General features: G+C 43.5%; 1 protein-coding gene across 1 annotated transcript; it reads left to right on the plus strand.

Annotated features, from left to right (window-relative positions):
- Positions 1 to 19,003: 19,003 nt before the first annotated feature.
- Positions 19,004 to 42,360, plus strand: SMIM29 (small integral membrane protein 29). The gene is made up of 5 exons (XM_082247427.1): positions 19,004 to 19,103; positions 26,493 to 26,658; positions 26,866 to 26,891; positions 29,884 to 29,983; positions 42,010 to 42,360. The coding sequence occupies exons 2-5, from the start codon at positions 26,548 to 26,550 to the stop codon at positions 42,076 to 42,078; spliced, it is 306 nt and encodes a 101-aa protein (XP_082103553.1). The 5' UTR covers positions 19,004 to 19,103; positions 26,493 to 26,547; the 3' UTR covers positions 42,079 to 42,360.
- The last annotated feature ends 29,729 nt before the right edge of the window (positions 42,361 to 72,089 follow it).

Genomic DNA, 72,089 nt, shown 5'->3' on the forward strand with positions numbered 1-72,089 from the left:
CCGTAATTGGCTGTCACATCATTGGAAAGCTCCTGATCACTACGCTTTCCATTAGCCGCCGGTAACTGTGCTGGGTGGGCGCACTGATGCACGTAAATATGTGCCCGCTTGGCGCCAAGGCCCACCTGCTGAGAGGCCACATATTGACATGCAGCCAGTGCCAAGAGGTTAAGGCATAGTTTAGAACAGTGTTCAAGGGCATGAAAAATGTGCTAAACCTCCTTTTTCAGCATAATTTATGCCTGAACACGTATCAATGTGTCTAAACGCACGTTTATGCATAACATTTGTTCTGGTTGTTAGAATGAGGTTACGCTCCTAGGCATCTAGACGCAACACATGCATGGAAACGCGGCATTAAAGTGGGGTTTCAGCCGTTTCTGCATTTATTTAGTCAGAAAGTGTAGCTGCTGACTTTTAATAAACACACTCACCTGTCCCACGATCCAGCGATGTGGCTGTTCGAAGCCTCGCTCCTCTCTGCGCCGCCGGCATTACAAGTGTGGGCACTCTGTTGTGACAGCTTGCAGCTTCACAGCCAGGTGCACACTGTGCGTCCTGAATGGCTGGGCAATCTCCTGGGACCTCTGACGTGTCCCAGAAGATTGCAGGAACAGAAGTAGGAGTAGGTACCTGTCAAAACTAGGTACCTGCTGCCCCCCCAAAAAAATAACATGCCAAATGTGGAATGTAAAGGGGTCAGGAGTACCCAAAGCAGAGTTCCAGTCGTTTTTGTCTTTATTAAAGCGGAGTTCCACCCTAAAATTATACTTACCTCCATCTGCTTGCTCTGGGTCACCTGAAAAACAAATGGATAATCGCAATTTCTTTTTTTTTTACTTACCTTGTTTAGAAGAAAATATACTCACCTTACTTCCTCTTCCTCCCCTCGGCGGCCACGGCGATTCGTCACTTTCTGGCTTGCAATGATTCCTGGGAGCTGAACGTCATCGCTCCCAGGAATCAATGCGCCTGCACCGGCCCCGACGTGAGTTCCGGTTCAGGCGCCGTCATATCTTGCTAAACAGCTTCTGGGCATGCCCAGAAGCTGTGCAGGGATGACGCTGCGGCACCGGAAGTGACGGCGGGGCCGGGGCAGTGCATCGTGGGACCGAAGAAGACGGAAGAGGACACAGAAGAGGATGCGCTGGCTTCAGCTGCCCACACCTGAGATGGCAGCGCTGGACAATACATTTTCAAGGTAAGTATTTCTTCTAAAAGGTAAGTGCAACCCGGGACAGATGAGAGGCTATCCATTGTGGAATGCACTAGCCCCGACTGTCCCGGGGAATATTTTTATTAAAAAAAACTTTCCCAGGGTGGAACTCCTCTTTAAAAGTGTAGTTGCTGACTTTTAATAAACACACTCTCACCTGTCCCATGACCTGGCCTCCTGAAACCTCAGTTCTCTCCCTCTTCCTGGCATCACTAGTGTGGGCACCCAGCTGTGACAGCTTGCGGCTTCACAGCCGGGTGCGCGCACTGCACGTTGTGAGTGGCCAGGCAATCTTCTGGGACCTGTGACGTATCCCAGAAAATTGCAGGGAGGGAGGGGTAAAGGAGAACTCCCGCTCGAGCAACCTAGGCTGGTACCTGCCCCAACAAAAAAAATGACATGCCAAATGTGCCATGTCAGGGGGTCTTAAAGTGGAACTCCGCTTTAAGGGCAATTTTTTTTGCCAACTCCCAGCAGCGTATTTTCATACGCCTGTGGGCATGAGGCCTACATAGCGAATTGCCTGACACGTTGAACTCTCCCATCATCTTTCCATCTCCATTTTTGTGGTTGTCTCCGGCTCTGAATTCCCCTGAGGTGCTAATAGAATTCCATTTTCTGAGGAAGCTCTTAACCAGCAGTAATGCAGCATGAGAAGCCAATATTAATAGAGAGAGGAAGAGACAGGGAGGGGAGACACAGACACTGTACACTCCGCCATTCCTCTCACACCGCACAGGTCGGTAATAGAAGACCATCATGCCGGGAAGCGGCCCCGACACAACACACGCGACCATTGACTGACTGAGCCTCAGTATACGCCCCGCCCCGCCCCGCCCCCTGTCCGCTTATTGGCTAGAGCTGGCGGCTATTCTCTTCCGGGTACGGAGAGTGAAAGGAGCCCTCCAGCTGGGTAAGAGAGCTTATCGCTATGTGTTATTATTAGAAGGTGTGTGAGTCCGGGGTCTGTCCCCTCTCCTCACACCGGAAGTCAGGGTGCTGTCAGTGTGTCTGTCCTTACTGCTGTATGCATTTCTTTCCTAGCTTTATGAGGCTGACCTCTGTTCTTTGTGTGCTAGACTGCTGTGTACAAGGGAAGGGGAAGTCAGTGCTTTGTAGCTCAGCTCTCGGTCTATATAGAGGAGTACAGTTCATTCTAGAGGTCAGGGTTCATGCTTCATAAAGAAAACAACATTTATGTTTCTAAGACTGGCCACACACTATTGTCCAATCTTATTAGATCTACCCCCCAACTATGTCGTATGATTGCACCCAGATACGATTAGGTAGGTCCTCCATATTACATTGTTTTGGTAACTCCAAAGTTGATGGTATGGCCATTGTAATGTGTATGGTGCATTGAACAGTATATCTATGGATCATATATGGAATCGTTCTGTGTGTGTCCACCATTAGGCTTTGCCATACACTCTGAAGGTACAATCTATCATAATATGTCATTCAAAAAGTACAAATAATATGTGTCCATATAAATGAATTCATAAGTTATGTGAATCTGCAATCTGTGCTCCTCCACCACTTGAGACATGCAGTAAAATAGTGTGCTACATTGACATCTATTGCACTCCAGGCCTGTCACCTTGCTGATATGACCCCTGTGTTACCAACAGGTCCAAACACGCTGTTTCCCTTTAAGGAAACTGGGGATGTGGATCTGATGTATGAGCTTCAACGTCTTCTATCTCACCATTTAGATATGGGCTTGGGCGTGTTCGAGTTCGCACGTGCCCGATCCCGCCAACACTGCACTCCGCTAAGCACAGGCAGTGGGACATTTTCTGATCTGCGGCTGTGCAGATCGGGAAATGTCTCACTGCTTGTGATGCCTGTGATTAGCGGAGTGCAGTGTTTGCTTCCTGGCGGGATTGGGCACGTGCAAGCTCGAACACGACCAAGCCCATCTTTAATCGCCATACTAGCCTGCAAACTCGTGGTCAGAATATGTAAGGGAAAAGAACACACAATCTAGTGCTCTCCGTATAGATAGTAGAGATCGTTTGCAGATTCACTAATTTATGAACACTGATCTATATCTGATTTAACACTAACACATGTATTAATTGTACTTTTTTTAAAGAGGAAGTAAACCCTCCTCTGACACTTTTACCTATAGGTAAGCCTATGATAAGGCTTACCTATAGGTACTGTAAATATCTCCTAAACATGTACCGTTTAGGAGATATTTACCTTTCATGCAGCCAGTGATGTCACTGGCGCTTGCGCTCTGAAGGAACGGCCACTGGTGCCGTTCCTTCAGAGTCCCGTGCCGTGACCATCGGCTCCTGTGCGCGGGAGTGACGTCACCGCGGCTCTGGCCAATCAGATGGCCGGATGCCGTGATCCCGGAAGACGGGCGACTGGACATGTCGCCCGTCATAGAGGTAAGCGGACTGCACGGCGAGGGCTCGTTCTAAGGTAAGTATTGCATAATGAGCTAGTATGCGATGCATACTAGCTCATTATGTGTTTCTCTTTCAGGTCGAACAAAAAAAAAAAATGTGTGTGAGTTTACAACCTCTTTAATTACAGTTTATGACAGATGGTAAGAGGTATTGTGCTACACTATTCATTATATTTAAGGCCCCTTTCTCACTGGCTTTCTGATCCGGTCCGTCTGTCAGTTTTTCAGGTGGACCTGATCGAATGCTCCACGCGCCCCTATGGAGCAGCGGATGTCAGCGGTGACATGTCCGCTGCTATCCGATCCAATCCTGTGCATAAAATCCAGATGGATGGAAATCCTATTTTCCATCCATCTTGAGAATTGGATAAAAATAGACAGGCGGTCCGTTTTCATCTGATCTCCCATAGAGGAGAGCAGGGATCTGTCAGGTCTGTCTCTGCAAAGTAAGCGGAATCAGACCTTTCATTCGCCTGCTCAACGGGGATCGGCAGATCGATCCCGCTAAGCAAAACCAAGTCCGCCGGGTAGAAAGTCCTTGTAAAATGAGCCGAAGTGTTATTAGTGAAGCGTGGTGAAATCACTTCTTGAGTGTCGGCAACATTATGTATATTATATTCCACTTTGTTTTAGGATTTCACTAATTTATTTTGGCTGCGCTGATTATTTCTCTTAGTTTTTTTTTTTTTTTTTTGATTGTACAATCTCCTTTAGATCTACCACCAACTGTATAATACAATCACCAGCCACTTTTATTAGCTACACCTTGCTAGTACCACGTTGGACCCTCCTTTTTGCCTTCAGAACCGCCTTAATTTATTGTGCCATAGATTCAACAGGGTGTTGGAAACATTTCTCAGAGATTGGGGTCCATATTGACATGATAGCATCACACTGTTGCTGCAGAATTGTCGACTGCACATTCATGATGAATCTCCCGTTCCCCCACATTCCAAAGGTGCTCTATTGGATTGAGATCTGGTGACTGTGGGGGCCGCTGGAGTATAGTGAACTCATTGTCATGTCCATTGTCAACCAGTGGTGAGAGGATTTGAGCTTTGTGACATGGTGCATTATCGTGCTGGAAGTAGCCATCAGAAGATGGGTACAATGTAGTCATAAAGGGATGGATATGGTCAGCAACAATACTCAGGTAGGCTGGGGCTTTTAAATGATGCTCAATTGGTACTAAGGGACCCAAAGTGTGCCAAGAAAATATCCCCCACACCATTACATCACCACCACCACCACCACCATCAGCCTGAATCGTTGATACAAGGCAGGATGGATCCACACTTTCATGTTGTTTATGCCAAATTCTGACCCTACCATCTGAATGTCGCAGCTGAAATCAAGACTCACCAGACCAGGCAACATTTTTCCAATCTTCTATTATCTAAGTTTGGTGAGCCTGCGCGAATTGTAGCCTCAGTTTTCCTGTTCTTAGCTGACAGGATTGGCACCCGGGGTGGTCTTCTACTGCTGTAACTCATCTGCTTCAAGGTTCGATGTTTTGTGTGTTCAGAGATAGTATTCTGCATACCTTGGTTGTAACGAGTTTTTCTTTGAGTTACTGTTGCCTCTCTATCATCTTGAACCTGCCCATTCTCTTCTGACCTCAACAAGACATTTTTGTCCACACAGCTGCCACTCACTGGATATTTTTTCTTATTTTGGACCATTCTCTGTAAACCCTAGAGATGGTTGTGCATGAAAATCCCAGCAGATCAGCAGTTTTTGAAATACTCAGACCAGCCTGTCTGGGACTAACAACCATGCCACATTCAAAGTCACTTAAATCCCATATCTTCTCCATTGTGATGCTCGGTTTGAACTTCAGCAAGCACGTCTAAATGCCTAACTGCATTGAGCTGCTGCCATGTGTTTTGCTTATTAGCAATTTGTGTTTCCAAGCAGTTGAACAGGTATACCTAATGAAGTGGCCAGTAAGTGTATAAGGGCCTGTGAGATTGGATATAAATTGATTGGATTTGGTTTGTCCTCATATGAGATCAATTTGGTAAATTGTACAACCAGATTGTAGTGTGTATGGCAACCCTAACAATTGGCCTTTGCTTACACTTTCTGTTCTGTTTTCCTTTGGTACTGGATTAGTCCTTTAAAGTGCTAGTAAAGGCCCTCTCTTTACTTGTGCTTACAATCAAGCATACACTCTTTAGGAGATATTCACATTGGCAATAGCCAATTACGTCACCTGCGCATACGCAATGACACTCTGCATTCCAGGGTGTACAGTATGCCACAGAGCGCCATGCCGGGGCAGGAGCTCCTGCGCGAGTAACCTCATCACGGCTTCAGCTATGCAAACGACTAAAGACCGCAAGAGGATAGAAGCGCTGGGGAGCTGTGACAGCGATGCGCTGGAGGGTTTTGTTTGCAGGTAAACCTGTTGTAATGTGCTGGTATGCGGTGCATACTAGCACGTTATGGCATAACGCTGCAGAGGTCCCAATTTTTTCTTTTCTTTGGGGGACAGTTTACTACTGACTACTACATTAACTGATAAAAATAATAGCTTATATGGCACTGCATAGCTAGTACAAGGTAATAAATAAATTAAATAAAAAATTGTATATATTCTTTTTCTTTTTCTCCACAAAATGTTATACTAACTAGTGTCCCCATAGGAATATTTCCCATCTTACTGTTCTGGTGACAACTTTAAAATTTGGGATTTTCTTTCAATTTGGATGATAAAGGTAAACATGACAAATCCAAAACTAAAAAAAACAAAAACAAATCAAAGTTTCCAGGCCAGTTTTGCACTGTGTAATACGTTGAGGTTGCTGGTACTGGATGACAGGCATGCCGTTCACAAGGAACAGTTACCTATTCAAATCAGTGTGGGCCATAATGGAGCTTGTGGTCACGCATCTGTACTATAGTCATGGGAACATATAAACATAATCTGTGCTAGTTCAGTCACAAGACCATAATTCATCACTGTATTTTTGGCAGCAGAAGGGAACACTCAAAACAGCCACACACAGAAGTCTGACTGCATTTTCCAGTTCCTCTTACAATCAAAGATTTAATGTCCAACTCCAGGGAAACTAAAATGCCCCCTTGCAGTGAGGCTGCCCTTTCTGAAGGGTTAAATGCTTGTTTAGGTCTAGGGCAGTTGTCGCTAAATGGCGGTCCATACACAGACCGGGCAACGCTCCTGCCCGGACTGTCAGGTCGCCATGATGTGCCCCATTTTAGCAGTCTTTGGTTGCTGGGATTGTGGGTGTCCCAGCAACCAGTGACATTGCATGTTCGCCCCGCTCCCTGCTGCTGACTGTGGCTCTCACTCCCCTCCGGCCCGTGAGTTGAGGCATGATGTCACATGCACAATCTGCCCCTTGATGCCCCCGGGTCCCAGATCCCAGCTTTCGCTCCTTGCAAGGTATAAAACCTTGCAGCTTCCACCCCCTGCAGCTTGCTACCTGTGCAGACTCCTGCCTTCAAGGTATTTTGGGCACATTTTTTCTTAAGGTAATCGCTGATAGGTATATTTTGTTGTGCCCATCAGTGTGCCCCTTATTTTGTGTAAATGGTCACTCTGGTGCACGCATTTTATGTCAAGGGGCACGCAGATGGGCTATTTTGTTGTGCCCATCAGAATGCCCCTTAACAACATGAAATGTTCCCATTAGCGCGCCCCTTAACATAAAATGTGATGGGCACATTTAATGCTAAGGGGCACTCTGATGGGCACATTTTGTTCGAAGGCACACTAATGGCCACGTTTTGTTGTGCCTATCAGCTTGCCCCTTAACCTGTGCCAATTAGCATGCCCCTTAATATACATTGTGCCCATCAGCATCCCCCTTATTTTAGGTTAAGTGTCACACTGATGGGTATATCTGATGTAGGGGGCATTCTGATGGGAATGTCTGATGTAAGATGGCACAGTGATGGGGACACATGATGTAAAGAAGCACCTGATGTAAGGGGGCACTGTGATGGGGGAGGGGGGGGGGTGTTTTATAATGGGGCATTCTGAAGGGGACATATTATGTAAGGGGGCACACTAATGGGAGGCACAGATGTAAGGAGGCAAAAAATTTTTGGGGGAGCATACCCATGTATTTCCAAAGCTGCTGCAGCTATGAACCAAAAGACATGTATATTAAAAAAGAATAGCGCGCAAATGCAAAAGAAATTACTACCAAATCTGAAGACAATCCATAAATAAAAATGGGGGTTTGGTCCCACCATATGGCCATATCGTGCTCAAGTCCACTACTGCGTCAAAGTACCCCATTATCAGTGGGTCCTACACTATCCATGAAAAAGAGATGAATCCAAGGGTTAGAAAGGCTTTTTTTTAGATTTATGGGGGTAGTCTGATGGGGGGCACCTAATAATATAATGAACTTCTCTAGTAGGGGCACCTGATGTAAGGGGGAACATCCAAATTATATTTAGAGAGTATTACCAGAGCGTGTGAAGGAAACGGTAACAAAAGCGCCACAGAGCGTGGCTTGCATCAAGAAAAGGAAAGTTGGCGCGTACAAACTTTCATGGCACAGACTTGAGATTCGGACCTTGGCCGGAAGAAAAATTTTAGTGACCGGACCGCCTTGAATTTTAATTCAACAACCCTGGTCTAGGGGATGGGAGAAGCTGTTTTGCTTATTTGATCCTCTGCTCCTCCAGCAGACGGCACTCTCTTACACTTTGGCAGTGGACTGTTTCTTGGCATCCTCTCATCCAAAGAAGGGCTGTGGGCTCTGCATCAGTCTTAATGACATCAGGGGCATCCAGCCACTGGGGCATAGAGAAGGGGCTCAAGAGACTGGTGTTACAGGGCAGAGGATTAGATAAACAAGCATGTAAGACTTGCAGTGCAGAGGAGGCTTTTCCTGGAGTTGGCCTTTAAAGTAACCTTGCCATGAAATAAGTATGGGGGCTACCATTGCTGAACTTTCCTTTGGAGAATGTGTTTGTCCTCTGGCTATTCTGCTGGTGCTTTGAGTCTGTTCTCTGGAAGAAATATAGAAAATGATATCAAACACACATTTACTGTACATGCTTGCTTATATGCTTCTTCCAGACCAGGGAGTATTGACAGTAGGCAGAGCCAAGAGGGTTAAAGTGGTTGTAAACCTTAGACATGAAATATAAACAAAGCATATCGCTCTATAGCAGGCATGTCCAAACTGCTGGCCCGAGGGGCGCATGCGGCCCAGAACCTCAGGCAATGCGGCCCACTGCCTGCTGGGGTTAAATGGCAGTGTCACAAGAGGGAGGGGTGTAGTATTACTGACACACCCCTAGTGGGAGGGGCTCCCAAGACCTTAGGGAAGAGGTTTGAACAATGTACTACTATTTAAACTTGTGAGTAGGTCATGACACAGTGGCTCTGAGGAAGAGGCTAAGCCTCGAAATGCGTCAGCCGTCATCTCAACAGGACTATGGACATGGACTATTCCTGACACTCAAGCGATTGAGTCTGATATGATCATTTTTAACTTCTGTTTGTGAGTAGCCATTTTTATGATTTATTAATAAAGCCATACTATTGAGGATAATGTGCTAGGTCGGTGCGCCCTTCTTTGTTTTCTTGTGTTTGTAGTACTGTTGGACTACCCCAGTCCTTTTGGGCAGCAAGACTCTAGCCATCCGAGACGCCATATGTGAGTCCCGTGGGAAGTGTGGTCGGGGAGCTTGGACTCTAAGCGCAGGAGAAAGGTGGCATCACCATATTGTTTTGGAGCATTTCTTATGCGGCCCACTGCCCCCTGACAATTTTTTTATTTTTTTTGCTGGGGAGCAAGGAAGTCAGGTCGGGGGCACGGCCACAGCAGCTTACAACTAACGGTAGGCAGAGGCTGCCTCAGAGGGGCGAGGGGAGCATGTGCAGTGTTTCTGACTCCTACCACCATGACCACTTCAAATCACTGAAGTGGTCATGGTGGTTAGAGTGTTCCTTTATTATCGCTCAGAAGAAGTAAACCTCTGTATACTGATTCCGTTTAATTTGAACATCCTCTAGTTGTGTTAAATTAGTGCGGGGGGGGGGGGGGACGCGGCGGTGCAGGAAGGGCGTGTGGCATTTTATTACTTATATACCCTAACTATAGTATATATTTAATATGCGGCCCGAGAAAATTTCTCTACACTCAATGTGACCCAGATAAGCCAAAAGGTTGGACACCCATGCTCTATAGTGTGAACTTGTCTCAGAGCACTAAGTTTAATTTCTGTCTGCTGCTTCGTTCCTCGGCTATCAGCACGAGTCACATCTGACCAGTTTTCCTGAAACTAAGAGAAAAAAGGTGACCGGGAAGGAAGCTCTAGCTGATTTGACAGCCTCAGTTCTGTTTCTGTGTGCTGTTTCTCTTATCTCTTTAACGGATGACTCAAAAAATTTATAATGCTGAGAATCATTACACAGAGGTATTTTGTTTTGAATCTGCCTGCTACCTGGGTAAGGTCTGGCTGGTTATGTCTTGCTGTAAGGATGGTTCAGTAGAGGTCCAACATTTACTCTTGGTTCAGTGAATAATCAGTTTACTTCTAACACCCAGTCATTGAAATGTAAAAAGCTATGCTTTAGATTGAAAGCATAGTGTATTTTCAGTTTGTATAGAATTTTTGTTTTATATAGAAGCACTGCAGTAAAGCAGAACTCTACCGAAAAATGTAGTCCATTAAATTATAAAATTTAAGTAAAACTTTTTTTTAATACAATGCCTTAAGCCCAACTCTGGGCATATAAAAAATAGTCCCTTGCAGTAGGGCTGTGTCGACACTGCATGGTTTAACTGTTTTTTTTATTTTGTCTAGAGGAGAGGAGAAACCATTTTACTTGCCTGATCCTCCACTCCCCTGGCAAGTGTAGCTCCTTCAGGATCCGGAGGTAGACTGTCCTTTGGTTTCCTCAAGTCCAGAGCAGGGCTGTGGACCCTGATCAGATATTAATGATGTCAGGACCTTGTCCACTGGATCATGGGTGTGCAGAAGCTGCAGAGTCCGGTGTAGAGTATCAGACAAGTATATTTCCTATTGTTCCCATCGGCATAAATAAGCAAATAAAGTAATACTATTCCATTATTATTTTTTTTTAATAAATAGAAGATAATACCTGTCTCCTCTGTGCAACAGTATTGCACAGAAAGCACAGTCTTTTGCTCTTCTTTCAGTCCCTGCCATCTCTGTCACCTCCCCCCTGCTTCAGGTGCCTCCTTAGCAAGCCGGGTGGTAAGGAGGCATTCATGCATATGTGCTCCCGAAACTGTGTTGTGTTCATCCATAGACACACACAGGGCTGGTAAGTCATGCCCCTGTCTCCTCTTCACAATCATTTGACTGACTGCCCTCAGTTTCTCCTGTAAAAGCAGGAAGTGAGAGGATCGGTGCAGGAGCTGTGACAGGAGCAAGTAAGTGTTTAGGTCTAGAGAGGGCTGTGCAAGATGGTGGGGTGTTTTTAACTCAATGCAGGGAATGCATTAGGGCTTAAAAAACATTTAAACCATAGAACCACTTTAACCCCTGCATTGGGGCACAAAGTGCCCCATTTTGTTTTATTTTTTAAATTGCCCGCAGTTGGGCATTAATATCAATCTAGAGCCATCCCATGCAGTATTCCTTCTTTTTTGTTTTTTTGTTTTTAACATTCAATCCACCTCCTACCTTCAGTCCTCCTCATTGTCCTTCTCTCCCTCTTTAGCTTTCCAATGCTGCTTTATCTAGTATGTCAAGCCCATAGCGGAAGGTAGAAGTAACATATTGTAAAATGTAGATATTAGTCTTTGAGGCTTCTCTAACTTTTAATCACATCTATAAGGGGTTAGTAGGTGGAAAATTGAATTTGCAAGGCTGTATCCATAGGTACTAAAAGAACACATTGTTGGGTATGGAGAACTCCTCTTTCAGTTGATAAAAAAAGGTCTTCAGGCCCCTAGTGAACAGGATATGGTGCAAATAATCTATACCTTTTGGATGCCCAGATATTAACATTAGGGACAGAGAGCATCTCGGGTAAGCATTTATTGCACCAGATGGGAGTGATGATATTTGGGGAATTTTAATTTAGAAGAGGCCCGGTCCCAAATCCTCCTGTAGTGATGCAACAAGCCAGTGCGATGATCTGGCATTGGGGAGTCACATAGTATAACAGCTAAGGGAGTAAGATGACGTCTGGGCAGGGCAGGGCATAACAGAGAAAGAAATCTATATTATGGTACAAATAGGACAATTGGGTGGCGATGTAGTAAAGGCTAAAATATGGCGAGGTGGCCCCTACAAAATCAAATTATTTTTATTTTTTTCCTTTAATGTGCATCAGGACAATTTATGTCTCCTATCTTGATTCACACCTAGGCGTGAATGATGTATTGGCTGCCTCCTTCAGCTGCCTGGGATACCAGTGTCCCACATCAGCACAGAAAAATGCATCAGATGCCATGTCATCAGGGAGCTGGCTACAAAAACGTAGAAATAGACAGCCAGCTTCCTCTGATGAAGAAAACAAAGATGACATAGGGAGAAAATGACAATGTAGGATTTGCTGAGCTTGTAAGTACAATTATGTTGGATTAACGACCATTAAGGCTAATCACATATCGGGAAGTATTTTAATGGGCAAGTTCCTCTCTCCGTTGTTTTTTTTTTAATTTTTTTTTTTTGTGTGTGTGACATGCGTATTTTCACATGCTTACTCTGACATATTTGTATCATTATAATGAATGTGGAAATATACAGTTAAACCACTAGAGGGAGCGATCACTCAATTTTCAGTTGCTGTGACTTCCTATTTACCGACTTTTATATCTAAACATTGCGTTTTTGTATTGATGGACAAATGCAGCTTGCTTTTGACCTCAGTTTGAGACACTTCAGAGATTTCTCAGAGTTTCTTAATTGCATGCACAGTTGATCTGCTTAAGTGACTCCACACAACAAAAGTGAGCTGTGCGATCTTCCACCACTGTCAGATATACTCCCTACTCGCCAGGCACAGGAGTTTAGAATGCATGATAGATAACTGGGATGAAATCTTCTCATAGGGAATAGGCGTTCCCCAGTTGCACCCCAATCCAGTCAGAAGATACGGTGCTTTGCAAAAGTATTCACCCCCTTGACTTTTAACCTATTTTGTTACATTACAGCCTTAAGTCCAATGTTTTGTTAATCTGAATGTTATGTGATGGATCAGAACACAATAGTTGGTGAAGTGAAATGAGAATACATACATATATATATACATAAAACTTTTCTATTTTTTAGAAATAAAAAAACAGAAAATTGGCATGTGCGTATGTATTCACCCCCTTTGTTATGAAGCCCATAAAAAGCTCTGGTGCAACCAATTACCTTCAGAAGTCACATAATTAGTGAAATGATGTCCACCTGTGTACAATCTAAGTGTCACATGATCTGTCATTACATATACACACCTTTTTTGAAAGGTCCCAGAGGCTGCAACACATAAGCAATAGGCACCACTAACCAAACACTGCCATGAAGACCAAAGAACTCTCCAAACAAGTAAGGGACAATGTTGTTGAGAAGTACAAGTCAGGGATAGGTTATATAAAAAAAAAAAAAAAAATATATCCAAATCTTTGATGATCCCCAGGAGCACCATCAAATCTATCATAACCAAATGGAAAGAACATGGCACAACAGCATATCTGCCAAGAGACGGCCGCCACCAAAACTCACGTACCAGGCAAGGAGGGCATTAATCAGAGAGGCAGTACAGAGACCTATGCCTCGTACACACGCAACGATTATCGGCCGACCGATCGGCCGTCTTTTGTCCAGTGTTGTTGTGTTGGTTGAAATGTGCTCTAGACTGCACACAAATTTTCTCGGCCAACAAAAACCAACTTCAGAAGTGATGTCATGTGCTGGTTTACTTTCCGTGTGTTTTTTCTTCTCTGAGCATGCCCAGTCTTGCTCATCAGATTTTTGTCTGCTGAAATCTGTACTGACTGACGGAAAATCGGCCGTTGTGTTGACGGTCAACAAATATTTTATAGCCTGCACACCAGATTTTGTTCGGCCGAAAAGTCGGAGTCGGTTGTCGAACGCATCATACTAACAAGCCGAAAATTGGCCGATCGGATGTTGGCCGAACATTCACGGCCAACTATCGATGCGTGTGTACGAGGCACTAAGGTAACCCTGGAGGAGCTGCAGAGTTCCACAGAAGAGACTGGAGTATCTGTACATAGGACGACAATAAGCCGTACACTCCATAGAGTTGGACTTTATGGCAGAGTGGCCAGAAGAAAGCCATTACTTTCAGCAAAAAACAAAATGGCATGTTTTGAGTTAGCGAAAAGGCATGTGGGAGACTCCGAAAATGTATGGAGGAAGGTGCTCTGGTCTGATGAGACTAACATTGAATTTTTCGGCCATCAAAGAAAACTCTATTTCTGGCGCAAACCCAACAAATCACATCACCCAAAGAACAGCATTTTTCAGCAGCCGGGACTGGGAAACTGGTCAGAGTTGAGGGAAAGATAGATGGTGCTAAATACAGGGATATTCTTGAGCAAAACTTGTACCACTCTGTGTGTGATTTGAGGCTAGGACAGAGGTTCTCCTTCCAGCTGGACAATGAATACAAACACACTGCTAAAGCAACACTTGAGTGGTTTAAGGGGAAACATGTAAATGTGTTGGAATGGCCTACTCAAAGCCCAGACCTCAATCCAATAGAAAATCTGTGGTCAGACTTAAAGATTGCTGTTCACAAGCGCAAACCATCCAACTTGAAGGAGCTGGAGCAGTTTTGCAAGGAGGAATGGGCAAATATCCCAGTGGTAAGATGTGGCAAGCTCATAGAGACTTATCCAAAGTGACTTGGAGCTGTAATTGCCACAAAAGGTGGCTCTACAAAGTATAGACTTTAGGTAAGTGAATAGTTATGCAAAATGTAACTTTTTCTGTTATTTTGGCCTATTTGTTGTTTGCTTCACAATAAAAAAGTTGTGGGCATGTTCTGTAAATTAAATTATGCAAATCCTCAAACAATCCATGTTAATTCCAGGTTGTGAGGCAACAGAACACGAAAAATGCCAGGGGGGGTGAATACTTTTGCAAGGCACTGTATTTCCAAATTGGTTTACCATATACAGTTTGGGGAAAGACAGGAGTCTCTTCATAGTGTAGTATTAAAGCATTTACTGGACATGCTCTAATTTAAAAACACTTGCGAATGTTGAAGATCAAAGTGAGCTCGGGACGCCGATATGCGTTCCAATATGGCGGAAGTGACGGATCTAGTGACGTGGCACATAGACCTCTGACGATGGTGGTGTTGTGTGGAGTCACTTGGGAAGATCTCTAAATCACCATATTTTACTGTTTGGAGCACATAGTGGTCATTTATGGACATTTCCCATAATATATTTTTGTAAAAGGGAGTGTGGTTTTTAATTTTGTTTTTTCACCATTTCTCAGGCTTGTATGCTTTACAAGCAGCTGCTTTTAAATTTTTGGTAAAATTTTCCTTATAGTGAATTGGTATTTTGATCAATTTCAAAATGTGTGCAGATTGTGTGTTGGTTTGACACTATACACGGTTGGTTTTTATTTAGTGTAATCCAGAGTGCGAAGGTAGAAGGTGTATACTCTATTCTACAGTTGACCTGCTTTAGATGCTTTTGCATTTCCATGGACTTGTATTCATACTTTAGGATTATTTACATCCGGATGATCTCTTTCACATTTAAACTTTAACTCCTGGATTCTATGGCTTCCAAATAGTTTGTTTGGGCCAAGCTGGTTCAAACGAACTATTTATTTAACTAACCGATGTGGCCGCTGGGAACACTGTACAAATCTGTATGTAGCATTAGCTACACATAGTATACACCAATGTGTTCATAACATGGCTATTAGTTGCACATTTTTGCCTGAATTACCTCTTTAAGTCATTGTAGTTCATTAAGAGAGTTCAAATCTCTTCAAAGAACATTATCAGGAAACTTATTTGAGAGCAAAATGATGAACCTATGAGCAGTGAGCTGTATAACGTGACCATGCCGTAACCATCTGAGTAATGTACCCAGTCAGTGGTTTGTCATTCTGTCTTTCTTGCTAGTAATCATTTCAGCTCCCTTGACATTAAAACATCTCTTCCTCATCCCCTCATTGTCATAGGAAAGGATGTACAACCCTGTCCTGTGCTTGAACGCTTTGTAGCCAACTGAAATAAAGAAGGCTTGTGGTGTTTGACCAGAATTGCTCTGATCCCGAGTAACCCAATGCTACCAATTATTTTAAAGGGATAAGTCCACCTAACACTAAAATCCCTGCATCTACAGACATCCACGATCTAACCCCAACCTAGCTAGTCCTGTAAAGAAGAAATCAGTACATATACTTTTTTTTTTAAGCCGATCAAATCCGTTTTTTGCGGCGGAAGGTCTGTAGACGACACAGCGGATAACTTCCGTGAAATGAATGGGAAGTGATGTCACCCATAGACTTACTATGGGGCTTCCGTTGTCGGTTGTGTCCTCTACCCGCCTCCACAGTGAAGTCGCAGATGACAGCTCAGCGTAGGATCGGGTCGGATCGGCTTCAAAAAAGGTATTTATACTGATTGTCTTCTTTACAGGGTTATATAGGTTAGTGTTAGATCTTGGATGTCTGTAGATGCATGGATTTTAGTGTTGGGGTGGACTTCTACTTTAAGTGTATTTGAGGACAAATTTTTTTTTATTCAGTTCAGGATAGAACACCAGGGGGTTAGACCCTCCACCAAAATGTTGTTATTGTGGTCTGTGTCCACACTTGTGAATAAAGAGGTTCAGGTAAACAGTTAGGTATTTTTTTATTATTCCCCACTCTATCAAAACAAAAAAAGCTTTTGGCTATAAATGCACTTTAACCACTTGCCAACCAGTCACAGTATTCATACTGTGACAGGTTGGCTCTGTTACAGAAACTACGTACATGTACGTCGCTTCGTGTAGCAGTTAGTGTGGGAACGCGCATGCGCCGATTGGCTAAAGGTGGAGCCAATTAACGGGTCTGGTGGCCATGATGTCCACCGGGCACCCGCGATCGCTCCCCATGAACCTGTTCTGTAAGTTGTTTATGTGATCCAGTCACACTAACTATAGTTAGACCCTTACCACTTAAGGACTGGAAGGTTTTACCCCCTTAATGAGCAGGCCATTTTTTGTGGTATGGCACTGCATTACTTTAACTGACAATTGCGTGGTCATGCAACACTGTACCCAAATAAAATTGATGTCCTTTTTTTTCCCTCAAATAGTTTTTTCCTTTGATGGTATTTGATCACCTCCTACAATTTATTTATTTATTTTTTTTGCGCTATAAACAAAAAATACAAAAAAAAACAAACAATATTTTTTACTTTCTGCTAAATAATAAATAATAATAAAAAAAAACTTTTAAAAAATCATTTTTTCATATTAGGCCAATATGTATTCTGCTACATATTTTTGGTAAAAAATAAAATCTTAAATGTATATTGATTTTGGTTTTTGCAAAAGTTATCATGTCTGCAAACTAGGGGAAAGATATTTATGTCTTATTTATTTTTACTAGTAATGGCAGTGATCAGCGATTTTTTTTTTTTTTTTTAGCGGGACTGGGACATTGCGGCAGACAGATTGGACACTTAACTTTTGACACTTTTGGGAGGGGGGGGGCCAGTGACACTACAGTAATCGGTGCTAAAAATATGCACTGTTACTGTGTACTAATGACACTGTCAGGGAAGAGGTGAACACCAGGGAAGATCAAAGGGTTAAATGTGTGCGTAGGGGATGCTTTCTAACTATGTGGGGGATGGGCTTACTGGATGAACAGAGACCGGTGTTCCTAACCCCCCACACACTCTGTCTTAGCGTGTTGCTCAAACCCCCCCCCCCCCACCCAGTCATAGCGTGTCGCCTATCTCTTTCCCCCCCCCCACCCCACCAGCCCTCCCAACCCCCATCGTAGCGTGTCCCCCCACACCCCCCCCCACCCCGTCGTAGAATGTCGCCTATTCCCCCTACCCACCCCATCGTGGCATGTCTCCTATCCCTCTACCCACCCCATCGTAGTGGCATCCAGCGAAGTACACGTCAATCACAACGTCCAGCAAAGTCATCTGCGTCTCTTATGGCATCCAGTGAAGTCTGTGTACAGCATAATAGTTTGCATCCATCATGGGATCCAGCGATGTCCTCATCCGCGTCTGAAAGCATTAAAAAACAAAAGAGAAATCGTTTTATTATAAATAAAAGTAAGGTAGAAAAATAATTGAAGGGGGGGGATAACATTAGAAATATTTTTTATGTAAAATTAAATATAAAATACTTGTATGCGCAAAGGCTGTGCAGCAGTATATGGGTGTGCTGGGAGACGGGAATGGGTGTGACTACTAGAAGGGGCATCTTTACTGACTATCAAGTACTAGGCTCGTTCTTGAGCAAGCAGCCAAAGGAAAAGCGACAATGCGCATGTGTGATGCCACTAAGCATGTAGAGAATTTTAGTTCACAGAGCACAGTGACGTAGTGGCTGAGAGCACGCTCCGAGGACCAGAAGCTGAGGCAAAGGAGGAAGAGCTTACAAATGGTAGTTAAAAAACTTGTAAAAACAAAAAAAGAATTAGAGATGTTTGTACTAGATACAACATACATATGAAAAAAAAAACTTTACCTTTACAAATTTAAAAGGAAAGGTAATTTTTAATAACATCAAATTACGATTTGACTTGTGTTGCAATTGTTTATGCTATATTTTCTATTTGCTTTTTTTTTCCCCAGGCATGTGGAGTTACCCTTTAAATTTTATTGGAAATTATTGGAAAGCAGCCAGAGCCCGATTGGAAAAGCCTGTCGGCATACTGTAAAGAAAAAAACCTTGCTCTCAATGTAAATGTAGTGGTTTCTCTGGAAGGGTTTGACGCATCCTATGCTGAGTCAGACCCATAGTTCTGCAAACTACACAGCTTATGCTCCCTGCTGATTGGAGATCCCTGGCTCTAGTTCTGACACTGCATTTGATAAACTGACTATAGAAAAATGTTGACATTAGCAGCCCTTTAAACTGCTGATTGCTCATGGGTTCCTGTTATCGTCCCTTTGCTTTCAAATAGTTCCCTGGAAATGTCCTTCAAGTGCGTTAAGGACAAAAATAAAACCAGGTACCGCAAATCATTTTATTATCCATACTTCTCTGGATAATTAACCATATTCACTTAATGTCCCATATTTAAAAAAATGATGCTTGATATCTGGCCTAATGATCATACCCTTGTAACTAGAAGGAAATATTCAGAATTTTTTTTGCCAAAAAAAAGTATACATTTTCTTCTCGTGTAATAAATAATTATTTTCAATTCTTTTCCAGACAATATTGCTGATCAAGTGCAGACAGTTTATAACACCAACAGCAATTTTTTTCCACACTGTAATGTACTGCCTCTGACAGCATGTTATAATGGAAACCTAAATACCACTTTTTTGGCAAGGTAAGAAAAAATTAATGGAAAATGTCACACGATCATAAGTAGGCTGAATATTTTTAGAAGTTAATTCTACCCGGAGTTCAAGATGTAAACCTTCAAATCCATAAAGGGAAAACGGTTTACCTCCTTTAGCATTTAAAGTGATACTGAACACACACTCTTTCTGCATATGGATGATAGCACTGTAATTTATGTTAAAAAAAAAAAAAAAAACATTGAAGTACCTTTTTCCTAATCCACATCCAGCTATCACATGACCCAGCTCTTTCCCAGTATGTCTGCAGGGGAACATAAGCTCCTAGTCCTCTGCTGCTCGTCACAAAAAAAAAAAGACTTTGGAATACAGAGTAAAAATAATAATGGATATCAATATACTGTTTTAAATTGTCATATACATATGTTTGAAATCAAATCTTTATTATTTTTGGCAGTAACATGGTGTGGGTGAATTTCTGCCAGTCACAGGCAGCAATTACCCCCACTCTAGCCTGTGGCTTAGAATATGGTGGAGGTGAAGCCTCCATTAATCTACATGTAATATCCCACTTCAATTATGTTTAGCTGGTTAGTGGGCATGGAATAGGCAGGAGGGAGTGGACTGTCATTTATCAATGTGTGTATACGCCCACATGTGACTATAGTCACATGAGTTGCTCAGATGTAATAAGGAGGAAATGCTTAGCATAGAAACTCACTTAAAACTGAGCATGTGCAGAGCTGCCAACACTGCTCTGCAAAATCCTAACTGAATTGGGGATTTGGATACAAGGGGGAGATGGAGAACAGCAGGATCCACCAGGTTTTTTTGCGGACTACAGGAAACGCATCTCCTAGTGACGAGTGTGGACGGCATGTAACACACCATTTATTGATAGTTTTTTTTTTTTTATGCTATGGGTTCAGTGACCCTTTCATTTTTAATCCAGGCATTGCTGCAGTACATCAGTTCACCTGTTTCTAATTGATCGTAATCGGGTGATCCAAGAACCCTTGCTTGTGATGTAGACGAACATTTCCCAAGCACACCCACTGGAGGGTCCTTGCTATCTTTTTTTGGGGAATCATTATGTGCTTATTAACCACCTCCTTCCCAAGCCTATTCTGACACTTTACTCCTACATTTAAAAATCTATTTTTTTTTTTTTTTTGCTGCTAGAAAATTACTCAGGACCCCCAATATATATATATATATATATATATATATATATATATATATATATATATATATATATATATATATATATATTATATATATATATATATACACACAATATTATTATTATTTTTTTTTTTTTTAAAGTCACTAAAGTTTTTTTAGTGTGTGTGTGTTGCAATTATTCATGCCACACAGTATTTTTTGCCCAGCGGTTTTTCAAACTTAATTTTTTTGGAGGGGGAAAAAAAAAACATTCGTGAATGGAGAAAAAAAAAACAAAATAGTAAAGTTAGCCCAATTTTTTTGTGTAATGTGAAAGAGGAAGTGGGGTAAAAAAATAGCAAACAAAGAAAAAAATAATATATAATTATATAATATTATATAATATATAATTATATAATAATATAATACAATTGCAACAAAAGTCATATTGTAATTGAATGTTATTAAAAATTACCTTTCCTTTTCAATCTGCAGCTGTTGTAATTTTCTGAAAATGCAGAAACTGAACTCACCCCAGAAACAAAATTTCCTGCTTGTGTGATTGGCTCACCAATTTTCCCATAAGTCTAAGATATAAGTCAGATTTCAGGCATCCCCTGCAACAAAAAATTAAATTTGTGAGAAACTCCCAATAGGAACATGTCTAAAGGGATGCAGGCCCAGCAGCTTTCCTCTTTAGAGCTCTGCAGCTGCACAGCTGATTTATAATTATAAAACCACTCCCATTAGACTCACCCAGCACAGAGGGACAAACAGTAATTTCTTCAGAATAACAAAAGGTAGGAATCTGCAAAAAAGGTTGTTATAATCCTTGCAATGTACATAGATCACCCAGAGGGGAATATGTTTTTTTTTTTCTCAACAATAGTGGAGTTGTGCTTTAAGGTTTATGCATTTAGGAGAACTAAAGCTCCCACGAGAGGAAAACGCACATAGGCACTTGGGTACAGATTCCCTTCATGGGATAACCAATATAGCGAAGCCAAAGCATTCAGTTAAGGTAGAGCTAAGAAATACTGTTACATCTCAACAGTTGCTAGAATGCTAGAGGAATAGGGCAAGCTATAGATGTAATCTCTTATTCAACATTCTTGCCTGCTGTCTTATTTGCACCAAGTGCCTAAACCAAAAATGACCATCAGGTAGAAATTTTACTTGGTTGTCCAAAAGAATTAAAAATGAGGCAGGGCAAGGGGGAGACAAGAAGGGTAGAGAGAAAAGATGGAAGTAGAAAAGATGTAAGCAAGATCCCCCAGGTCGCACTAGACTTTCTCCAGGCTTCCAGGTCTTCCCAAACTTCGACTGGATATTATTGAGGGTACACAAGAGTTTATCGGTAATCGTTATCCAGTTTAGTTTCTGAGGAACGTATTCAAGTGGGACCACCACCTGGATCCAGATTGTAGATGCCAGGATAATGTAGAATATAATTTATTTATCTTTTTTCTGTGTTTGGAAGCCTAAATGTCTAGTTTCTGCAAAATGGCAATTTCAGGTTTTCTGGGGACGTTCACTTCTGTCACTAAGTGTATTCGAGTAAAAATCCTTATCCAGAAACTAGTGATTTTGAAACATTGCAACCAAATGTGGAACATGGTTCCCAGTTGTACACATCACCTAAAGCAAGAAGAGCAGGCATTTTGGGCATATTTTAGCAACTCTGGTAGGGACCATGTACCACAACAGCGTTCTGTATTTGGATTCTAACAGCGTTGTTAACAGCTACTTTGGCCAGATTATTAGCTGCTACTTGCCATTCGTCTAGCTCTGCATGGCATTAACGATCTTCTGATCACTGATGCACTGCTTTCCAGGCTCCTCCAACAAAAAAATAATAAATTATATATTTTTTTTTTTTTACCAGCAAAAAATGTGCATTTTATTTTGCCTGTCTTTGTATCAACCCCCAAGGCTCTAGAAAATGTCCTAACCTCTTAAACCCCTCAAAGGGTTGCTTTAAAAGAATTCCACTGATTATGCACATTAGTATTAGAGATCGACCGATTATCGGCAGCACCGATATATTGGGGACCGATATGCACTTTCCCTGATATATCGGAATCGGCCCCTGAGGTTACCGATTATTGCCGATATTTAGGGAAAATGCATGTACCGGGGTGATGCCTGCAGCTAGAGGCATCACCCCGGTATCGGTTTCCATAGGCAACGATCGGCTGACTTGTAATGACAACCAATGCAGCTGAGAAGCCGCTTGGCTGTCATTACAAGGAGAGGGAGGGGACGTCGCCCCCCCCCCCTCCCGCTGCCTTCTACGGCTCACCTGGGTCTCCCGTCCCACCGGCATCCTACCTCCACCGCCGCCGGAGAGAAGACCCGGGTCTCCATGTAAAAAACCTGGAAGTGATGTCATGAGTACTTCTGGGTACTCGGCGCCGAATTAAAAAAACTGACAGCATTCAAAACGGCCAAACTTGGCATTTTTAAATGCTTTTCGGTGCGGAGGAGGGATTTGGAATTTTTTAATGTCCGAAACTTTTGGCCGATATCCTATGACAAAAATATCGGTTTCGGCATTAAAAAATATCGGTCGATCACTAATTTTGTATAAATGTTATTTTCTGTTCAGTATGATTTACCTGATTGGGCACCCAACCGCAAACCAACTTCCATGGGGGAGTGGTCTGAAATAGCAGGCAATTAGTATTTAACTGCTTATATTCAGGTAAGACCATCCATCGTAGTAAGTACTATATCAATACGCAAACGCGTATGGGGAGTCTCCGAATGGCAGGAAAATTCCCTTAACTCCAGGGTGTGCATGTCCCCAAGCATCAGCTTGAACGTAGTTCCCCAGCCCTGCTTCCAAAACGGGAGGAGATCCTGAAGAACACCTGTGACAATCCAATGCAGCATTAGAGACCATGCAGTAAAGTTCCCCTCTGCCACCAAGACCACTTCTCAAAACAGATCCTCCAAAAATTTAAAGTAAATTTGGTGGAGGAATATACAAACTGACTATGGTTACACGGGTGATACAAATATTGCAGACCATATTAATAACATGCCTCCCTCCCGAATTGGTCTTGTTTTGTAAAAAGATTTACATTTTAGGGATTTAGAGACTAAAATAGCCACCCCTCTAGAATAGTTAGAGTACTCTGCATGACAAATTTGAGCAATATTAGAGCGCTGTAAGGCCATGACTCTGGATCCTTTTAAATGCGTCTCTTGAAACAAGATAATGAGGTTTATACTTTGACGTAGTCAAATACTAAAGAATGTTTAGCCTTTAAATTTAAGCTTTGGACATTCTAAGATAATTTCACAAGTTGCGCCATAGTCACCTATTCATAGATCTCGTATAAGACCACAATCTCCAGAGTTATAGAGCCCCACCAACCCCATCTGGAACACACCCTGGTAAAACCTAGAACAATCCCCAACTCTCCCCTCCCCACACCTAACCCCAACATGTTGAGTGCAGTGTTCCCATAATTCAAAGAAAGGGAAATGACCTTGGGGGGGTCAGAGGTCTACACCAAATTGCACAATGTAGAATCAATCCTGTAATTTATAAAAAATAGGGAGAAATAAAAGTTCAAGCGCTGGGCATCCGGCACAAGACAAAAACAAAAAGATTGCAGTAGAGCAGTAAAACATTGAGAGCCCGTCGGGGCACACTCCCTCACTATATAGTTCTGAAAAAGCGTGGATAATGCTGCAGTCCTACAGTACCCATACACGGAAGGCCGCAGACTTCAAAGCCTTTAGTTCCATATACAGTAAACAAGAAATATTCCAGGATCCCCAAGAAGATGACCGAACAGTTTAGTGACAGTATTTATCCATTGACAAGGAAGTGTTCATTGAGAGGACTTAAGTCCAGAAGAAAACAAGCATCATCTATAGGAGGAGACAACAGCCCCAACAAGAGTTCAGGCTTCCTCTCGTTCTGCAGCTGCGTTAGGTCAATACCTGGCATCCAGCCAGCAAGAAACTTCAACAGGATTAGTGAAAAAGTGTACTTTGCCTCCGTCCACCACTCACAGCTTAGCGGGATAAAGCCTACTGTAAATCAAACGGCAATCTCTGTCTTTTTTTTTTTTTTTTTCACATGGACAAAACTTGCATGCTGCTTCTAGGTATCCACAGAGAAATCTGGGTAAAGCAATATACGATTGCCTTTATACATAAGCTCTCCTTGAGCCCTGCTTCATTGAAAATCTCCTTGAGCTCTAGCTGCTCTCAGAATACTCTCCCGGTCTCGAAAATGCAGGATATGGCTAATCACAGGTCTAGGAGGAGCCACAGGTGGTGGAGCCCATGTGGGAATCCTATATGTGCCCTTTCTATAGTGAATAAACCTGAGAAAGTAGATGCTTCCATATTTCCCTTGAGCCCGCTTTCAAGGAAGTCCTCAGGCTGCTTGTGCTCCACCGTTCCAGAAAACTACCCAGCCTGATATTATGCCTTTTTAGTTTGTCTTCCATGTCTCCAGGCTGATCAGTGTGGGCAGCCAGCTCTTTTTGGGCAGTATGTACTGAGCCCTCCAACGGATGAATAACGTCTTTTAAATCATGATTCTGTGTTTAGCCTCTGCAGCCCTTTCTTTGACTGCATGTCCTATTTTAGAAAGGACAGATTAACTCTTATGCCTTCAATGTGTTTTGTGAGGGTAGTATGGCAGAGGTGTATGACTGCCATGAGCTGTTTAAAGTGCTACTAAACCCAGGACCCTGCATTCACTATATCTGGTCTCCCACAGTAGACAGAAAATGGAAATGCATTTTTTTTTTTTTTTCATCACATGCACCCTCCAAAAAAACGCTCTAGCAAAACACACTAAACTGAACATGTGCAGAGTGCACAATGCTTTGTGCTATCAAGAGATGGATTGAGGGTTCTGGAAGAAGGGAAGGATCAAATAAGACAGGATCAAACAGCCTTTTTACACAATGCAGAGGATTAACCCCTTAGGTTCCACAGTGAGTATAACAAGCATACTTTACTGCATATACAGACTGATTTTACTGTTGTGAGTTTAGTAATACTTTAGGAGAAGGCTCCTGCTCCTCCTTCTCTTTTGCCCTCCCTCTGGCCCCTGCTGCATGCAGTCTGTCTAGTGATTTCCCTCTCCTCACTGAAAGTAAAGGGCTTACTCCCTGTGAGTATTCCTCCATGGCTGCCAAGGACTACAGATGGGCAGCTGCAGACCAGGAAATGTCTCCCTGCCTGTGATTTGCCATGTGCAGTGCCGGCTTCCTGGTGGGATCAGGCAGGTGGGATCCTGAATACGCCCGAGCCCATTACTACCGGGGCTGAGACATCGTCTTCTCCATCTCCTCCCTCCTCCTCTTGTGCCTCCTGGGCGCTGCTGCGGCCATCTTGAGGGCACCAGGCAAACTTAGCCAGGCGCTCCTCTGGGGATTCCCCCCAGGCTGCCCAATCTTTACCATGCTAAGAAGCACACCCGACACAGCCCCACTTCAGCCAGCTAGTGTGGTGTGAATCCCACCCCTCCGCTGCTCAGGATGGCTGTAGGATACTTCGTCCCTGCCGGAGCTCTCTCCTGCTGCTTACTCGCCGGAAGCCAGCTTTTCCCCTGTGAAAACCTGTTTAGACAGTTTACAGGAGGGGAGCATTGGGATTACCTAATCTGTGTGCTGCTAAAACATTGTCCAGCCAGTAGGGTACTATCGGAAGTGAACAAGCTGTATCTGTAATATGCAAAAATAAGGCCAGGGCATGGCCGAGATTTGTGAACCACTTAACTGGTGGGATAGAATTAAAAATTGCGTGTAAAGTAGAACAACTTGTATGCATGAATTTTAACAGTATATTTGGCATAACCTGGTCAGTGCTATATTATAGTCTTCTTGATTCTGTAATATTACAAAACCGTATTGTCTTTGCTTTTATGTGGGTGGAGGTCATGCATTGCATTACAACTACTGTCCCAGTCCTATGCCGTAGAATGCCTGCACTTCTACTGAGCATTGATGCATGTATATCTGAACAATGTCTCTTCTAGTGAGGGTATACAGCTGTAACTAGAAGGTCCACTCACTATATATCATTCTGTAACGTCTACATATACTCATCCTGTGAAATATCAAAAACCAAAAATGGCTCTTCTGTTTGTGCAAGCAATAACTTAATTTAACTGCATTTCTACTAATAAAGAATAGAACAGTGTACTCACCAGAATATAGCAAATATAACTGTATAGTTAAAAGAATTCATAGATGACACATTTTGTTTTTCTATACCAGATTCTTGTTGACATCACATTCTGGTTATTACACCAATGCCAGCCTCAGTGACACCATGAATAATTCCACAGATTCCGGACCAAGTAATATGAATGCTGACTCTATGGGAGGGATTGTACTAGTGCCTTTCTTCCTAATCACTTTGCTTGGTGTAGTTGTTGCAGTGGTAAGTTTCATAAACTTCAGAGTGCTTCTAGCATATAGAAGAAGTCCTGAATGTCTGCTTCATATTTGCTACAACTCCTGCATGCTGTCCAAATTGCTTTGGAATTATTTACGTTGTCAGTCTGTTAGTATTTTTACTTTGTGCATTGCTTTTACGATGATTGTAATGTTAACAGATTTTCATTTTTTTTTTTTTTTTTTTTTATAGATCATGTATGTCAAGAAGAGGAAAAGGTATCTGCCGTGAACAATATGTGACATTGCATAATTTTCACCTCTATTGCTCTTTTTTTTTTTTTTGTTTTTGTTCATCGTTTTTAGCTACAGTGTAGTGACACTTGCTTGAAACCACCTCCAGGGCAGCAGCTTTTTGTTGGCATTCATTGAACACCATTCATTGTTTTGATGGATTTATTCTTGCAATTTGGAAAGAATCTTCTTATTTCTAAAATGTAGATATTAGCAGACCTGGACCCAGAGTCAGGCTGCTGTATACACTGGCCGAATGTTGGTAGGTTTCTGTTGAATCGGCCAATACCGGACAATATTCTGCCCGTGCGTACCAGCCTTAAGTGTCAGACACTGTGTAACCTTGGGCATGCAGGGAAAGCTGACCGCATCCCTGGAAAGACCTCCACATCCTTGACCACCTTACTGGCACTTTCTTGCAGTTCCTTACTAAGCTGACAAGAATGCCTGTCTGTCCCTTTTTGGGTATAGAGGAGCATGTGACCTTCTTCTTCCTGTCCCCGCACCTGTGCCTAGCACCCAATTACAAGGCCTGAGCACATATGACTAGGGGAGTGATGTCCTAACTTACCATGATTACCAACACAGCCAATCTCCCCACCAGCTGGGGAAGAGCCAGGATCTGCGAGATAAAGCAGGTAAGGTGAGTATAAGTAGGTTGCGGGTTTGTCTGTTTCAGAGACACTGGGGTAGAGTTACTAAAACTGGTGCACTCAGAATCTGATTGGCTGTGATGCACAGCCTTACCAGATTCGGTCTTCAGCTTGTTCAATTAAACTTTGACAATAAAACCAGGATATGGTTTTAGTAAAAAAGTCCTTGTCCTACATGTCCATATATTTTTTATTTTATGTTTTTCCTTTTTGCCATTCTACGTTTTTGTAGATATTTCCCTTCACTTTCTGTCCTGTAGACACAACAGGAAATATCTGAAATTTTAGGGAAATTCCCACTTGGAAAATCATCACAGGAACAGCATACCACATTATAAGCTTTCTACTCTTATTTTTCTTTTCTTATTTTTTTTTTTTGTTTGTGCTTTGCTGATCCTCTTATTACACCGGAAGCTTGCAAAACCGGGTCTGTGATTGTAAACAGTGTACTCTAATGTTTGTGTAGGTTCTCATTTATCCAAATCATGGTCCCGGGAATTCATAAAGACTGCTGCAGACAGATTTTGCAAAAGATTCTTGCGTGGTTTCTAAAAGTGGCGCAGTGTGCGGCAAATTCATGTACTTGTGTAGAACTTGTGCTTAAATTTGCTACACGCAGCACCTATTTTAGAATGCGCATGAGGTGCTTTTGCAAATCCTGTCTGCACAGGATCACTTTCTGTCTCCCAAAAGAGAGTTGGTCTTGATTTAGCTGCCCTTTAGTAAGAAACGAACTGTCAGCATTTTATTTTGAATTTGGTGCATGTTAAAGCGGTACATTTTGAAACTACCTGAATTTTGATGCACGAGTCGCTCTGAGAACCAAAAGTGTCAGAGATACTTTATGAACTTGATGCGTTATGGTAATGAGGAATTAACGCAAGAAAAGTGGCACAACAGCTTTTTTGAATTTTCCCAGTATATCTAGTAGTAGTAGTAGTCATATTCAGCTAGATATGTTCTATAATCTTAATGATGTCTTGTAGCTCATCCTAGCCAGTTATCATTTCCAATGAGTGTCTTAGACCAGGGTTCGACAAACCCCAGGCGCCAGGTCGCATTGGCGATTAGATGTAGTGACCTGGCGCCTGGGCTACACTGTGTCTTGTCCCCATGTAACCCCCACGAAGGCCCCTTTCACACAGGCTGTCCGATCAGGTTCCACCTGTTAATTTTTCAGGCGGACCTGATTGGATCCTCCAGTCTCCTCTATGGAGCGGTGGATCTCAACGGACAAATGTCTACTGATAACGACCGCCATCAAATCCGGTCCTGTCCGCCAAAAACAGATGGATGGTGGTCCTATTATCCATCCGTCCAGCGGATCGGGTGGCATCAGATGGGAATAAGCAGGCAGTCGGTTTTCTACTAGATTGCCCTATAGAGGAGAGTGGGAACAGCGGAGAGATTGTCCTTGAAAATAAAGCTTTGCTGTTAGTTTAAAAAAAACTGGCTCCTAACTTTTTCAGCTGGATTATAGATTCCAACCACATTTGTCAAGCCTGGTCTTGGACAATAACCTCTGCCTTTCTATGGTGATTAATTAAGGTGTCTCTGCTACCTATGTGGTTATAAATGCTGGGATATTTTTCTGACACTCGTTAGAGCTGAAGACGTGGCTTGGATAAGCTACGAAACATGTTAAACTTTACAGAACAAGTCCAGTTGAATGTGACAAAGGCCCCTTTCACACTTATGAGACCTAAAAGTCACGTAATATTTTTTGCCACGATTTTGACTGGTCTTGAAGCAATGCCTGTGTAATCTTGCGGTCTATGGACCTCAAAATGCTTCAAATTCAGACCAAAGTAGTGCAGGGACTACTTTGAAGTCGCACAGATATTTCATTGGAAATCATTGAGTACGGCTTGTCATGCGACTTTGCAGTCCCAAGTCGCACAAGTGTGAAAGAGGCCTAACTGCTTCTAGATTTTGGTCTCTAAGGACTAGCAGCTAGAGGCCATGTAATCAAGACTACCTAGGCTGGGACTCTTCCAAACTAGCTCCCTATGTAGTGTATGTCACTTGACAACATTAATTTCACATACAGGAAATGATTTACTTTACTTATTTACTGGCCACATGTATTCCCTATACAGTTTGTTTAAATGGATGAAAATTCAGATTTATAATAACTCCCATCTCAAAAAATAATTTAACAATTACTTATTACTCATTTTGAGTACTACAAATTCCTTTCATTTTGAATACTACAGGTTGGCTTTATCCTATATTATTCCTTTGGCTTTTACTAGTGGATATCTTATCCTCAAAAGTTAGGGCTGCATTTTAATCCACTATCCTCCTGTATTTCTCCATCTTAGAGTGGACCGGCTTAGACATCATCTGCTTCCTCTATACAGCTATGATCCAGCAGAAGAAATACATGAAGCTGAGCAGGAACTTTTAGGCCAAGAGACTAAGGTCGGTGATCTATTTATTTATTTTTTTCCCCTTTTCTACATACAAAATACGCAAATGCTTTACAACACACAGGGCATGTAAAGATGGATTGGTTTGTTGGAAGGACACAGTCAAGTCAGGTGTTAGCTACTGAATGAAGGAATAAAAGCAGACGCAGTAGCCTTATAATCTGTGCTATTTGTATGGAAACCTATCCTTTGTGATTCAGATGACATGCTGTCTATATTTCATGGCTCAAAAATAAATACAGTATTTTGTGATCTCACAGTGGCAAGTGTGATATAGTTTTCACAAATCGGTGATAATTTTCCTTAATATTTAGCTGCTCGAATTCAGAAATGACTGAAAACATTGCTGAGCTAGGTTGTGAGAAACTTCTTTAGTAAGGGCTCTTTCACACGGGCTTTCCGTGTGAAAGGTCCGCTGCGGGACTTTTTTTTTTTTTTCTTTTTCACGGAGCGGATGACATTTCTGTCATGCGCTCCGTAGGTCCGCATATCATCCCATCCGTTTGCGGATGATATGCGGACCTAATGTAAGTCTATGGGGGACTGCGGATGTCAGCGGATGACACCGCTGACATCCGATTTTCCTTCCTTTCCGTTTTTTAAACGGAACAAAAATAGGATTTTTTCTGTTCCAAAAAACGGAACAGAACTGACAGGAGGAAAATCGGATGTCAGCGGATGGTATTCCGCTGACATCCGCAATGCCATAGACTTAGACTTACATTATGTCCGCAAATCATCCGCAAAAAAATAGGATGATTTGCGGACATACGGAGTGCCCGTGTGAAAGGGCCCTTAGTCACTAGAAAAAGCAATGTTGTGCAAAGTGAAGTAACCCAAGTCAACTGGTAAAATCTTCCCCTAAATCATGTAGACAAACACTTTTCAGGTGCTCTAGATTATTGCATTTTTCCATCTTTTAGATGAGAACAAAGTGGCTTCATCTGCAACCATTTTTGCATTCCTAACTAGAGAAGATACACTCAGCAGGAATATCAGGGTTATTGTACCAAGGTTGGCACCTCTGTTCAATTTTGGTTTGACATAAACTATGTTGTCAAAAGATGGCTCTGAGGAAGAGGGTTCTCCCTTGAAAGGCGTTAGCCATATCTATATGGACGCCTTCAAGTTCTTTTGTCTCAATTAAGTATTCTGGTCCTGCGGTCTCTGGATAGCCGACGGAATCCTTTGGTTTTATGCTCTTGTGAACATAATGTATGATGTGGCTTTAATGATTTTCCATTAAATGTTTTAGGATATTGCTCTAGGTCGGTGCGCCCTTCTCTTGTTTTTTATGTTTTCATGCTGTCACACGCACATGAACTTTATTGGCATCCCAGTCTTCCTTTTGTAGGGTTCAATATTGAGTTGGCCCACCCTTTGCAGCTATAACTGCTTCAACTCTTCTGGGCGGTCTACAAGGTTTAGGAGTGTCTATGGGAATGTTTGACCATTCTTCCAGAAGTGCATTTGGGAGGTCAGGCACTGATGTTGGACGAGAAGGCCTGGCTCACAGTCTCTGCTTTACCCTCATCCAGTATTTATTTCCAGGGAGTGCCTTAGACCAGGGCTCAACAAATCTTAGGCGCCAGGTCGCATTGGCGACTAGAATTAGTGGCCTGGTGTCTGAATCATCAATGTCTTTATGAACCTTGCTTTGTGCAGTGGTGCAAGGTCATGTTGGAACAGGAAGGGGCCATCCCCAAACTGTTCCAACAAAGTTGGGAGCATTACATTGTCCAAAATGTCTTGGTATGCCTTTTAAGAGGTCCCTTCACTGGAACTAAGGGGCCAAGCCCAACCCCTGAAAAATAACCCCACACCATAATCCCCCCCCCCCCTCCACCAAATGATTTGGACAAGTGCACAAGGCAAGGTCCATAAAGACATGAATGAGTAAGTTTGGGGTGAAGGAACTTGACTGGCCTGCACAGAGTCCTGACCTCAACCCGATCGAATTAGAGAAGAGCCTGCAAGCCAGGCCTTCTCATCCAACATCATTGCCTGACCTCACAAATTCACTTCTGGAAGAATGGTCAAAAATTCCCATAGACACACTCCTAAACCTTGTGGACAGCCTTTTCAGAAGAGTTGAAGCTGTTATAGCTGCAAAGGGTGGGTTAACTCAATACTGAACCCTTCAGACTAAGACTAGGATGCCATTAAAGTCCATGTGCGTGAAAAGGTAGGCGTCCCAATACTTTTGATAATAATATAGTGTATGTCAAACTGAAATTGAACAGAGGTGCCAACCTTGGTTCAATAACCCTGATATTCCTGCTGAGGTGGGCAAGAAAACTCTTCTGAATTAAATATCAAAGTTTTATACTCAAAAAGTGTACGGTTTTGCTGGCAGACCAATTTTTTCCATTGTTCACATGTAGAATAAAATGCACATTGCCTGTAGAACATAAAATCTATAGTGGTGAGTTATAGAGCATACCAATGCTGATCTCTCTCTGAGTACATGTTTTGAGTCAGCAATTCAAAGTACTGAAGCCTGTTATACATTTCTAGTAGACAATCATAAAAGGCAGCCCCCTAAATGTATTAATGGCAGGTTTAATTTTCTTTACCACCTATTCACAGTAAAAAAACACTTCCATGTAACTTCAGAATCCAATCCAAAAGTCAACTAAGCGTCACATTAATTCACAAATATGTGTTTGCTTGCAGCGTTGCCTGCGCTTGCTTTGTAGTTCTGTGGGGAAATTGCTGCATGATTTACTCCACATTATTAAGGGACTATATGGTCAATTCAATAAATCATTACGCATGTGGTACATTCATTTTTTTCAGTAGTTTTTTTTTTTTTTCCTCTGCTTTTATTATCATAAATGTAATGCTATTTAATGCTTTATTGCTTTATTGTTTTATTGCATGGAGCATCCTGGATACAGTTGTGTTTTTTTTTTCTCTGTATCAAAGTCCATTTACAAAGATTAAAATATCACTATGAGGTGTCTACTGATGAAAGCATGAAAAAGAGCCTTTGTGGTGGAATAAAGAGAACACTGTTAGATACTACCTGAATTCCAAAAAAGTAGGGACGCTGTGAAAATCTACATAAAAACAGAATGCAATGATTTTGCAAATCTCATAAACCCATATTTTATTCTCAATAGAAAACCCATCAAGTTTTTAACACTAATAAAATGTTAAAGGGGGGGGGGGGGGGGGGTTAATTTTGAAATTGATGGCAGCACCATGTCTCAAAATAGTTGGGATAGGGCAACAAAAAGCTGGAAATGGCAAATGAAGTGGTACTAACAAAGAGGAGCTGTAAGAACATTTTTGCAACTAATTAGGTTAACTGGCAACCAGTCAGTAACCTTTATTATTATAAAAAGATCATCTTAGAGAGTGTGTCTCCGAAGCAAAGATGGGCACCAATCTATGAAAGCTGCGTCTAAAAAAAAAAAAAAAATTGTCAAACTATTCCAGAATAATGTTCCTCAATTTAAATTTGCAAAGACTTTAAATATATCCTCACTTGCAGTACATATCCTCAAAATATTGCAAAAATCTTTAGAAATCTCTCTGTGCAAGGGACAAGGACGAAACGGAATATTGGATGCCCATGATCTTCGGGCCCTCAGACGTCACTATTAAAAAAAGGGCATGATTCTGCATGGGCTCAGGAATATTTCCAAAAACCACTGTATGAACACAGTTCACAATGCCATCCAAAAATGCCAGGTAAAGCTCCTATAATGCAAAGAACAAACTAGATCTGAACAAAATTCAGAAACTTCGTCAAGCTAATTTATAATGGTCAGTGGCAATGTGAAAAGCTTTTTTTTCTCTGGTTAATCAAATCAAAATTTTACATCCTTTTTGGCAATCGTGGGCACCACATCCTCCTAACTAAAGAGGGGAGAGACCCTCCTAACGTGTTATCAGTTTAGCCACTTTAGGCCTGGAGGATTTTCCTGCTTAACGTCCAGGCCACTTTTTTCAACTTGGCACTGCACGACTTTAACTGACAATTGCACGGTCATGCAACACCATACCCAAATGAAATTGACTTCCTTTCCCCACTAAAAGAGCTTTCTTTTGCTCACCTGTGTTTTTTTTTTTTTTTTTTCTTTAAAGTGCAACAATTTCGAAAAAAAAAACATTTTTCACATTCTGATATATAACATTCCCCAAAAAAAATTTATAAATCAAAATTTTTTAATATTTTAGGCCAATTTGTTTTCTGCTACATATTTTTGGTAAAAAAAATCGCAATAAGCATATTTTGATTGGCTTGCGCAAAAGTTATTGCGTTTACTAACTACTGGAAAGATTTGTCATTTTTATTGTTTATTTCGTTTTTACTAGAAATGGCGGCGATCTGCGATTTTATTATTTTTTTTTTTTTTTTTTTTTTCCGGGACTGCGACATTGCGGCGGACAGATCGGACCCCTAACTGACATTTTTTTGACACTTTTGGGGGGACCAGTGACATTACTACAGTAATCAGTGCTATATATGCACTGTTACTGCATTTATGACACTGGCAGGGAAGGGGTTAACACTGTTGGTGATCAAGGGGTTAAATGTGTGCCTCATGCTTACTGACGTGTGTGGGGGGAGGAGATTGTGTGACACAGACAAAGGTCGCAGGTTCAGCTATGCTGAATCTTGTAATCTGTCCCTGACTGTCAGAGGAGATCCTCCCGCTTTGTTTACACAAGCTGGCGGATTTCCTCACTCTTTCCCCGACGATCGGGGAAGAGCAGCGGTGATCACCGCTTCTCCTCCCCTGGCCCAACTCCCGCTGTCTCTGAATACAGAGAGAGGGAGGAATCCAGCGACGTAGGTCTACGCCGCTGGACCCAGCCGAGCCGCTCTTCTGCAGCAGCAGCAACGTGAGCAGTCGGCAGGTGGTTAAAGCCTGCCTCTCTGATGGTGTGTGGGTGCATTAGTGTGTATGGAATGGGCAGCTTGCAAATCTGGAAAGGCACACTCAACGCAGAAAGATATATCCAGGTTTTAGAGCAGCATGTGCTCCTATCCAAACAACCTCTTTTTTTTTCAGAAAAGGCCTTGCATTTTAACCACTTCCCACCCGCCCTATTACAAATTGACGGCGGGAATGTGGTTGTGTTATCCTGACCGGACGTCATATGACGGCGGCAGGATAACACAGCTCTGGGCGCCCCCCGGGGGTGCGCAGAGCGGCGATCGGTGATGCGAGGTGTCAGTCTGACACCCTGCATCTCCGATCTCGGTAAAGAGCCTCTGACGGAGGCTCTTTACCATGTGATCAGCCGTGTCCAATCATGGCTGGTCACATAGTAAATAGGAACTTTCCTTAGTTTGTGCCTGACAGGCACGAGCAAAGGAGCGCCGATCGGCGGCTCCCCTGACAGGGGGGGGGGGGGGGGTCGGCACTGGTAATCAGATCATTGATTACCAGTGCAGACCCTCGGGGGGGGGGGGGGATGCCACTAGATCCACCAGGGATGCCCACTATGACCCCAGGGATGCCCACTATGACCCCAGGGTTGCCCACTATGACCCCAGGGATGCCCACTATGGCCACCAGGGATGGCAATCAGGGCTCAGGGAGCCCCCCATTGCTCTCCCCATCAGTGATGCCCACCAGTGTCCTCCCTATCAGTGCTGCCCACAAGTGCCCATCATTGCTATCCTTTAGTGTCGCCCACCAGTGCCCATTATTGCCCACCAGTGCCACCTATCAGTGCCCATCAGTGCCGCCCGTCAGTGCCACCCACCAGTGCCGCCTATCAGTGCCCATTAGTGCCCGTCAGTGCCACCTATCGGTGTCCATCAATGCCGCCTATCAGTGCCCAGCAGTGCCGCCTATCAGTGCCCACCAATGCTGCATATCTGTGCTACCTATCAGTGCCGCATATCAGTGCCACCCCATCAGTGCCACCCTATCAGTGCCTCCTCATCAGTGCCTGTCAGTGCAGTCTCATCATTGCTCATCAGTGCAGGAAAAAACTTATTTATTTACAAAATTGTATAACATAAACAAAAAAAACGTTTTTTTTTTTAAAACTTTTCGGTCTTTTTTTATTTGTTTAGCAAAAAGTAAAAATCGCACAGGTGATCAAATACCACCAAAAGAAAGCTCTATTTGTGGGGGGAAAATTACATAAATTTGGTGTAGGTACAGTGTTGCATGACCGCGCAATTGTCATTCAAATTGCAACAGCGCTAAAAGGGGAAAATTGGCCTGGGCAGGAAGGGAGGGAAGTGCCCTGTATTAAAGTGGTTAAGCAGGACAATGCTAAATTGCATACTATATCTATGACAACAGCATGGCTTTGTAGTAGGAGTCTGTGTGTTTAACTGGCCTGCCTGCTATCCAGACCTTTTAACCAGTTGAAAATATTTAGCACATCTTGAAACAAAGAAGACCCAGGACTGTTAAGCAGTTAGAATCCTATATCAGGCAAGACTTGAACAACATTTCTCTCTCAAAAATCCAGCAACTGGTCTACTCAGTTCCCAGACATTTTCATAGCATGTTTTTTTCTTAAGAGGGCATTGTAAACAAACATGGTGCCTGTCCCACCTTTTTTGAGACATGTTGCTGCCATCAATTTCAAAATTACCTATTACCTGTTTTTCTTAAAATGGTATATTTTTCTCAATTTAAGCATTTGACGTATTTTTATATTTTTTGTTGTGAATAAAATATGGATTTATGAGACTTTCCTATCATTTTGTTCTGTTTTTATATGTAGATTTTACGCAGTATCTCCAATTTTTTTGGAATTGAGGTTGTAGAACATTGATTTTTCAGAAATAAGGACTTTCAGTCTTAAAACAACAAATTCATGTGGGGGGAAAAAAACATTCCATACCAAAGAGATCTATACTAAGGTTTTATGACAAAAATTATTATAGATTTTGTGGATTTGCACAGCTTAGTGAATTGACCCAGATGATTAAACCCAGTGTTTTACCATGCACGCTAGTGTTAGTATCTTCTCCAGCACGGAATAGTGTGTTGTGCATTTTCAGCAAATTACACTGCCGTTATTTCTTTTTCAACTTTATTTGAAGTGTCACATATTCTCTGTACAGCAGTGTGATGGGTTGCTTTGCTATGCAGTGCCATTCAGTGTCATGCAGAAACCTACAGACATGCTGAAATTTTTCCATACTGTTCTGCACCATACATCACACTAGCGTTGTAATGTGAACAGGACACAGAGAGAAGTTGTTTCTATGTGCAATAGTGGTGGCCTGTATTTTATCCAGTTTTGAAAATTTCATGTCACAACACATTGTGTGAACAAGCCCTTTAAGTATTAACATACTGTATGCAGGGCCGGTGCTTCCACTAGGCAAACTAGGCAGCTGCCTAGGGCGCATTGCCACCTAGGGGCACAGCCACGAGTCAGCACTCACGCTCCATCATGAATGATCCTTGTGAGCTGAGGAAAGGGGCGGCAGTGAGGGAGGAAGAAGGGACAGAGGAAGATGCCAGGTGTCTGGGGCAGTGCAGGAACTACCAGGCACTGGCTTTCCACCATTGTTGGGGGAGCCCCAAGGGGCAGGAAAGGAGCCCACCGGAGTGCTAGCTGCATAATGATCCTCTTCGTCTGGAGCTGAGCGGCCTAATCCCTGGGCGGGAAGTGACTCTCTAATCTGAGCTGGTGGGCAGCCGTTCATTTCCCTGGGTCGGTATTAAGCAGGAAGTGGAGGAGAGCTGAACCTGAGCCGGAGCTTGGCACTGGAGGGCGGCACCTTTACTGGAGCAGAAGCGACGAGGCAACGGAATGGTCTGAGGATGTTGGTGATGAAGGAGGTGCGGAGCTCTCTGACTGCTGCTTCTCCCTCCACCAGGAGATGGTTGGAGCTGTGGTGAGCACTGTGGTCCAGGAGAGGAGCCTTCTGGGAGAAGGAATAAGCAGGATCATGGTGAAGGAGGGCAGAGTGCAGGCCACTCTCTTCATACTGCCCAGTAAGTGTCCCCAGAACAGGGAATCAGGGTCCCTGGGTGTTACATGGAGTATCCCTGGTGTGAAAGAATTGTGGTCACCAGGTATGCCATGGGGAATCTAAATCACCAGGTGTGACATGGGGGAGAGGGGTCACAAGTGTAACAGGGGTTTGGGGGTCACCAGGTGTGCCATGAGGAATTGGAAACCCTGGGTGTGCCATGGGGGATTGAGGTCCCCAGGTGTGACATGGAGGAACATCCGGGTCCCCAGGTGTGACATGGAGGAACATCCGGGTCCCCAGGTGTGACATGGAGGAACCATTAGATCAGGGTCACTGGATATGACACAGAGCAGTTTTTATCCCCTTCCCTTTTTTATTAATTTTTTTTTTGGGGGGGCGCAAGTAGCTGATCTTTGCTAGGGCGTAAAACAGTCTAGCACCGGCCCTGACTGTATGTTATCATGCCAGTCTTTCTACATGGTGAAGGGAGGACCCTTTTTAATTTTTTTTTTTTTTATTATAGTCCTATTGCAGTTTTTCATAAAAACCCAAAGTGAATATGTATACTTGTTAGCAGACACTGCATTGAGTTTTCACCTACTATAAGGCCTCCTTCACACTTATGCAACCTAAAAGTCGCGCAATTTTGACTAGACTTGAACCAATGCCTATGTCTCTAGACCACAAAATGCATTAAAATCGCCCCAAAGTAGTACAGGGACTACTTTTAACTTGAAGTCGTACAGATATGAATGGTACTCTTTGGAAATCATGGAGTAAGACTTGTCGTGCGAGTTTGCAGGACAAGTCGCACAAGTGTAAAAGGGCCTGCCCTGATCTACCCTCCAGAGCTTCTCAGTAACTCAATTCTTCAGCTAAGGGAGAACACTAATGCCCCGTACACACGTGCAGATTATCTGAAGACTTTTGTCTTCAGATTTACCTTTTCTATGTAGTGCAAGGGCCTGCCGGATTGCATACAAATTGAAAGTGTTTAGGTTTGACCTCCTATTATATGGTTTTGGTAAGTCTACAGACAAAAGTCTTCAGATAATCTGCACGTGTGTACGGGGCATTAGTAATCCTCTATGCAGTGCTCAGTGTCTAAATGGCCAGCCCCCAGGCCAAAATATGCATAGCCCTGAATAAGTTTCAACTCTGTCTAAGCTTGTATAAGGAAATTCTAGGGGCTGCAGAAGAGGATTGGAGTGGCAAGGGGATAGTGAGTGGTTTCTTTGGATTCCTTGTGAAGTCTATCAAGTAAACCTGGAAGAACTTTGACTAGTCCAAGCATAGTTTCCCTTTTTAAATGTAACATGCGAAAACCTGAGACTCAGTATTATGCAAATAGTTCCTGGAAGTCAGTGCTTGGTACCCCCCCCCCCCCCCCCTTGCATCTTTCCATTGGTCAGAGATTGCCCAGCACATTGGAAGGGTAGCAAAATTGAAGGGGGAAGGGAGCTAGTTCAAACTGCAATTTCATAGATAAAACCAGAGATCATATATTTAGAGTAACCTGGTTTTTGGGGCTATAAAAATGAAGTTCTGGGCAGGAACCTATGGGTGCCTGCATTTACATCTTGGTGCCACTTTACTGTATTACAGATATACTGAAGGACAACAAAGTGTAGAAAAAACATTAAAGCCGCTTTATCAACAAAATATAGAGTAAGTAGTTAAGTGGTTTTGCATTATTCTTGAGTGAAGGGAAAGTATAAAGTAAGGGTTGATGCTTGTCTAATTTTTTTTTTTTTTTATTATTTACTGCATAGTAGGCAGAAAACGAGGCACTTCATATGAAATTTTCACCCAGTGCAGTACTGAAATTCCATAACCATAAAAAGTGAACTGAATAAAATGTATCTTCTTCCCTTTTTTTTTTTTTTTCCTGCTTATCAAACTAGTAATGTTCAGAAAAAAATAACTCCCAAATTAACAAAAGTGAGTCAGGCACTTTTGGTCATATGATAGCCAGCTGCTGACTGTAATTCAGACTTTCCTCCACCCAGAAACCGAGGATGTGAGATATATTGCTGCTATTATGAAAATTCAAATGAAGCTGCTCTGTGCAATTCTGCCATTTTTTTTTTTGTTTACAAAAGATTTTATTAGAAAGTCATAAAAAAAAGAACAATACAGGTCAAACATGTATCATCGTACAAAAAAAAAGAATATTTTTCTCTCTTATACAATGCATAGAGAAAAACATGAAAATTGCATAAATCACGAAATATTTAGTGGTCAAAATGCAATTCTGCCATTTTTAGCCTTTTAGGAAGAGAATTTTCCAATTTTTGCTTTAAAAAGCATTCATACCCCTTGAAATTTTCCACATGGTCATGTTACAACCAAAAACGTAAATGTATTTTATTGGGGTTTTATGTGATAGACCAACACAAAGTGGCACATAATTGTTAAGTGGAAGGAAAATTGATAAATTGGGTTTTTCAAATTTTTTTACAAATATCTAAAAAGTGTGGCGTGTATTTGTATTTAGCTACCCCTTTCGCTGCAATTACAGCTGCAAGTCATTTTGGGTCTCTACCAGCTTTGCACATCTATAGAGTGGAATTTTTGCCCATTCTTTTTAAAATGGCTCCAGCTCTGTCAGATCGGATGGGGAGCTTCTGTGAACAGCAGTTTAAGTCTTGCCACAGATTCGCAATTGGATTTAGGTCTGGACTTCGACCGGGCCATTCTAACACATGAATATTCTTTGATTTAAACTATTCCATTGTAGCTCTGGCTGTATGTTTAGGGTTGTTGTCCTGCTGGAAGGTAAACCTCCGTCCCAGTCTCAAGTTTTTTGCAGACTCTAATAGGTTTTCTTCTAAGATTGCCCTGCATTTGGATCCATCCATCCTCCCATCAACTCCAACCGGCTTCCCTGTCCCTTCGGAAGAAAAGCATCCATACAAATGCATCCATACAACACTATGCTGTCACCACTATGTTTCACGGTGGGGATGGTGTGTTCAGGGTGATGTGCAGTGTTAGTTTTCCGCTACACATAGCATTTTGGTTTTAGTCCAAAAAGTTCAATTTCGGTCTCATCTGACTAGAGCACCTTCTTCCACTTTTTTGCTGTGTCCCCCACATGGCTTCTCACAAACTGCCACTCTTCCGTAAAGGCCAGATTTTGTGGAGTGCACGACTAATAGTTGTCCTGTGGACAGATTCTCCCACCTGAGCTGTGGATCTCTGCAGCTCCTCCAGAGTTACCATGGGCCTCTTGGCTGCTTCCCTGTATAATTCTCTCCTTGCCTGTCCTGTCAGTTTAGGTGGACGGCCATGTCTCGGTAGGTTTGCAGCTATGCCATACTCTTTACTCTTTCCATTTTTGGATGATGGATTGAACAGCACTCCATGAGCTGTTCAAAACTTGGGGATTTTTTTTTTTTTTTTTTTAGAACCTAACTCCGCTTTAAACGTCTTCACAACTTTATCCCTGACCTGTCTGTTGTGTTCCTTGGCCTTTATGATGCTGTTTGTTCACAAAGGTTCTCTAAAAAAACCTCTGAGGGCTTCACAGAACAGCTGTATTTTATACTGAGATCAAATTACACACAGGTGGACCCTTTTTTTTTTTTTTTAATTTCTACTAAGACTTCTGAAGGCAATTGGTTCACCTAGATTTTAGTTAGGGGTATCAGAGTAAAGGGGGCTGAATACAAATGCTTGCCCTTTTCCTTCCACTTCACAATTATGTGCCACTTTGTGTTGGTCTATCACATAAAATCCCAATAAAATACATTTACATTTTTGGCTGTAATGACAAAATATGGAAAATTTCAGGGTGTGAATACTTTTTTCAAGGCACTGTAGAGTGTGTGTGTGTGTGTGTGTGTGTGTGTGTGTGTGTGTGTGTGTTTTTTTGTTAGGCTCAAAGAGCCTTTAAGTCAGTCGCTACAGAGTTTCAAGGGTAGGCTGTAGTGCTGATTATAGTTGACCATTGTCCCTACAGCTTGTGTCATATGCATGCTGAATGCACTAATGCATAATTACCCATGGCAGTAAATCGCAAATCTTTACAGTATTGTGGTTTTGTGAGAGAGAGCGGATGCATTTGGTTTTCTTTTCTCTAACCATTTCTTCTTTTGTAGGTTGTACATGGTTGGACAAGTGGGTATCATCAGTATAAGAGAGCATCATTAAGGGATATAACGGCCTAAATCTTTCCAACTGGAGAAGTCTGCACATGGGCTGGAACAAACTTCAACACCCTCCCTTTAATGCTTTATTTCCCATGGGTTTAATTATTTAAATTGATGGGGATTAATTATGTTTAAATTATTACTCTGTATGCACATATATTGCAAAGCCTTGTGTGATTCAAATCCTAAGTGTAGGAATCTATGTAGAACTCTAGTGTCTTGCAGTTAAGGTACCCAGGTTCCCCTCTACTTTTCTAGTTTTGTTGTCTCTACCTGTCAGAAATTAGAAGTTAATTCTCACATCTGACAGATACGAATTGTCATTAAGTACAAGAGAAACGCTCAGACACACTACCAGAGATACCATTAGAAAGTCAGAAGAGCAATTACTGGAGACCTTCAGGTTGGATCTTGTAACAAGGAAGCATGAAGAATGCCTTACCTGACTTCCCTTAAAAAAAAACATGGATTCCTCTAGCTGCAATGCTGATCTAAGGGCTTCGGTACTTTCTAAGTAATTGACTTGGAACAAGTATTTCAAGCAGAAGTTCTGAGATCAATCTGACTTTCCCTATCCTCATGGAGATACCCAAGCAACTAGCAGCTTTAAAAGGAGGTGAGCAATGACAGCCTCCATGTGTCCTCCTCCAGGTTTCCTTGAACATCTTGGCTCATGTATAAGAATGTTATTGTCTGTAATGGTTTAAACTGTATGTTTTGAGACTGATGTGTGTTAGGATACCTTTTTGCTGAATTATTTGCAGTTTATAAGCATTTAATGGGGAAAAGAAAAAGTGTCTGAGAGAAGTTATGTCACCTGGTGCTGTTGCCCATAACAACCAGTCAGCTTCTATTTATTTATTTTTTTTCTACACCGCTTAAATTAAAATTCAAAAGCTGATAACTGCATTCCAGTTAGGACAAAGTTTGTCTCACAACACTTTTTTTCTATATATTCTCCCCCCCCCCCTCCCCCCCCTGTCATATCATTTTTAGAATCTATGACCATACCTTTTTACAAGGTAATAAACACTGGAAGAGTATTGTAGGAAAGTGTCTAAGCTTTTCTCAAAATTTAACAACCACTGCTGCTTGTTTCTGTCAATACTTTGCTGCTATAGCAAAGGAGAAAAGAGGTTATTTAGCCATTATCCATATAATTACATCTAGGTAAACTTTCATTGAAAGTGGTTATAATGTATTATTATTTATTCCTTTTTTTTTTTTTTTTTTTTTTTTTTTTTTTTACTTGTACCTACAGGTAAGCCTATAATAAGGATTACCTGTAGGTACAGTGAAATATCTCCTAAACTTGCACTGTTTAGGAGATATTCATACCTGCGTGTAGCTGGTGACATCACCGCCACATGCACTCTGAAAGGACCGCATATCCTTGCTGTCCCCTCAGAGGTCTGTGCATGGACCAGGACATCATTGTGGTTCGGCCAATCATATGACCGGCGCACTCGAACCCAGAAGGAAGAACGGTTGAAAATGGAAGTCCTGTCAGTAGTGACAGCATTCCCCTGGAGAGCTTCGGTCTAAGGTAAGTATTTCATTGAATACTAGCACATTATGCCATTGTCTTGCAGGGTTTTTTTTTTTTTAAGGTGTGGTATACTACTGCTTTAACACTTTTTCATGTGCCTCAATTGGACCGTTCTCGAACGCCAAATTGTCATTAAAAGTAGTTCAGAAGAAGAGACGGATAGAGTAGGAAGGCATCCTACATTAATTTTGTGTTTTTTTTTTTTTTTTTTTTAACTTTTCACTTGACATCTAGGGGTTGGTTTAATACAAGCAAATATGCTGTTCACTTTGCAAGGAAATTTGTCTTTGCTTATTGAATGAGGTGAAGCTCTGCTGACTTCCATCATCCAATCATGACCAAGCAAAAAGTGCGTGTGTGTGGTGTGTTTTTTTTTTTCCCTTTGTACATGCTTGGGTATTAAAGAGAATTTTCACCACATTCACAAACTGAATGTAGCAATATTTCCAGGCCTGGGGCCTGAGATGGGTCTGCTTCAGTACCGGTAACACTTCCAACACATTTAAGTTATGAACTCAGGTGTGAGAACTGAGACAATGGCCATTCTGGCATCTTTGGTTTGTTTTATTGTATTAGGGGATAGGAGAAGGGAATGAGTGGGATACTCCTCCTGGCTTTTCTAGTCTTAACTGGGACTTTGTACTAAAAAATGCTCACTAACGCTGTCTTGGTGCCAGCTGAATGCCAACCAGCGCTTCCTAACGCTTCAAATGCTGCTTGACTGAATTAGTGTTGAAACCTCGACTTTAACTTGGATTGTTAGCTCAGAGGCTCCAGGACTGTAGAATTCTTGACTCCTGATGCTTGGTGTAGCTCAAAAGTCACTGAACAGCTCCCTCTAACCCTTCACTGGCTGAGGTAGCTCCTTGTCACTACTTGGGCTGCTGCAGCTCTCAACTTTGTACACTTCACACTGTACACTGACTCTTCAGGGCCCAAACTGCAGGTACCCCCTCTAATACCTCAGGGTCCTCTGACTAGGTACCCCCTCTAATACTTCAGGGTCCTCTGACCAGGCACCCCCTTTTACAGTTAGCTGACTCCTGGATCCCTAGAACCTTCTCCGGAGTGGTCCCCTCTGACCCTAGGCAGACCTCTAGGGACAGTCCACAGTACTCACAACCTTTTGTAGGCTTTCCTGGAACTGGACCCCTCTCTCTCTCCGCTGGTTCTCGGCACACCGGATCCCCGCTGCAGCTCAGCTCCACACTTCTTTGGATTCCCAGGCTGCCACCCGGGACACCCGAGTCCTCTTGACAGGAGGAGAGACAGCCATACTCTCCCTCCTGGGATTCTGCTTCCCGCCAAAGACATTGCGTCATGCATTCCTTCAAAACCTATACCCACTCCCAGAATCCTCTGCAGCAGAATCTGCCTTCTGGGGTAGATACAGGCTTGTGTGTCTCTGATTGGGTTTCCTCCACTGTCCAATGAGAATCCTCTCATGGAGCCAGTGGGGAGACTCCCCTCCCAGCAGACACACCTGGGAGACATGACAGCCCAGCTGAAATTATGGCCCAGCTGTTAGGCAGCCAATGCCCACTATACTTTACCTAGCACCTACCTGTAGGGTGCTACATCAATAAAGGAACATTTCTTTACAAAGTGAGCAGCCTGTCTATCTTTAGTAACTCAACCTCATGTACTGTTTCCAGTTTGTCATATTTTACAGAAAGCTTGGAGAGGATGGGTCCATATTGGCTGCATATGAAGAGCAGCTAATAAGAATTTGAATAAAGGCAGCAGTGTGTGCTACCTCACCGTACTCTAGGAAAACTACCGTATTCTTTGGACTTTTCTTTACCTGTATAATGCAGAATTTTTTTTTTTTTTTTTGCAGTTATTGGCAGGTATACATTTGGAAAAAAAGTACATGAATGTGTATTAAAAATACACACCAGTCAAACCTAAAAGTTAGTGCAGAACTACATTTCAAGGAACACTGCCTACTTGCCTTTTGGTTTTCTTATCTTAGAGAGATGTAATTCAGAGCTTGTGATTCTGAAGGCTAGGGATTCCAACTGGTTATCCAGATGCAGTCTAAGGGTCCTTTCACACGGGCGCTCCATATGTCTGTATTTCATCCGATTTTTTGCGGATGAAAAACAGACCTAATGCATGTCAGTGGGATTGCGGATGTCAGCGGATGACCATCCGCTGACATCCGATTTGCGTCCTTTCTGATCAGTTCAGTTTTTTTTTTTTTTTTGAAGAGAACCTTATTTTTCTTCCGTTTTTAAAAAAAACTGAATGGATGCAAAAACGGATGTCAGCGGTGTCATCCGCTGACATCCACAATCCCATTGACATGCATTATTTCCGTTTTTCATCTGCAAACGGATGGGATGATAAACAGACATGCGGACCGGATGACACAAGTGTCATCCGTGTCTGTAAAAAAAAAAAAGTGTCGGAGCGGATCAAAAAATGGTCCGCCCCGTGTGAAAGGACCCTTATTGTATTTACTCGAAAGGCAGGTCACTATGTTGTCAGGTAAAAAGTAACATTCAAATTAAGGTGAACTGAAATAAAATGTTTGATAATAGTATGCGGTATTATATCTAAGATTAGCCTTTCAACTGCTTTTGCTTTTTTGAGCTGGTTCTAGTAGATTAATTGTCCCATTTATGATACTGATATAAAAGCATTGCAAAAAAAAGTGTAACCGTTGTTCAAAATAAGACCTTCACCTAGATCTATTGTTTTTCGTTTTCCATACAGTCTTTCTGTAGGCTCGTACTTCTCTTTGCAAAAGCTCTGTGAAGCTGCTGTTCATGTTGCAGTGTTAGAGGATGCCCAGGGTCTTAGAGAGGCTACAGTATAGTGCTGGCAGACTGTTTAAAAGTTCCCCTAACTAATAATGCATAGGCAATACTTAATTGTATCACAATAAACCTAAAATGACTGCGCTACTCCTTCTAATAAAAACAATTAAATAAAAAACCAAACTAAAATAACCAAAAGCTTGCAAATCTGCACTGCCATTTTTGTGATTTTATCACTGGTAATTTATAAACAAAACCAGAGGAAAAAAATAGTCTCTTTGCAAGTAACACAGTTTACAAACTTGCATTTCAACTGTGTATTTAGCTGTTTGTCCAAAAGTTTTGGTTTTAATTAACTTAAGAGCATGTCTGCATATGTAGCCATAACAATACACACGGGCTAGGTGGGAAATTACTGGTGGAACAATGACTGCATCTCCATGCAGTCACTGTTTGGCAGTGCCATCGAATTCAGGTAGCCGCTGAACAATACATATTGGCACAATAGCTGGCAGTGAATATTCCTCCAAATACAAGAGATTCTCTTGGGGGCTAAACGAAAAAAAATGAAGCCGTGTATTGTGGCCTTTACTCAATACCCACCTAATTTTTTTTATTAGAGTTAGCTCTGTATGCTAACAGATGTCATTATAGATCCTCTATCTTGAAACTGTAGCAAAAGCAAATGGAGTAATCTAAGCTGTACATGTTTGAGAATTGAGAATCAAGTCTATTTCTCAGTAACCATGGAGGGGTCCATACGATATACATATTATGATATAATGTGTTATTTTTTTTTTTTTCCTGCCATATTTTGCAGTGTGAGATTAATATTTTGTAATTAAGAATAAATTTAAGTTATTTTTTAAACTGTATGAATGATGCTGAAGATTTGCCTTTTGTGGTATGGATGTAAAGAACCCTATTGTTATCATGTAAACGTTGAAGTAAACGTTATTCAAAACCTTTTTCTTGCTTTGATGATTACGAACACTGATTTTTTTTTTTTTCTTTCTTTCTATCCTCCACTGCTCCATTCAAGCACCTGTTATTAAAGAAAAGCCCTGTGTAAACAGCCATTCACCTAAGTCGTAACTTATACAGGGCTAATGACTCATTTTTGTGGCTATGAAAATTGACCCAGCATTGTCTGATGGAGTGAGACACTTGCTCCTCCATATCTAGTACTAGGTATTTTTTGGGCTCTCTGTGCTGATTGGAGTGGCGGTTGAGCAATATAAATATATGCTGGGATGGGGAGGGGGGTTTATATCAAATTGTATTGCTTTCTCCTGTCTGCATTCTTTTCCTGGTTTTCCACCATCTAAAAAGTGTTGGCTGCCCCCACACAATACAAAGGTAAGGACTAAGCTGGTAATCAACCACTTCTGAACCTTGGGCCTAGAAAATGCACACTGAAAAACTTCCAACAAAGTTCCTGAAGCATTTATCCTAACGAACGGCTAGCAACCCCTGGCACAGTGCAGGAACAGCAGTAAGTGCCACTGAAAAAGGGAACCAGGGACACTTTTGTCGCTGGAAAATCTTCATGCAGGGTGGGGCTGAGCATGCCATTGTTGCAGATCAGCAACAGCACAGTGTGAGTTTGACCAGCCATTTTTCACAATCTGGTAAAGGTGGCCAGGGTCTAAAGCCGCATTGGTCACATATTGGTGGCAGCAGTGGGATAGTTCTGCTTAGAGCTTTTAGTGCAGTGTTAGGAATTAACTCTGCACTGAAGGATTGTAACCTTTTGTAGAAACAGTTGTTGAAGATAATCTAGTGCATATTTTTTTTATATAAATAGAGAAATACAGGAACCATTCGAACCTTAGCTCTTGTTTTTCTGTCCTATCTTTTATTGTTAAAAAAAACATGCTTGGTTCGGCAGACTACAAAGGATGATCTGAGTGTAAAGCAAGCGGGATTACAGCAGGGGTCTCCAAACTATGGCCCTCCAGCTGTTCAGGAACTACAATTCCTATTATGACTGGGCCTGTCTGTGAATGTCAGAACTTTATAATGTCTCATGGGGCATGTAGTTCCGCAACAGCTGGAGGGCCCTAGTTTGGAAATCCCTGGATTACGGTCAATGGCAAAATGCGGGAAGGCTTGATTCATGACTTACAGGAGGCGGTTATCTGGGCAGATCAGGAACTGGGAGAACCTGGACCTGAAGGGGTTCCCATTGTCTCAGATACCAGTGGTTCAGACACAGCCTTGCACGATGAGCATACAGAAACAGACACTGGGGTATCGAAAAAGGCAACCTTCAATGCACAGCGTAAGCATGCCAGAACTAGCATAGACTCTGCTCAGATGCAGATAGTACTTTAGTGCATAATGAATATAGATCCTATGGCATACCTTCAGTTTTTTGAGGGCCAGGCTGAGAGAGGCTACACAGAGGGAAGATAATAGTTGGTACAAACTTGAGATTGCTATACTCCAGCAGCAGGGATAGAATAAGAACCTAAAGCACAGGGAAGCACCTCTGCCTGTAAGCCAGACAGCAATGTTTTCAGTAATGGAAAAAGACAGTGACATTGATATTTACTTGTCCTTTGAAAAAACATGCTGTCAGTACCATCTGCCACAAGCCCAGTGGTCCTGATGCTGCAGGGACAAGGTTGTGGATGCTTATGTAATTGCCAACTGGCAGGATGTCATGAGGCCATAAAGGACGCAACTATCAGGAAATATCATCTAACACCAGAAGTGTACCAGAAAAGATTTAGGTCCCTGCAAATAGGACCTGTGGACTCTTTACACGGATGTAGTAGGTCGCCTATGCACCCCATTCTGGCAGTGGCCCAGAGGTATGAAAGCAGATTCCTTATTCTCCCTGGAGGATCTCATGGTCCAGGATCAGCTTCTACACATCTGTCCTGCAAACATCAGACATTAGAGCAGAAACCAGTGTCTGCCAAAGCAGTAGAATTGTTGCAGAGCTGCCCCAAATGACTGCAAAGGAGGAAAATTGTCCATGGCAACATATTTTACACTTGTGAGCCAGGTCCCCAGAAACCAGCATCTGCAGTTCCTGGTGTCAAGACAACTTCAGCTGACATGAACGGATTCTACACCTGTGGAAAGCTCAGCCATGCCAGGACTTATTGTTATGAGCAGAAGGGCCCTTTCACACGGGCTTTCCGATCAGGTTTGCCTGTTAGTTTTTCAGGCGAACCTGATCGGATGCTCCTTGCACCCCTACGGAGCATGCTGCTATCCGATCCGATCCTGTCCGTGAAATCCAGATGGATGGAAACCCTCTTTTCCATCCGTCTCGTGGATAGGATCAGATGAAAACGGACCGTTTCCCATAGAGGAAAGCAGAGATGTGACAGGTTCGTCTCTGCAAGTAAGCGGAGACGGACCTGTCCCCTGCCTGCTCAGTGGGGATCAGCGGATCGATTCCCCCGTGAGGAAAACTGAGTTCACAGGGTGGAAAGCTTGTATGAAAGGACCCAAAGATCAGCTAGCCAGCAACCCTTTTTTCCATGCTCTTCTTTGGTAGTGGGAAAGCTTGGGGACCCAATGACAACTTGCAACCAGTTATCCTGGGCAACTGGACCATAACTGGGTTTCGAGACATAGGAGCAGAAGCTGATAGAAGACCCCATCCCGGAAAAGTTTCTTCTTACTGAAGGTAGGGGGACCCAGTCACGTGTCCCCCTTGTATATGTTTTTTGATTGGGGTGCAGGGAGCGGGATTAGAGATGTTGGGAGTCTCCTGAAGAGATCCCCAGAGAGATGTTGGCTGTAGATTTGAGAACCTTCATTTCCTACTACACACATGCTGAGGACACCTTGTATACACCCATGAAGCCCTCTGGACCTACTAAGGTAATGTGTACAGATAAACTGTGCGATGTTCATCAATACAGCAAGTGTCGCTCCGAACTAAGGACAAAAACGCCACTACTGCACCACGCCGGGATCCGGCAGTAGCTTCCAGCGTCAGCCACAGACTCTCCGCAATAGCACCAGGAAAACCATATGGAATGCAAATGGGAAACGGAGCAGCGGATTATGTTTTAAATACAAGTTTAAAAGATGCTCTGTTTCCTATTTGCATTCCATCTGGTTTTCCTGGTGTTATTGAGGAGAGTCTGTGGCTGACGCTGGAAGCTACTGCCGGATCCCGGCGTGGTGCAGGAGTGGGGTTTTTTGTCCTTAGTTCGGAGCAACACTTGCTGTATTGATAAACATCCCACAGTTTTGCTATCGAAGCTATGTTTCTATGAGCCCATTGATACTCTGTATCTGGTAAGCCTAAGATCGTGGGGTTTTTTTTTTCCCGATCTCAGGTTTTCCAGCATAGAGGAGAGATGTGGGGACTTACAGACCCACATCTCTCCATTAAAGAGGACCTGTCATGCCCTATTTCTATTACAAGGGATGTTTATAGTGATGAAAAAAAAAAAATTGTAAAGGGAAAAAATAAAATGAAAACATTTTAAAGCGCCCCTGTCTCCGCATGCTCGCATGCATATATACGTTGCGCCCACATATCTAAACAGCGTTCAAACCACACGTGAGCTATCACCACGAATGTTAGAGCAAGAGCAATAATTCTAGCCCAGGACCTCTTCGGTAACAGGTAACCGGTAATAATTTTAAAGTGTTGGCTATGGAGATTTTTAAGTATCAACGTTTGGCCTCATGAAACATGCTTTTCTGGCACTGCGTTCTGGTGTGAACTGACCCTAACAGGCCACTGTGCCTGGTGATTTTTGACTTCATCAGTGTTGTTCAAATAGATCTCTCGATGGTTGCTTATCCCTGAATACAGGTTCTTCTCCAAAGGAAGGAGAGATGCCCCCATGCATGTGCAAGTTACAGACTCCTGCTCCAGTGATGGATGTGACGATGATGTACTGTCCATATTGGTGGTCACTTGCAGTGCTGCAAATACAGCGGAGACCAAGGCTCTGGTCACAGAACAGCAAAATGAGACCTCCCTTCCCCCTCCTTGTTCTGGCCAAGGGGACTACACTTCTGCTGAGCCTCAGCAGTTGTCTTTGTTCGCCGTATCACAGCTGGCTGGGACTTGCAGTGCAGCTTTTGAAACAGCACTGCAGGGTGGTCAATCCCGAGAGTATCTCGGGAGTTTTTTTTTGTAAATTCTTTTTAAGTGTTTTTCAAAAGATATAGAACATAAAACACTGGTGGCAAAACAAAAACAGTGCCACCAAAAGTTTGGTGCAGGACCCTTTTTTTGTCCACATCAAAATGGTATCGCATGGGTGTTCACATGCGATCTGATTAGTGTCCGAATTCACAGTTCACACTGCGATCTGCAAATCAGGTCGTCCGCATACAACACTAAGCATTCTTTAATGGAACCCACATGGATGGCCTGTACTGCAGAGGAGGACCTAAGAGCTATCACTAGGGGCTCCATCAGCACAAAAAGAAACGGCAATAGGTGACATCCTTGCCTGGTGCCCCTACCTATGGCGAAAGAGCATCTCACAAGGTTGGGTGATTTTCCCCCTTTAGAGAATGACAAACAAAAGGTCTACTGGGACAAAAGGAAGCTGTACAAGTAGAGTCTGCCCACAGAGGGAATAAGACTGAAATGGGTAGGAGACGGCCTGTGGTAACCCAGTCAATTTAGTAAACAATTGCTAAAAGTGGCACGTGAAATTCCCCTAGCAGGGCACATGGGGATCACTAAGACCAGGGCCTGAGTGATGCATAACTTTTATTAGCTTTGCATGCTTGCCAACATAGCTGACTACTGTCGATCCTGTGTTACCTGTCAGCAGGTTGGCAGGGCAAGGGGATGTGTACAGAGCTCCACTACAACCTTTGACTGTGCTTGATGAACCTTTTAAGAGGGTGTTAGCAGATATCATTGGGCCTCTAGCCATCCCTAGCAATTCAGACACATGTTATATCCTGGCAGTAGTTGACTATGCTACATGGTAGCAGGAGGCTGTGGCTCTCCCCTCTGGGCAAACAAGATTGCTGCTGCTCTGCTGGGAATCTTTACAAGAGTGGGTTTTCCATCTAAGCTCATTAGCAATTAAAGCCCCAAGTTTGTGTCCGACTTAATGCAAGCACTTAGATGACACATATCATGGCCAGTCCCTACTGTCCACAAAAAAAGGGTTGTGCGAGCATTTAAATGGAGCCTTGAAGCAAATGCTGTGCACCTTTGTGGCATCCCAGGGGAAGGGCTGGGAGCAAGATCTGCCGCCCCCGTTTGCTTACTAGAAGGTGCCCCAGGAGTCCACAGGCTTTTCGCCATTTGAACTATCTGTCTGTGGTGACAGTGTGTGTTACAGATGTTTATTTTTAGGCCATAATTGCTATTTCTAATATTGTGAATGTTAACATTTATGATAAATACTTGGGGCCGAATTCACTAAGTTCGGACTAGAGCTGCTCACTTCTCCAAAACTAACTCCAACCTAAACTCATTAGCATTTTAATTAGGTAAAGCTGCTGGAGTTAAACCTTTAACTAGGTGCTATAGTGAATTTGGGTTTGGAGTTAACCAAATTCCGTTTGTGTTTTTCATAAAAGGAAATTTGTGTATTCTGAATCACTATTACACAGCAATGTCATCTATTATGGTTTATTTTATTTTAAGGTCTAGTTATGTATCTTATGTGTTTTAACCTTTAGATTTTCTAATAGCAGACTACACAGCTGTCTAATTATCAATCTTCATTCTTTATTCATCTGAAACTTTCAGGCATGTCTGATTTGTATTCAGCACTTTGGTGTAGTGGTCTATGCTCATAGACAAAGATTGCTAGGTCATGAGTTCATGCCCAACCATGATAACACCCTGTGTGTTCACAGTTGTGTGTCATTATTTTTTTTTGCCACATAGTAATACATTGGCTACACCACCTAGAATTGCATGTCAATGGCCATGTATATTCAAGAAACAGACATGCATATGTGCAGGGTGCAATTATGCATTTGCCAAGTTTCAGTTTTAATTTACAGCTGTCTAAAATTTAAGTAGATGATAGCATACTTAGGATTTGAACTCATGCTCTCAGTGTTTATAGATAAGAGCACTAACCACTAAACCATTGAGCTGAGCATGATTACCCTTGGAATATTTAGTCTCATGTTTCAATAGTTAACCACTTCCTTACAGGGCAGTTACACCCCCTTCCTGCCCAGGCCAATTTTCAGCTTTTTATGCTGTTGCATTTTGAATGACAATTGTGCGGTCATGCAACCCTGTATCTAACACAAATTTATGACATTTTTTCACACAAATAGTGCTTTCTTTTGGTGTTATTTGATCACTGCAAGGTTTTTTTTATTGGCTAAAAGAAGACCTAAATATTGGACCCCTAAAAAAAAATGTGTTTTTGTTTATGTAATAAAATTTGGTAAATCAATATGTTTTTTGTTGCACTGATGAGCATTGATGAGGCTGCACTGGCAGGCACTGATGAGACACTAATATGCAGCACTGATGGACACTGATAGGCGGCACTGATATGCAGCATTGATGGGCATTGATAGGTGGCACTGATGGGCAATGATTGGCACTGGTGGGCAGCACTGATAGATGGTAATGATGGGCAGCACTGATGAGGAGGGCACTAACAGGCTCCCTGAGCACTGATTGGCATCAATGGTGGCATGGATGGACATCCCTGGTGGCCATGGGTCAGCAATCCCTGGCGGCTCTAGTGCCATCCCCCAAGGGTCTGCATTGGTAATCAATGTTATAGATTTAGTAATCATTTTTAGTGATTTTTTTTATTATATTTTTTGGTTACATTCATCCACAGAGGCTGAACTGAAATTTTGTATTATTCCTTTATTTATATATATTTTTAGCTAAATCTATACATACACACTTTTTCTAAAATTATTTCTTACAATTTGGCCAAAACTATACCAAAAATTTAGAGCATGAAAAGTATTCATCCAACAAAATACACTTCCTGCAAAATTACAGTTTTATATCTTTATGTTTGAAGCCTGAAATGTGGCAAAAGGTCAAAGTTCAAGGGGGCCGAATGCTTTCGCAAGGCACTGTATATTTTTTTCACACAAATAGAGCTTTCTTCTGGTGTTCTTTGATCACCGCTGTTTTCTTTTCTTTTTATTTTATTTTTCTTTATTATTTCTTTAACCACTTAAGCCCCGGAGGATTTGACTGCTCAAAGACCAGGGGCTATTTTGTGATTCGGCACTGCGTGACTTTAATGGACAATTGCACGGTCGTGCGACACTGTACCCAAATGAAATAATGTCCTCTTTTCCCACAGAGCTTTCTTTTGGTGGTATTTTTGATCACATGTGCGATTTTTTTTTTTTTTTTTTTTTTTTTTTTTTGCGCTATAAACAAAAAAAGAGCGACAATTTTGAAAAAATAACAATATTTTTTTCAAATTTTTTTAAATTAAATCCCCCCCCCCCCAAAAAAAATGTAAAAATCTAAATTTTTTAACATTTTAGGCCAATTTGTTTTCTGCTACATATGTTTGGTAAAAAAAATCGCAATAAGCGTATTTTGATTGCTTTGCGCAAAAGTTATTGCGTATACTAACTAAGGGAAAGATTTTTGTCATTTTTTATTGTTTATAATGGTGGCGATCTGCGATTTTTTTTTTTTTTTTTTGCGGGACTGCAACATTGCGGCGGACAGATCAGACCCTTGACTGACATTTTTGACACTTTTGGGGGTACCAGTGACAATACTACAGTAATCAGTGCTATACATATGCACTGTTACTGTAAAAATTACACTGGCAGGGAAGGGGTTAACTTTATTAGTGATCAAGGGGTTAAGTGTGTCCCTAGGGGCGTGATTCTAACTGTAAAGGGGCGTGACTTTTGATGTAACCACAGAGACATACGATCCTACATGGCAAGATCGTATGATCTCCTCAGTTACACCAGGGAGAATGACAGGCGGCTTTGTTTACATCAGCCGCCTGCCTTTCTCCCTCTGCAGTGGGAGATCGTGAGTGGCCGGCAAGTGCTCGCAGGCAAGTGATGTACCCATATGTCACTTTGCCTGCACGGGGCTGACCGCCGCAGTATATGTACTTGCGCCGTTCGGCAAGTGGTTAAAACATATTCAATAAAAATATTTTAAAAAAAGATCAAATTTCTTCATAAATTTTGACCAAAATGTATTCTGCTACATGTCTGGTTAAAAAAAAAAAAAATATCCCAATAAGTATATATTGGTTGCTTTGCTTGAAAGTTTTTGCATCTACAAGCTATGGTATACATACTGGAATTTTTATTTTATTTTATTTTTTTATACTACTAATGACAGCGATCAGCGACTTATAGTGGGACTGTGATAGTGTGGCGGGCAATCTGACGCTGGGGGGGGGACTGCCTAACTGCCACTGACATCTCCAGTGACACTAATACAGTGACCAGTGCTAAAAATATACACTGTCACACTGTACTAATGACACTGGTTGGGAAGGGGCTAACATCTAGGGCCATCAAGAAGGTTAAATGTCTGCCTAACAATGTTTAGTGTGTTTACTGTATGTGTTTTACTAAGCAATGTGCCGGTTTTTACTCCCTGCTTTGCAGCGAGAAAAAAGATGGCACATCGCTGCTGTTCAAAGAGAGTCCTGTGTTGTTTACCTACACTGGGCTCTCTTTTGTCATTCTGTGAGCCGATCACCAAATGCCAGCCATAAATAATTGGCACTGTTGATCGACACGTGCTGCAGTGAATGGCAGCACAGTCTTCCAGATCCATGTGCACAAGCGGACTCGAAAGAAAGCCACGATGTCCATGTACGTGATTGTGCCTGTATGAGCCGACCTGCCGCAGTAAATATATTGATTAACCAGTTAATAGGGTTGAGCGAACCCGGACTGTATTGTTCGGGTTCGTACCGGACTTTTGGGTATTCGGACCCGAACCAGAACATTTTACTGTTGTTCGGTAACATTATTTGATGTTTTGGCACAGTTTTAATGGAGCAGTTTCAACAGGTGCAAGGCAGCTGATCAGCAAGCGTTTAACTAGTGTGCCCTAAAAGCCATCACAGCCATGCCTACTAATGTAGTAGGCATGGCTGTGATTGGCCAGTGCAGCATGTGACCCAGAGTCTATATAAGCTGGAGTCGCATAGCGCTGCGTGTCACTCTGCTCAAACTATAATAGGGAGAGGTTCCTGCTGATTCTGCTGAGGGAGAGATAGGAGATTACTGTAGGGTCAGGCTGGAGATTGCTTTGAGGGAAAGCATAGGAACAATCTTCTTTAATCAGACAGCGATCTACATTGATTTGATTGTGTGGGGTGCAGTGCACGATCTATTTGCCCGGAGGGAGAGATAGATTACTGTAGAGTCAGGCTGGAGATTGCTTTGAGGGAAAGCATAGATAGGAGCAATGTTCTTTAATCAGACAGTGATCTACCTTGATTGTATTGTGTGGGGGTGCAGTGCACGATCTTTATGCCTTGACCTGAGCCCAGTGAGGAGGAGAAAGGAGAAAAAAAAAACTTTTATCAGTCTGTTAGGCGTGCGGTGCTCCACATTTAATGCAAGCTCAGTGCATATGTGTCTGCTTGATCTGCATTTAAAAAAGAAAAAAAAATTTCCTTCATATCTGGGGATATCTAGTACAATCTCAGTATTTGCGGACGATACTAAACTAAGCATGCCAATATCTTCTATGCAGGATGTGGAAACCTTGCAAGCGGACCTGAACAAAATAACGGGGTGGGCAACTACATGGCAGATGAGGTTTAATGTTGAAAAATGTAAAGTAATGCACTTGGGGGCCAGAAACCAGAAAGCAAGCTACTCACTAGGGGGGGAACCTCTGGGTGAGTCTAGGATGGAAAGGGACCTGGGGGTACTGGTAGACAACAGGCTTGGCAGTGGCATGCAATGCCAAGCCGCCGCAAGCAAAGCCAACAGAATACTGGGATGTATAAAAAAGGGGATTCACTCCAGAAATAAAGAGATTATTCTTCCACTCTACAAGACTCTGGTCCGGCCACATCTGGAGTATGCTGTCCAGTTCTGGGCACCGGTCCTCAGAAAGGATGTGCTGGAACTGGAGAAAGTCCAGAGAAGGGCAACAAAAATAATTAGGGGAATGGAGGACATCAGCTATGAGGAAAGACTATAAGCACTGAACCTATTCTCTCTGGAGAAGAGACGATTGAGGGGGGATATGATATCAATGTACAAATACTGTACTGGCGACCCTAGCATAAGGAACAAACTATTCAGAGAGAGGAGATACAATAAGACACGTGGCCACTCAATAAAACTAGAGGAAAGGCGGTTTAACCTTAAAGTGCGTAAGGGGTTCTTCACTGTAAGAGCGGTAAGGATGTGGAATTCTCTTCCACAAGCAGTCGTATCAGCAGGGAGCATTGATAGTTTCAAAAAACTATTAGATGGGCACCTTAGAGACCACAACATACAGGAGTATACAATGTACGGTTAAAAGCAAACACACACACACACATCATAGGTTGAACTGGATGGACTGATGTCTTTTTTCAACCTCACTAACTATGTAACTATGTAACTATATTTAACTTTGACATACAGTCTTTAGACAGACACTGCTTTTCTAACCTGCTCTTCCAAAAGCACCAATGTAAGGGGAAAATTAATTATTTTTCAGTATTTAGGGAAAAAAAATAACTTTTCAGTTTTTCATTCAAATGGGTTGATCAGTTTTTCATTCAAATGGGTTTATTTTTATTCAATAGCGGACTAGAACCACAACAGTATCCAACCTGTTAGGCGTGCGGTGTGTAGCAGCCATTTCCTGCAACCTCAGTGCACATGTATCTGCTTAATCTCCATTTAAAAAAAAAAAAACTTTTTTCCTTCATATTTTACTGTGACTTACAGTGTTTAGACAGACACTGAATTTCAAATCTGCTATTCAACAAGCACCAATTAAGGGGACAATTATTTTTCAGCTTTTCATTCATTTGTTACAATGAGATAAACCCATTGCATACTGTTGTATTCCGCTTTGCAATAAAAACCCATTTAGGGGAAAAAAAGTTAACTGCGGCCTAGGTTGCATATGTTACAATGAGATACACCCATTGCATACTGTTGTGTCGTGCATTGCAATAAAAACCCATTTATGGGGAAAAAAAAGTTAATTGGGGCCCTGTGTGCATATGGTACAGTGAGATATACCCATTGCATATTGTTGTGTTGCGCATTGCAATTAAAACCCATTTAGGGGGAAAAAAAGGTTAATTGTGGCCCTGTCTGCATATGTTACAGTGAGATACACCCATTGCATACTGTTGTATTGCACATTTCAATATAAACCCATTTAGGGGAAAAGAAAATAAATTGCAGACTAGTCTGCATATTTTACTGTGAGATACACCCTTTCTATACTGTTGTTCTATTCCGCTATTCAATAAACCCATTTAGGGAAAAAATATTAAATTGCAGACTAGGCTGTATCTGTACGTGTGAGATACACCCTTCGGATACTGTTGTATTCTGCTATTCAATAAACACCCATTTAGGGGACAGAAAGATATTAAATTGCGGCTTAGTCTGTATCTGTACGTGTGAGATACACCCTTTGGATACTGTTGTTCTATTCTGCTATTCAATAAACAGCCATTTAGGTGAAAATTAATAATTTTGCAGCGTTTGCTGATTGTTACTGTGAGATACACCCTTTAAATTTGTTTCGCGCATCTCCTTCCACCACCGAGGATTGCAGGGCGCTTCAGTTTGCCTCCTGTTGCTAACTCCTCCTACTCCGCTTCCTCATCCTAATCCTCTACCGCCTCCGCATCTGGAGCAGTGATCATTTCCAAGTCTTTCAGGGCAATCATTCACAAGTGGCTGAGAGGGTGAGTTCCTGCACCCACAAACGCCAGGTACACAATTGTCCAGCAAGGGCACAGTTCTGGAGGATGACAAGGTGGTGGATGAGGAGGAGGAGGAGATGGATGAGGAGGAACCATGTTCACAGCAGGGTGGCACCCAGACAACTGATAACAACAGATACTACACTTGATCGCCGAGGGTGGGTTCCTGCCCACACAAATGGCAGGTACACAATTGTCAAGCAAGGGCACAGTTCTGGAGGATGACTAGGTGGAGGATGAGGAGGAGATGGAGGAGGAGGAACCATGTTCACAGCAGGGTGGAACCCAGATAACTGATAACAACAGATACTACACTTGATCTCCGAGGGTGGGTTCCTGCACCCACAAATGCCAGATACACAATTGTGCAGCAAGGGCACAGTTCTGGAGGATGACGAGGTGGAGGAGAAGGAGGAGGAGAAACCATGTTCACAGCAGGGTGGCACCCAAATAACTGATAACAACAGATACTACACTTGATCTTAGGCAAAAGGTCGAGAAGCGATGCTGGTGGCATTCCCACCTGACAGGGGGGGTACAGTGGAAGCACAAGGTGAAGGCAGAGGAGGACGAAGGTCGCCAACGCAGCCAAGCACCTCAGAATGCAGGGTTAGCATGTATGAAATGTGGAAAAGCTTTGTCGGCACGCCACAACAACCAGGACCACCAGCTGTTTTCTTTTTTTTTCTTTCTTTTTTTCAAGCTCCTGTTGTGTGAACACACTCAGACTATCACCCGGTGGGGATATGAGGGGATATGATAGAAACTTTTAAATATATAAAGGGAATCAACTCGGTAAAGGAGGAGAGCATATTTAAAAGAAGAAAAACTACCACAAGAGGACACAGTTTTAAATTAGAGGGGCAAAGGTTTAAAAGTAATATGAGGAAGTATTACTTTACTGAGAGAGTAGTGGATGCATGGAATAACCTTCCTGCAGAAGTGGTAGCTGCAAATACAGTGAAGGAGTTTAAGCATGCATGGGATAGGCATAAGGCTATCCTTCATATAAGATAGGGCCAGGGACTATTCATAGGATTCAGATATATTGGGCAGACTAGATGGGCCAAATGGTTCTTATCTGCCGACACATTCTATGTTTCTATGGGTGCATAAAAAAGTGCACACCAAAAAAGTGAAACACAAAAAGTGCACAGGGTGTAAACATGGTCCTTGACCCTGATCCACCGGGGCGCAAGGCTCCTGACAGGGCCTGGGGTACTTACACTGACTAACCTGGCCGAAACACGGACCCCCGTTCTTTAGGAGGTCTGCTGAAACAGACCACCCCAAGTACTAGGCGGGGCTCTCCCGAAGAGAGACCCCATGAGAGAGGGCGAACCAAGCCAGAAGGCCATATCCACCCCCTCCCAAGACTTTCAGGGACAGGCCCAAGGACCTACACCCTACTAATCACGCTGTGCAAAATAAAGTGTACCGCCACAATAAAAAAACACAAAATGTGAGACACACAACACATAAAAGTGGGGAAAGGGATAGTGGAGAAATGCAAGGTTAGTCCCACGTTGCAATACTATGGCAGGCCTTACGGCCAGGAATAAAAAATTCATCTGGTCCTGACTCCTGACCAAAAGGCCCAGCCCTAGAGGCAGGTGTGAAAAATGTGTGTAGGAAGTGCAGTGTCCTTGGTGCCATACTCATAGTGTTGCCATCCACCGTGAATTATGGCACCCCTGGACTGCCACTCCAGGGGCACATACACCACCGGCTTTTCAGAATCCCGGTCCCTGGCAAGACCAGTGCAGCCCCGTCCCTACCAGAAGGCCTCAGAAGTTGGACAGCTTTGGGAGAGCCCAGCCCACAACCAGGGACACATACCTTTTCCAAGGCCAGACTCAACCCAGAAGGGAGAAAAAAGCCCCCCCGCCGCCATCACCGTTCCTTACCATATACCATATACAGTTCCTTACCGTTCCTTACGTACTATACACGTACTGAATGACGGGTCTGCCCCCTTCAACTTCTGGGTCTCCAAATTGGGCACATGGCCTGAGCTTGCCCTTTATGCCTTGGAGGTGCTGGCCTGCCCTGCAGCCAGTGTATTATCTGAACGTGTATTTAGCACGGCTGGGGGCGTTATCACAGACAAGCGCAGCTACCTGTCCAGAGCCAATGTGGACAAGCTCACGTTCATTAAAATGAACCAGGCATGGATCCCACAAGACTTGTCCGTACCTTGTGTAGAATAGACATGTATACCGTCCTTACCCAGCCATTGCTGTATTTGATCTTTCTAACTCTTTTGGGGTGTACCCTAATTAAAAAAAAAAATTAAAAACAAAAACCAGTGTTGCCTACCTCGTCCTCCTCCACCCCCGCTGCCACCTACACCGCCACCTCAACCTCCTACTCCATATGGGCCTCGTCCTCCTCCTCCGCCGCTTCCACCTACACCGCCATATCCACCGCCACCTCAACCTCCTACTCCATATGGGCCTCGTCCTCCTCCTACATCATTCAAGATGAATAGTTTTTATTTTTCTGTTTTTTATGTTATTTTAAGTTATTTCCCTATCCACATTTGTTTGCAGAGCATTTGCCATGCTCTTAAGATGAGTTTGCTGCCATTTGCAGCCCTCTAGCCCTTTCCATGTTTGTTTTAGAGGCATTTTAGTGCTCAAAAGTTTGGGTCTCTATTGACTTCAATGGGGTTCGGGATAGGGGCAAAGTTGGGGTTAAGTCCGGTTCACGAACCCGGACTTTTTTTTCAAGTTCGGTCGAACCCGCCGAACTCGGACATCCAGGTGTTCGCTCAACTCTACCAGTTAACGACCGCGTGCCGCAGTTATACTGCGGCAGGCAGCCATTCCTACGCAAACCGACGTAGGTATACGTCGGTCGCGTGCCTGCAGCTAGGGGGTTAAAAATTTTTTAAAAAATTTGATTTTTAAATAATTTTTTTTCGGGAATGTTATATAGCAGAATTTGAAAAATATTGTTTTTTTCAGAATTGTTGCTCTTTTTTTGTTTATAGCGCAAAAAATAAAAATCGCACAGGTGATCAAATACCACCAAAAGAAAGCTCTATTTGTGGGAAGAAAAGGACATCAATTTTATTTAGGTACAGCGTCGCACGACCGCTCAATTGTCCGTTAAAGTAATGCAGTGCCGAATCGCAATATATGGCCTGGTTATTAAGGGGACAAATTCTTCCGGTCCAGAAGTGGTTAATGGTAATTAACTCCTTTCTCCCCTTCTCCCTTTTAGCTATTCATTTTCTGTTGGTTTTTAACTTTTTTTTTTTTTTTTTTTTTTTACAATTAATATATTAACTTTTTATTTTTTCCATTTGCATTTGTTTTGTGTGTTAACTTTTTGTTGTAAAAAGTGTACAGCATTGAAAAAAGTGCCTTTTTCATTTGTAAAATTTTGCGATGCTCTGTACAGACATGTAATTTTAGTGACATTTTAAATGGGACATTTTGTGCACTTTTATCTAAAATAACACCCCCTTTTTAAAGGGAATTTACTTTTTTTCAGTTTCGTTTTTTTTTTTTGTCTATAGATTGCATAGAAAAGAAAATCATTTTTGCAAGACAATATTACCAAAAGAAAAACTTGTTTGTCACAAAAAAAAAAAAACACATGTCACTTTGCTTGTTCATTTAGCTTAGACTGAGAGGATGCCTGATTGGTGTCATTTACTATGGTTGGAAGATCAAGGTAGCATTTTATTCTCCTAGAAACTTATTTAGTTGTCTCTTCTTATGCTGCTTACTCCATGGTAGACCCCAGAGGGAAAGGAGAAGTGCATTTATTGTGGGGGTTGTAGTTGAAAGAGATGCACATGACTGCATTATATGCTGAAGAGGAGAGTAATACTGGGGGGATGTTGATGGAATAAGGAATTATTATGAGAGGCCACTAGAAGTAAAGGCAAGGAACAATACAAAGGTAAAGGATTAATGGATTGACGAGGCTGCTTAGTTTTCAGCATTTATTGTTGGGCTGGTCCTTTTGCCTTGTTTGTGTTCCTGTAGTCAGGCCCGTCGCGTCAAGGCAGGCAAAACAAGCAATTGCTTGGGGCCCCAAGCTAGCCTGGGGCCCCAAGACACAGACTGACATTATCTCAAAAACCCAAAACACAAACGCCGCGGCCGCGCGCCGTGCCTCACACACACAGGCTGGCCTCACAACACAGGCGGCCTGTGACAGGCCGGCGGGTGGGCGCACAGTGGAGGAGCGGCATGACGTCACACGGCGCCGGCTCGCTAGGGGGAGAGTGCGCACCAGCCCCGCCCCAGCCTAGGCAGCCTAAAGCGCGCGCGGGAGTGGCGCCACCCCACCAGGCCCGCGAACTTCGCCAGAGAGAGACACACCACGAATCATCACATCCTCCTCACACGTGGACCGGACCAGGCCAGCGACAGTTATGATCACACTGACAGTCTGTCACTCCATTTTTTCGTGCAAAATTTGGACCAATTGTCCAATTGGGAACAATACCTACCTGTTAACAGACAGCTGGATAGTCCCATAGCATAAGAAAAAGTCCCCCTGGTATCATCTAGGGCACATGGTGGGCTATGCTGTGGTTCCTGTAGGCTTTGCGTGTGTGCGGGGGGACCTCCATGTCCACTTTGCTTGGGGCCCCCCAAATTCCTTCAAACGGCCCTGCCTGTAGTCAGAATGCAGTTTGCTGCTGAATAATTTGTCTGAGGTTTGGTGGTTGCCTGAAGGCCAAGCTTTAAGAGTTTTTGGAAGATTTCAGCATTTTATACTCTAAGATGGCTTACAGCTTTTTGGGTTCTTATATGGCTCCCCACTCCCTTCCAATTTTAATCAATTTCAAAGCCCACTCTTCACCCACATTTGACAAACACATTTTTTTATGAGAGAAAAGAAGAAAATTCAGAGATTGTTCTTAACATTTTGCTAAAGCTTTTTCAGGTTTCCGTTTTCTTGAACCGAAAAGAATGGAATACATCCCAAAAACTTGTTCTGAAAATGTAACTGTTAAAAAGTATAATGAACTGTACTCTGTGCTGTGTTGTTGCAAGTAGGGTTGAGCGGATACCTAGATGTCCGTGTTCGACGGGTTCGGCCGAACTTTAAAAAAAAGTCCGGGTCCGTGTCCCGCACTTTTACCGAACACCGAACCCCATTGAAGTCAATGGGGACCCGAACTTTAAGGCACTAAAATGGCTCTAAAACACCAATGGAAAGGGCTAGAGTGCTGCAAATGGCAGCAAAACGTAGTTAAGAGCATGGCAAGTGCTCTGCAAACAAATGTGGATAGGGAAATAACTTAAAACAACAAAAAAAAAAAACAGAAAAATAAAACAATGTTCTTCATCTCTGAAGGACGAGGCCCATATGGAGTAGGAGGGAGGATGAGGTGGTGGTGGATGTGGCGGTGTCATAGGCGTGCGCACAGGGTGTGCCGGGTGTACCTGGGCACACCCTAATCACCTAGGGCACATAGCATTATCGCTCTGTTTGCCAGTGAGGAGATGGGAAAGATCTCCCTCGGACCTGCTCTGCTCTATTTCTCTTTGCCAGCAGGGAGAGTAATGTATCGGGGCCATGTACATGTAGGCAAACACATGCATGTGTATTTCAACTTTGGGGTGCACACCCTAATGCAATAGGCTGCGCACACCTATGGGCGGTGTAGGTGGAAGCGGCGGTGGAGGAGGACCAGGGCCGGATTAAGAGCATCATGGTCTTGGTGCTGAGGATTTTGAAGGGCCTTAAGGGCCGTGCCTTGGCATGCACCCAGAGGAGGAAGGGTGCAGCCATGCATGCCTAATTCAACATGGGATGCTGTCTCTGAAGCCCATAAACACATCCATGCATCGGCAACTGTCCCTCCTTGTCAGGCCTTCGCGCTGTGTGGGGAGGTTCTGAGGGTGCTGCCTGGGGAAGCGAGCATAGAAGCCAGACTTCTGTGTTTACAAGTGACAGAAGAGTGGTCACAGTGAATATGGCCAACCCGGGGCCTATATAAAAGGTAGGGGCCTGGAGCTGCAGCTCCAATAGCCCCTACGTTAATCTGGCCCTGAGGAGGAGGACGAGGTAGCCAACACTGCTTCTTTTCACAAATTTTAAATAAGGGTACACCCCAAAAGAGTGAGAAAGAGCAAAAATGGAACAATGGGTGGGTAAGGTCGGTATCCATTGCTATTCTGCACAAGGTACGGAAAAGTCCCGTGGGATCCATGCCTGGTTCATTTTAATGAACGTGAGCTTGTCCACATTGTCTCTGGACAGGCGGCTGCGCTTGTCTGTTATAACGCCCCCAGCCGTGCTAAATACCCGTTCAGATAATACACTGGCTGCAGGGCACGCCAGCACCTCCAAGGCGTAAAGGGCAAGCTCAGGCCATGTGCCCAATTTGGAGACCCAGAAGTTGAAGGGGACAGACCCCTCATTCACTACATGTAGGCGTGTGCACACATACTGCTCCACCATGTTGGTAAAATGCTGCCTCCTGCTAAGACGTTCCATCTGAGCTGCTGGTGCTGCTGTTTGTTGTGGCGTGCTGACAAAGCTTTTCCACATTTCGGCCATGCTAACCCTGCCTTCTGAGGTGCTGGCGGTGCCCTGGTTGCGTTGGCGACCTCCTCCTCCTCCTCCTCCTCCTCCTCCGCCTTGTGCTTCCACTGTGGCCCCGCTGTCAGATGGGAATGCCAGCAGCATCGCATCTACCAGCGTGCGCTTGTACTCGCGCATCTTGCGATCGCGCTCCAGTGAGTGAATTAAGGACGGTACGTTGTCCTTGTAACGGGGATCCAGCAGCGTGGCCACCCAGTAATCAGCACAAGTTAGAATGTGGGCAACTCGGCGGTCGTTGTGGAGACACTGCAGCATGTAATCGCTCATGTGTGCCAGGCTGCCCAGAGGCAACGAAAGGCTGTCCTCTGTGGGAGGTGTATCGTCCGTGTCCTCTGTATCCCCCCAGCCACGCACCAGTGATGGCCATGAGCTGGCCTGGGTGCCACCCTGCTGTGAACATGGTTCCATCTCCTCCTCCAGCTCCTCCTCCTCCTCATCCTCCAGAACTGTGCCCCTGCTGGACAATTGTGTCCCTGGCATTTGTGTGTGCAGGAACCCACCCTCGGAGCCCCTTGCGAATGACTGCCCTGAAAGCCTTTGAAATGTTACCTCTTCATCCTCCTCCTCCTCATCCTGTGCCACATCCTCTTCCATCATCGCCCGAATTGTTTTTTCAAGGAGGCATAGAAGTGGGATAGTTAAGCTGAGAACGGCGTCATTGCCACTGGCCATGTTGGTGGAGTACTCAAAACAGCGTAACAAGGCACACAGGTCTCGCATGGAGGCCCAGTTATTGGTGGTGAAGTGGTGCTGTTCCGCAGAGCGACTCACGCGTGCGTGCTGCAGCTGAAACTCCACTATGGCCTGCTGCTGCTCGCACAGTCTTTGCAGCATGTGCAAGGTGGAGTTCCACCTTGTGGGCACGTCACATATGAGGCGGTGAGCGGGAAGGCCGAAGTTACGCTGCAGCGCTGCCAGGCAAGCAGCAGCAGGGTGAGAACGCCGAAAGTGCGCACAGACGGCCCGCACTTTCTGCAGCAGCTCTGACATATCGGGGTAGTTTTTAAGGAACCTCTGCACCACCAAATTCAGCACATGCGCCAGGCAAGGGATGTGCGTCAAACCGGCTAGGCCCAGAGCTGCTATGAGATTTCGCCCATTATCGCACACCACCAGGCCGGGCTTGAGGCTCGCTGGCAGCAACCACTCATTTGTCTGCTGTTCCATGCTCCTCCACAACTCCTGCGCGGTGTGTGGTTTGTCCCCCAAACAGGCAAGTTGTAAAACTGCCTGCTGTCGTTTAGCCCTGGCCGTGCTGAAGTTGGTGGTGAAGGTATTACGCTGTCCGGATAAGGAGGCGGTAGAGGATGAGGTAGCGGAGTAGGATGAGTTAGGAACAGGAGGCAAACTGAAGCGCCCTGCAATCCTCGGTGGTGGAAGGACATGCGCCAAATTGCTATCCGCCTCAGGCCCATCCGCCACTGCATTTACCCAGTGTGCCATTAGGGAGATATAACGCCCCTGACCGTGCTTACTGGTCCACGTATCGGTAGTTAGGTGGACCTTGGCACAGATGGCGTTGCGCAGTGCACTCCTGATTTTTTCCCCCACTTGGTTGTGCAGGGAAGGGATGGCTTGCCTGGAAAAGTAGTGGCGGCTGGGCACGACGTACTGTGGGACAGCCACCGACATAAGCTTTTTAAAACTGGGCGTCTCCACCAGACGGAATGACAGCATTTCAAAGGCCAATAATTGTGAAATGCTGGCATTCAGGGCCAGGGATCGCGGGTGGGTAGGGGGGGTACTTCCTCTTCCTCTCAAGTGTTTGGGAGATGGAAAGCTGAACACTTCCACGGGACATTGTGGAGATGGTTGTTGGTGACCCAGGTGGTGGTGTTGCTGACAGATCGTCTGTTTGCGGGGTGGCAGGTGCCGGTATGACTACAGAGGTGGCTGGAGCGGCCGAGACTGCAGCAGAAGAGGAAGCAGGATGAGCCAGAGACGTTTCTTGGTATTGAAGGTGTGTACTCCACTGCAGCTCGTGCTTTGCACTTAGATGCCTGATCATGCAGGCTGTGCTCAGGTTGAGAAGGTTTATGCCTCGCTTCAGGCTCCGATTGCACAGGGTGCAAACCACTCGTGTCCTGTCATCAGCACATTTTCTAAAGAACTTCCACGCTAGAGAACTCTTTTGAGCTGACTTTGGTGCGCTCGTTCCCTTGCTGCGTTGGGCAGTAGCAGGCGTAGTGTCTAGGGCACGGCCGCTCCGCTTCTGCACCCTGCTCCCTCTTCTGCTGTGCTGGTGGCTCTGTGCGACCACCGCCTCTTCCTCCAAAATACTCAGGTCACCTGCATGACCTTCATTCCATGTGGGGTCGAGGACCTCATCGTCCTCCACATCATCTTCCACCCAGTCTTCACCCCTGCCCTCCCTGTCGGTCTCCACAATGCTGAACGCCGCAGCAGTTGGCACCTGCGTTTCGTCATCATCGGAGAAGTGCTGTGATGGTCCTTCCATGTACTCATCTTGAGAAATAAGTGGTTGGGCATCGCTGCACTCAATCTCTTCCACTTCTGGGGCAGGGCTAGGTGGATGGCCCTGGGAAACCCTGCTGACAGAGTCCTCAAAAAGAATAAGAGACTGCTGTATGGCTTGGGGCTCAGACTGCTTGCCTGATTTGCAAGGGGGTGAGGTGAAAGACGGTTGGACATTGGCTGCAGGTGCCAACTCTGACCTTTCTGCAGTAGACTGGGTGGGAGACAATGTGAAGGAACTGGAGGCACTGTCAGCAGCAAACCAATCTACTATCGCCTCTCTGTGTTCTGGCCTCATCACTTCTAGAGGCATATGATGCCCTACCAAATACTGCTGCAGGTTCTGTCGCCTACTCACACTTGAGGAAGGTGTTTCACTTGTGCGTGTAGCTGGCACAGATCGACCACGTCCTCTCCTTGCAACAGGAGCTCTAGCAGCAGCACCACGACCCCAGCCACGGCCCCTATTTGACGCTCTCCTCATATTTCTGAAATTTAAGATCTTGCCCTAGAAAGGTCTTTATTGAATAGCAGAACAAAAGAACAACAGTATCGCACGGGTGTATCTCACAGTCAAATATGCAAACTATGCCGCAATTTAATGTTTTTTACACCAAAAGGGTGTGTATTGAATAGCGGAATAGAATAAAAAACTGTGTATCTCACACGTACAAACACAGACTAGGCCCGATTAAATTTTTTCCTACCCTAAAGGGAGGATGAGGAAGAGGAGTATGGAACAGGCAGCACCCTCAAATCTTCAGAAGTATGAGATGAACCTCAAAAACTTGGAAAGGTGGATCTCACACGTACCGACACAGACTATTCCGGAATTTAATTGATCCCCAAAGGTTTTTATTGAATAGCGGAATGGGAAATATGATCAAAAAAAGTGTATGTATCTCACACGTACAGAAGCACACTAGGCCCCAATTACTATTGTTTGTACACCTAAAAGGATGGATGAGGAGGAGGAGGAGTATGGAACAGGCAGCACCCTCAAATCTTCAGAAGTATGAGATGAACCTCAAAAACTTGGAAAGGTGGATCTCACACGTACCGACACAGACTATTCCGCAATTTAATTGATCCCCAAAGGTTTTTATTGAATAGCGGAATAGGAAATATGATCAAAAAAAGTGTATGTATCTCACACGTACAGAAGCACACTAGGCCCCAATTACTATTGTTTGTACACCTAAAAGGATGGAGGAGGAGGAGTATGGAACAGGCAGCACCCTCAAAGCTTCAGAAGTATGAGATGAACCCCAAAAACTTGGAAAGGTGGATCTCACACGTACCGACGCAGACTATTCCGCAATTTAATTGATCCCCAAAGGTTTTTATTGAATAGCGGAATAGGAAATATGATCAAAAAAAGTGTATGTATCTCACACGTACAGAAGCACACTAGGCCCCAATTACTATTGTTTGTACACCTAAAAGGATGGATGAGGAGGAGGAGGAGTATGGAACAGGCAGCACCCTCAAAGCTTCAGAAGTATGAGATGAACCCCAAAAACTTGGAAAGGTGGATCTCACACGTACCGACACAGACTATCCCGCAATTTAATTGATCCCCAAAGGTTTTTATTGAATAGCGGAATAGGAAATATGATCAAAAAAAGTGTATGTTTTTCACACGTACAGAAGCACACTAGGCCCCAATTACTATTGTTTGTACCCCTAAAAGGATGGATGAGGAGGAGGAGGATGAAACAGGCAGCACCCTCAAATCTTCAGAAGTATGAGATTGTGTTCACTGTACCCCACAAAGATTGTGTTCACTGCACCCCAAAAGGATTGTCTTCACTGCACCCCACAAAGATTGTGTTCACTGTACCCCCCAAAGATTTTGTTCACTGCACCCCACAAAGATTGTGTTCACTGTACCCCACAAAGATTTTGTTCACTGCACCCCACAAGGATTGTCTTCACTGCACCCCACAAGGATTGTCTTCACTGCACCCCACAAAGATTGTGTTCACTGTACCCCACAAAGATTGTGTTCACTGTACCCCACAAAGATTTTGTTCACTGCACCCCACAAAGATTGTGTTCACTGCACCCCACAAAGATTGTGTTCACTGTACCCCACAAGGATTGTCTTCACTGCACCCCACAAAGATTGTGTTCACTGTACCCCACAAAGATTGTGTTCACTGACTGTACCCCCCAAAGATTTTGTTCACTGCACCCCACAAGGATTGTCTTCACTGCACCCCACAAAGATTGTGTTCACTGTACCCCACAAAGATTGTGTTCACTGTACCCCACAAAGATTTTGTTCACTGCACCCCACAAAGATTGTGTTCACTGCACCCCAAAAGGATTGTCTTCACTGCACCCCACAAAGATTGTGTTCACTGTACCCCACAAGGATTGTCTTCACTGCACCCCACAAGGATTGTCTTCACTGCACCCCACAAAGATTGTGTTCACTGTACCCCACAAAGATTGTGTTCACTGTACCCCCAAAGATTTTGTTCACTGCACCCCACAAGGATTGTCTTCACTGCACCCCACAAGGATTGTCTTCACTGCACCCCACAAAGATTGTGTTCACTGTACCCCACAAAGATCTTGTTCACTGCACCCCACAAAGATTGTGTTCACTGCACCCCAAAAGGATTGTCTTCACTGCACCCCACAAAGATTGTGTTCACTGTACCCCACAAGGATTGTCTTCACTGCACCCCACAAGGATTGTCTTCACTGCACCCCACAAAGATTGTGTTCACTGCACCCCAAAAGGATTGTCTTCACTGCACCCCACAAAGATTGTGTTCACTGTACCCCACAAAGATTGTGTTCACTGTACCCCCCAAAGATTTTGTTCACTGCACCCCACAAGGATTGTCTTCACTGCACCCCACAAGGATTGCCTTCACTGCACCCCACAAAGATTGTGTTCACTGTACCCCACAAAGATTGTGTTCACTGTACCCCCCAAAGATTTTGTTCACTGCACCCCACAAAGATTGTCTTCACTGCACCCCACAAGGATTGTCTTCACTGCACCCCACAAAGATTGTGTTCACTGTACCCCACAAAGATTTTGTTCACTGTACCCCACAAAGATTGTGTTCACTGTACCCCACAAAGATTTTGTTCACTGCACCCCACAAAGATTGTGTTCACTGCACCCCAAAAGGATTGTCTTCACTGCACCCCACAAAGATTGTGTTCACTGTACCCCACAAGGATTGTCTTCACTGCACCCCACAAGGATTGTCTTCACTGCACCCCACAAAGATTGTGTTCACTGTACCCCACAAAGATTTTGTTCACTGCACCCCAAAAGGATTGTGTTCACTGCACCCCAAAAAGATTGTGTTCACTGCAGCCCACACACAGAAAAATGGATGTGGATCACTGACACCTGCCTATCTCCTATCCCACACCACACAGCAATATCGATTGTAGTTTGTAGAACACACTGACCCTATAATTCAGCAGACTCTATCCCTAAAATGCCTACAACTCGCCCTGCCTAAACACTCCGACCTGACCCTAAATTCTATCCGGACACCAATTCGTTTTCCCTGCCTGTCTTTCCCTAATCAGCAGCCAGCACGTATGTGTGCTCTGTCCCTGAGCTAAGCAGCAGAATGACGCCGCTGCGGCTGCCTCGAACTTATAAAGACTTGGTCACATGCTTCAGACGGCCAATCACAGCTACTCATACATTTGCAGGCATGGCTGGGATAGCTTAAGGCACACCAGTTAAACGATTGTTGATTGGCTGTTGAAAGCCCGCCATGAAAAGTGCGCCAAAACATGCAAAACCCGGAAATAAAACGACCGAACACGGAT

This window comes from Pelophylax lessonae, assembly GCF_965119305.1.
Source record: "Pelophylax lessonae genome assembly, chromosome: 2".
In the NCBI taxonomy this organism is placed as follows: domain Eukaryota; kingdom Metazoa; phylum Chordata; class Amphibia; order Anura; family Ranidae; genus Pelophylax; species Pelophylax lessonae.

Excerpts from the sequence above, each read along its gene's own strand:
- SMIM29 (XM_082247427.1), top strand. The coding sequence starts at position 26,548 with ATGAATAATTCCACAGATTCCGGACCAAGTAATATGAATGCTGACTCT. Across the intron at positions 26,892-29,883 it reads TATGTCAAGAAGAGGAAAAG|AGTGGACCGGCTTAGACATC; the intron begins GTATCTGCCGTG and ends TCTCCATCTTAG. Across the intron at positions 29,984-42,009 it reads TTTTAGGCCAAGAGACTAAG|GTTGTACATGGTTGGACAAG; the intron begins GTCGGTGATCTA and ends CTTCTTTTGTAG.